Source organism: Ornithodoros turicata, unplaced genomic scaffold (genome assembly GCF_037126465.1).
Source record: "Ornithodoros turicata isolate Travis unplaced genomic scaffold, ASM3712646v1 ctg00000916.1, whole genome shotgun sequence".
Taxonomy (NCBI): domain Eukaryota; kingdom Metazoa; phylum Arthropoda; class Arachnida; order Ixodida; family Argasidae; genus Ornithodoros; species Ornithodoros turicata.
The window spans coordinates 80,663-152,170 of NW_026999418.1; the positions used below are offsets into that span (position 1 = coordinate 80,663).

The 71,508-nt window shown below is 44.6% G+C and overlaps 4 protein-coding genes and 2 long non-coding RNA genes across 7 annotated transcripts; 2 read left to right on the plus strand and 4 right to left on the minus strand.

Annotated features, from left to right (window-relative positions):
- Positions 1-1,506: 1,506 nt before the first annotated feature.
- LOC135375703 (uncharacterized) lies at positions 1,507-22,264 on the minus strand. The gene is made up of 3 exons (XR_010417345.1): positions 22,254-22,264; positions 21,752-21,900; positions 1,507-1,833 (listed from the first exon to the last, which is right to left on the minus strand). It is a non-coding gene; the product is annotated as an uncharacterized LOC135375703 (long non-coding RNA).
- Positions 22,265-24,168: 1,904 nt separating this feature from the next.
- On the minus strand, positions 24,169-25,209 carry LOC135375689 (uncharacterized). The gene is made up of 2 exons (XR_010417339.1): positions 24,690-25,209; positions 24,169-24,347 (listed from the first exon to the last, which is right to left on the minus strand). It is a non-coding gene; the product is annotated as an uncharacterized LOC135375689 (long non-coding RNA).
- Positions 25,210-38,622: 13,413 nt separating this feature from the next.
- On the plus strand, positions 38,623-42,356 carry LOC135375702 (uncharacterized). Its single transcript, XM_064608358.1, has one exon. The coding sequence runs from the start codon at positions 38,702-38,704 to the stop codon at positions 40,217-40,219; it is 1,518 nt and encodes a 505-aa protein (XP_064464428.1). The 5' UTR covers positions 38,623-38,701; the 3' UTR covers positions 40,220-42,356.
- Positions 42,357-59,113: 16,757 nt separating this feature from the next.
- Positions 59,114-61,168, minus strand: LOC135375701 (uncharacterized). 2 transcript variants are annotated; one of them, XR_010417344.1, is made up of 5 exons: positions 61,042-61,168; positions 60,367-60,533; positions 60,127-60,273; positions 59,880-60,065; positions 59,114-59,810 (listed from the first exon to the last, which is right to left on the minus strand). XR_010417344.1 is itself a non-coding variant. In XM_064608356.1 (4 exons), exons 2-4 carry the CDS (start codon positions 60,149-60,151, stop codon positions 59,671-59,673), a joined length of 351 nt encoding a protein of 116 aa, XP_064464426.1. In that variant the 5' UTR covers positions 60,152-60,273; positions 60,367-60,741; the 3' UTR covers positions 59,114-59,670. The 2 variants fall into 2 exon arrangements, 1 of the variants encoding a protein (XP_064464426.1); XM_064608356.1 differs by lacking the exon at positions 61,042-61,168 and having other exon boundaries at positions 60,367-60,741.
- Positions 61,169-63,833: 2,665 nt separating this feature from the next.
- Positions 63,834-65,228, plus strand: LOC135375693 (uncharacterized). The gene is made up of 7 exons (XM_064608347.1): positions 63,834-63,846; positions 64,048-64,210; positions 64,296-64,373; positions 64,450-64,503; positions 64,650-64,694; positions 65,075-65,101; positions 65,189-65,228. Exons 1-7 carry the CDS (start codon positions 63,834-63,836, stop codon positions 65,226-65,228), a joined length of 420 nt encoding a protein of 139 aa, XP_064464417.1.
- A 1,595-nt stretch (positions 65,229-66,823) lies between these two features.
- Positions 66,824-67,767, minus strand: LOC135375694 (putative nuclease HARBI1). Its single transcript, XM_064608348.1, has 3 exons — positions 67,558-67,767; positions 66,923-67,098; positions 66,824-66,854 (listed from the first exon to the last, which is right to left on the minus strand). Exons 1-3 carry the CDS (start codon positions 67,765-67,767, stop codon positions 66,824-66,826), a joined length of 417 nt encoding a protein of 138 aa, XP_064464418.1.
- Between the last annotated feature and the right edge of the window lie 3,741 nt (positions 67,768-71,508).

The window sequence follows — 71,508 nt, forward strand, 5'->3', positions numbered from 1 at the left end:
GTATTTTTACTTGTTATCGTCCTTTTTGCAATTTGTACCGCTTTGGAATACCTTTCCATTCTTTGCAAGCACACACGTTCCCTTGTGCAGTTATCGATGCTACCACCGACCGTTAAGAGGTTCGTATTACGCGCCTCATATTCACCTACGCTGAGACGTCGGAGTGTACACTTTTTTTTCACCCTGTCTCCCTTGCTCTTTGTGTATTAAAGCTTCATTGCTAGCTCGTGAGGCTATCTGTTCATCTCGTCCTGTGTTCGTCCTGTGTTTTCCCCTCAAACTCAAGGCAATGTTAATTTCAGTAGCTTTCTCTTTCGAAAGGTGCGTGAGATCATAAAAGCAGGTAACAACTGCATCATTAACCCCTGTATTTCCCCAAAAAATATCAGTATTCGTGTGTCGACCACTTAATGATTGTGTGTGCAAAAGATGGTCGTGTAAACAGGAAGTCCAACACGAGATGGAATAAAGGGGGAGAAGATATGGGTCTTATGTATATAATGCTTCATTTCGCAAAATAAAAGTTTTTTTTTTTTGCAAGTTGTTTTGTTTTGGTTGTTGTTTTGGTTAGTTGTTGGTTTGTTGTTGCCAGTGCGGTGACCTCATTTTTATGTTCCCTTCCCGTTTTTTCCTGCACTGAGGGGTTTATTGTTTTTAACTATGAAACAGTGATTACCTTCACAGAGCATATTCACATATGGAGTTTACCGGTAGCTGAAGATCACTGATTATATATTTCTTAACACAATTTGTTTCCCTTGCTTTCACATCAGTCGACGCATGCATGCAATTAATATATCCGTGCAGGAATAAAATGCGATTTCAGGGTTTGTTCTACGCATTGCTGATATCTGCAAAATTCATATTCACCGGCCCATATGCTTGTTGTTTTTTTTTTCACACAAACACTTCATGCTTGATATAAGTGAAATGTGGAACACAATCGTTGCGTACACAGAATGTGTGCACATGTAGTGCTATTACTTTGCTGGGCGTAATTGAACCAGTGTGCTGTGAGAGTTCGTCACTGCTGTACCTTAGAAATGAGCGGCTTGATCGAGTAATCATGATAGAGGAAAGAGGAAGCATCAAGTCATTGATATGCAGCATTTTGGTAGATATCTTCTGTTTTTCCTTTCTTTTCTGCTATGCCTTCCCCTCTGGTCCATGGGAGGCTTTACATCAAGGTTATGCCATCGAGATGTGCTCCAGATTTCGTGACTTTTTGGATGTCTGCATTTATTAGTTATGTTGTACCCTTAGCAGTATTGTAATGCGGCGAGTTTAACGTTCCATCGTCATTTCTGGCAAATTTTGGCTCAACATCTAGTTCCAGATGTGTATAGATGGATGTAGGTATGTAGCACGCCAAAACTCGCAACGAGGAAACCGAAACTGTCATTCAAGTTTCTGCGTGCGTTACAATGCGAACGCTGGGGTGTCTGCCAGCAATCGCTAGGAATGTCATGGACAACAAAGTCTAGCCATTACAATTTTTTACCCGTTTACTTCATCATCTTTCAATAGATTCGTTTGTTTAAGCAAATATGATAAAAATACAACAGTATAGCGTCTTGTGCCGCCGTAACGGGCGAGCTTCGGGTTTCCGGGTCCGGCAACTGAGTTCCACAAGATGGCAGCCTCCGCTGTTTGACGCTGAACGGCACCTTGACCCACCTGGCCTCTCCCGAACATGATCCCGCCCGAGTGCGAAGTTGGAACATCAGTTCAGCAAGTTACAGTTCGCCCTGCCTTGTGTGTGCCTTTTGTCCGTGTCTGTGGCTCTGGCGCTGTCAACTTGTCAAGTTGGAACGCCTGTGCTGTTGATTTGGCCTTCGAGAGAGGAAAATTGATGGGATCACTCTGGTTTACACTTCGCAAAATAAACTTCGAGAATAAACTCCTCAAAATAAAAAAAAAATAAAAAATCCACGGTGTAAAGATATAAGCCGTAAAAATCAACTTTTGCGATACAAACGCTTCAGATTCAAACTTTCAAAATAAATCGTCTCTGATTGGTCGACAGGCACGACAGCCTCAGAGCAGCGAAGGCTTTTGGCTCCCGAGTCTCAAAATAGTTCCCCGCAGGGTGAGGGAGGCTCTTTGCGATGGGCTGGGAACGAGAGTACCGAGTCTGGACGAATCGTTTACTGTGTAACGGAAGAAGATGAGGACTGGCCGAGAAGCACGGCTCGTGTGTTTTGTTCTTCGTCTCGCGAACCTGAGCTCAGGCTGGTCGTTTAACTGTGAATTAAAGGGTTTTTCTACTTGTTACAATTTGGTGGCAGCGGTGGGATTAGATGTCTACGCCGGCCGCCCACAGCGTCTCCCTTGCTCCCGGGATCGTCCTTCCAGCACCGTATGATGGTACCAGCGATTTCACGGACTGGGTTAGGCAATTCGACACATGCGCCACAGCAAATGGTTGGACTGACGCCAAACGTACAGCGTATCTACCAACTTGTCTTCGTAGCAGGGCGTTCCGTGCCTTCACTCATCTCCCGACAGACGACGCACGGGACTACACTGACCTGAAGACTTTACTCGCTGCCAAATGCACGTCACCGGCTACTCGGGATTTGGCATCATTTACCTTCCGTAACAGAACATATCTTCCTGGTGAGCCTTACGATGTGTACGCCTATGATCTCTTGGATCTCCTCGCTAAAGCATATCCTGATGTGCCTAAGGAAGCTGGCGACGCGATGACACGGGACCAGTTTGTCATCGGACTCCCGTCCCCACTACGAGAAAAAGTACTCCTGTCGAAGCCTCAGACGCTTGAAGATGCTCTGGCGCTCGCTGTTTGAGTTTCTTCCCTCTGCACCGCCTCAACCGCTGCGGTATCAATCACAGAGCCGCCACGCAGCACGCTGGCGTCACGCCCTACAACCACGCTTGACGAACGTGTAGATGACATAGCCAATCAGCTGGATGCACTGGCCAAAAAGGTCGACGACCTCCTCTCGAGGTGCTTCAACTGTGGATCGCCGGGCCCCAACGCGGCGGGGAAACTAGAGCGTGTTATCCGCACCGGCCCTCGGATAACACCGCACGAAGATACAACACGGGCCACCGCCTTTTCGCCTTCAACACCATCGCTGTGCCCGCAGCAGCATGAACATGCCCTTCCTGTTCTGCAAGCCCTCGTCCAACGCACGCCGGTAACGATGCTTGTTGCCACTGGCTCTGCCTTCACTATTCTGGGCCACTCTTGGTGGGCCACTCTCCCTGCAGGTCGACGCCCGGCCTTGTCGTCCGGTGCCCCTCATGTGCGCGCCCTTAACGGCGCTGCCCTCGACGTACGCGGTGCGTGCACAGTAGAGATCACTGTGGCCGGCATCTCAGCAGAACATTCGGCGCTCGTCGTGGCTGGCATCGCTCACGATTGTATCCTCGGCATTGACTTCTTGACCCTACACCGATTTCGCTTGGATTTTAATAAATGTACATTGGAAACGTGTTCTGGCCCGTGCAAACCTCCATCAGATATTAGCTGGGATCAACTTTCTGTTGCCTTGGCTGCGACGGTCACTGTACCTCCACGCACAGAGATGTTCCTCACAGCCCATGTACGCTCTCCCAGCGAGATATTCTCTCATCGCAATCATGCTCAAGCACTCTTTGAGCCGCGATCGGACCTCTTCCAAAGCAAGGGTGTTATTGCTGCCACTGCAGTCGTCAACTGCACCGCACCAATCCCAGTCTGCGTAGCCAACGTGTCTGATCAACCGAAGACACTCTACAAGGGCATGACCCTTGGGCATCTAGACATTCCTTCTCACGTCGCTGCAAATTCTCATGTATTTGCGGGTGCCGAAAGTACCCCTGTTGTGTATGCAGCGGCTCACCACATCTCACAGCCTCGCGACCTTGCAGTCTCGCAGCCTCGTAAACCGTGGAACCGTACCCGTCTAGCCGCGCTCGTCAAGACCACGACCACGGTGTATGACACCCTCGGCTCACCCCTACTCGCCCTTTTGTACAGCTTCGAGGACGTCATTTCCCAAGGGGACTCTGACATCGGACGGACCACTCTCGTCACCCACCAGATAGAAACCGGCACCACACCGCCCATAAAACAGACTCCTCGTCGCGCACCCCCACACTGTCGGCAACTCGTCGAGCAGAAAGTAAACGAGATGCTCGACATCGGCGTTATTCGACCCTCCAGTAGCCCTTGGGCAGCACCTATTGTACTGGTCCAAAGAAAGACGGCACCCAAAGATTTTGCGTCGACTGCAGACGTCTCAACGCGGTGACCTGCAAGGACGCATTTCCTCTGCCACGCATAGACGATACGCTCGAGCTCCTCTCCGGTGCAACGCATTTCAGCACAATGGACCTTGCGTCAGGCTACTGGCAAGTGGAAATGGACCCCGCATCGAGAGACCGTACCGCGTTCACTACACATTACGGCCTGTACGAATTCAACGTCCTTCCGTTTGGACTCTGCAACGCTCCAGCCACCTTTCAAAGACTCATGCAACACGTTCTTGTTGACCTACCATTCTGTATCTGCTACCTTGACGACATCATCATATTTAGCACATCAGAATCCGAGCACCTACAACACTTACGGGCCGTTCTCCTGCGCCTCTGTGAGGCCAACTTGAAGCTTAAGCTTTCGAAGTGTCGGTTCTTTTGCGACCAGGTGTTGTACCTCGGGTGTAGCGGACGACGACAACGACGACAACGATGGCCACGCGCGTGGAGCACCGGCTTCAGTTCCACCGGCGCGGCCATGGAGACAGGCCACCGTCATCGCCTCTCCGTGGCATACCATCATCGCCGGTCGGGGCTCATGTAGAGGAAGACCACCGTCCTCTACATTTGGTGACCCGGACAAAGAACATCACGTCCGGAGCAATTCGGCCCTTCACCATCCCAAATTTCTGACCACGCCATCGAGCAGCACTACCTCCGGCACACACGGCCTCCTTCACTCCTACCGCACTCTTCGCTCTCTCTCACCTACGCTTCTCTCTTCGCTCAAGTCTTCTCACGCTTCTCACTGCCGGCCGCGACACTCGAGCCTTGCGCTCACCTGCCGGTTGCGGCAGTCGCGGCAGCCGACGCCTCGGCACACTTAAGCCCGGCTCGGCACCTCACTCACTCCACCTGGGACTATCGAGCCTCGGCTCCCGTGCCGGTCGCGGCACCCCAGGACCACGACACCGAGCGCCTCACCCTCTCTGCGACGGATCGCTGTTCCCGTCCACACCTACGGTGGTCTTCCTCTACATCGGGCACCAGGTATCCCGCCACGGAGTATCCGCTGACCCCTCCAAGATAGAAAATATCATGACATGGCCTACCCCTCAGAGCACCGCGGACGTCCGCTCCTTTTTAGGCTTGGCATCTTATTACCGCAAGTTCGTCCTAGCCTTTGCTGCTATAAGCGCCCCACTCAACAAACTGCTCATGAAGGGAACCGCTTTCAATTGGAACGAACTTTGCGACACCGCCTTCAGTGAGCTCAAACGTCGCCTGGCGTCTCCTCCTGTACTGGCATATCCTGATTTCTCCCTACCTTTCATCCTCGACACCGACGCCAGTGACGCCGGTATTTGCGCAGTACTTTCTCAAGTCCAGGATGGTAACGAGAGAGTTATCTCATACGGCAGTCGGACACTTACGAAGCCTGAACGTAAATACATCGTGACTCGAAAGGAAATGCTCGCTCTCGTCTACTTCACGAAGTACTTCCGCCACTATCCTCTCGGGCGCGTGTTTGTTTGTCGCACTGACCACAGCGCACTACAATGGCTTCAGAGCTTCAAGGAACCAGAGGGTCAGCTTGCCCGGTGGATCGAAATACTGGCGGAGTTCGATTTTAATGTGGTCCACCGGCCGGGTCAGCAGCATAGCAACGCGGACGCCCAAGAGTCAAGACACCCAACACCGCATATTTGCAACGCGCCACCCCCCACACCAACGGTAAACCACACAATTTTGGGGCACGAATTCTCACACCAGCAGCTCTGTACAGAGCAGCGCAACGATCGGGTGCTCGCAGAGGTCATCCGCGCATGCTCTCAGCAACTTCCTACGACCTCCGTACGTGACGTACAGGCGCGCTGTCTTCTTCGACACAGGAAGAACCTCCTACTGAAGGACGGCTGCCTCACTTGGCACCCACCTGGAGCTCGAGCGCCCAACCCAGTCCTGCCTACTGCGATGCTCCCTCAAGCCTTATACGCGGCTCACGATGGCCCAGACGGCGGCCATATTGGCGTCAAAAAGACGTTGGAGAAAGTACGTCAGAGGTGGTTCTGGATCGGAATGAAAGCCTGCTCCGGTTCCTGTCACCCGTGTAGCCGGTCGAATGATGCTGGGTTCATCATACGGGTCCTCGAACGTCGGGGACCTGGTACTGCTTCATTCGCCAGCAGTGAAACATGGTGCGTGCCGCAAATTTCACCTGCCGTGGCAGGGACCGTACAAAATCATCGAGAAGCTACCAAACGCAATATTCCGTATTCAGGACGAGCAAAACAAGCGCAAGCGAACCGTGGTTCACCACAACCGCTTAAAACCTTTACACCTCGGTCCCAGATGGCCAGAAAGTAGTGTCGAGCGCGAGCGTCGGCATAATGATCACGGTGTACCCTCTTCATGCTCAGGACCCGAGGACCCGTATGAACCGAGCATCATTCGACCGGCTACACGGGTGACAGGAACCGGCGCAGCCGCCGACCAAAGCGAAACCTCGTCCTCGGACATAAGCTTACAAGCTGACGAACCAAGCTACGTCATTCCTTCGTCGGAAGACGAGACGGAAGACACTGACAAGGACAGGAACGTACGAGCTGACGATCCAGAACACCCCCAAGATGATACCGGACACACTACACCCTCATCAGGAGACGCTGATGACACGGCTCCAACGACGTCCCAAGAGGATGCAGATTATACAGACGATGGTAAAAGATCAGACACTACGACCACCAGCTATCATACGCCTCCGCCACCACCTTCCCCGGATGTGCCTCGACGCTACAACCTCCGGCCACGGTCATCGTTACGCAAACCGCCGTGGCTATAGTCTTCGAGGAAGCTTCTTCAAGGGGGGATGGTGCAACGGAAGAAGATGAGGACTGGCCGAGAAGCACGGCTCGTGTGTTTTGTTCTTCGTCTCGCGAACCTGAGCTCAGGCTGGTCGTTTAACTGTGAATTAAAGGGTTTTTCTACTTGTTACAACTGTATTTTTCGCCGGCTATCAGGATTCTGTTGATACTGCTGTTAATGCTTTGGTCTGCTGCTCGCCTGTCAAATTTGAGTACGTCGAACTCTGAATTCGTGTCGTAAGTCACCAAATGAGTTCCCGGTGTTGGTTCCAGCTATGGTGGACACCTGCTGTATTATGAACATTGTTGCGAACATCGCCATTCTCCTGCAGGGCTGCGTTGGTTGTGAAATCCGATAGAGTTGAAAAGTGACGATCGACGAAAAAGCCCGATACCGTGTGGATGTGTTGTGTTTGTCCGTCTGTGTTCGTTTGTGTGTGTTCCAGCCTCGGAACCGTAGAATCGTGAAATCTGAACCTGCCTGTGTACTTTCCTGCCTGCGGTTTTCCTCGTGAGCCTACGTTCTGATAAGTGCAGTGAACAGGTGGTGGACAGACTCTCGAAATGCATTTCTGCAAATAAGCTGCATATGAATGTGAAGAAACTGTTTGTTTGTTTGCAAGTAAAAACTATTTTCTCTCGGATGAATAACTTGAGTAAGCAGAGGGGCCTTAATTTTTTGTAAGCAGCATACGGTAATCTCAAAGTATAACGAAATAAGAATTAGAAAGAGAATTAAGAATAATAATAATATAATAATATTATACAAACAAATATAAATACAAATATAATAATAATAAAAACAAAATATTAAAAAATACAAATATAATAATAAGAATTAAGAATAAGAAAGAAAATCTAATTTCAGGAACATCCACATTGATTCGCGCACCTTCCTAGACAACGATTTGCTATGCAAATGCTGCAAGAGATGTATCTAGACATAATACTTCAAGCACTTTGTTTTCGCTGGTCTTTGAATACCCTGGAACCTAAGAATGCCATTTTCAAGGTCTTAAAAACCATGAAATTTTCTCTCAGAAATTTTCGCATCTTTTTTATTCGCGTGGAAATACAGTGCAAATTGCAAAGTGCAAAGAAATGAATGACACCCTCTGTTGTATTTGTTTGCCTTCCTTTCGCTCCTATGATCTTCACATTCAGAAATCCTGAAGTACGTTTATTAACAGGTCACTCTTTATGCTGAGCACCCACGCCAAGAAGAGGTCTAAAATTTACGGTACCAGCTACTTCATTGTATGCAATGGTACCCTTGCACCTGTTTTTACAGCCTATAAATATTGTGCTGAAATATGAAATCGCTATAAAACTTGCATCCTGCGCGCCATTACATTTAATGTGCTACTTGCAGTTTTGCAGCGTTGTTTCTCCCTCACGTTCAAGTGAAAAGGCAAAAAGAACGCTCTGAGACTTACTCTCACACAACCATTATTTCGGGGCCATGTCCTCACACTAAATGGTCACGAGCATACTTTTGAAAACTATAGTGGCACATAGGGAAACCGACGTTGCATTTGCACCGACCTTCTATTTTCAATAATTAAACGAGAGCTAATTAGTACATCCACTTCGGATGTAGAACATGTTGTCATCCCTTATAACTGCAAAAATATGATTTCTTCAAATGATTCCTTCTTCTTTTTGCTTCCTAGATGACCTCAACTGACGAACAGCTGCAGCACACTATGGTGACATTTTTTTTTAAGAAAAATAAACCTGTTGATTTTCAATATGTTATAGGAGAGGACTGGTTATACAAATTGTGATAACAAATCAACCTTAGCTTCGTCACCTGAAGCTCTATCACACAAATAAGGGATGATTTCTTTTAGACGACCTATATGTGAATATGCTATTCATATATATTCGTATATAGTAATTTTTTGCAAGTGCTTGATATTCTCAAACGCTTGGTTAAACAATGAATATAGATCAGCTTGATATTTTTATGTGAAGCTAATCCCCATGCAGAAGTTTACAAGCATAAATAATCTGGGGCTCCTTCAAAATGCTAATTTGCCAGAAATTTGTCGTAAAACTTGACCCAAAATGTGCTTCGTTCTTGAGTTCTCACCACGTCAGCAGATTTATTCTCCTTCTACATGCCCTTTGGGATGGCAGACCCGTGCTTCCCCTCTAACACCAGGCAAGGAAAACGCACAAATGATGTATATGTAGATGTCAGAAGGAAGCTCGTAAGGGACAACTTCATATTTTGGCACAGCTTAATGCGCCCCCATTGTTCAAGAAACCAAAATGATGATTTACATTCTATATATGCATCATCTAAACAATGCACACAATTTTTTTCAGTGATATTTGAGAGAGTCAAGCTACATCTCTGGCTGGTTTTGGCTGGAATAGCCCAGATTGACGGTTACACAAACAGATGTATGTCAACATTAAAAAGATGAAGGAAAAAATGTATTTTAAAATGCCTCACTATGTCTCACTCAATTTACTACTTTTCGTAGCTTACGCCTTGAGAGGTGTTCTTTATCCTCAAATGGCTTTATTGCCAAAATCCACGAGAATGACCGTCATCACATTAACAAGTTTCAACTGTATACCAAGTAATAACAAACATGTGCTTACTTTTTCTGCAATCAAGATGTGAATTACATCGTTGAGTTGCAGGCTTCAGTGAAAAATTACTGCTTGTGATGTCACTGCTGAGCAGGTCGGCGAATTCATTCATGATGGCCTTCACCGACTTCATTCACCATCACCTCATAGAGAATGATGTGATGTTGAATGAAGGGCATGATGTGATGTGAAGTTGAAATTGAAGTTGAATGAACGGCATGATGTGAAGTGAAGTTGAAGTTGAAGTTGAATGAAGGGCTATGATGTGATGTGAAGTTGATGTTGAAGTTGAATGAAGGGCTATGATGAGGATTTGAAGTTGAAGTCCGCGTGATGGGTTTTGAAGTTGAAGTCTGTGTGATGGGATTTGAAGTTGTCCGCGTGAAGGGTTTTGAAGTTGAAGTCAGTGTGGTGGGATTTGAAGTTGAAATCCGCGTGATGGGTTTTGAAGTTGAAGTCAGTGTGGTGGGATTTGAAGTTGAAGTCAGCGTGATTGGTTTTGAAGTTGAAGTCTGTGTGATGGGATTTGAAGTTGAAGTCCGCGTGATGAGTTTTGAAGTTGAAGTCAGTGTGGTGGGATTTGAAGTTGAAGTTCGCGTGATGGGTCTTGAAGTTGAAGTCTGTGTGATGGGATTTGAAGTTGTCCGCGTGATGGGTTTTGAAGTTGAAGTCAGTGTGGTGGGATTTGAAGTTGAAGTCCGCGTGATGGGTTTGGAAGTTGAAGTCAGTGTGGTGGGATTTGAAGTTGAAGTCAGCGTGATTGGTTTTGATGTTGAAGTCTGTGTGATGGGATTTGAAGTTGAAGTCAGCGTGATTGGTTTTGATGTTGAAGTCAGCGTGTGTGGGTTTGGAAGTCGAAGTCCGTGTGTTGCGTTTTGAAGTCAGCGCGATGGGCGGGGGGGAATATGTTTATTATATTTAATATTTATTTTAATATATATATATATATATATATATTTAATATTATTTAATATATGTTTATTATATATAAAGCGGGATGGGTTTTGAAGCTGAAGTCTGCGCGATGGATTTTGAAGATGACGGATAGGTTTTGAAGTCCTCATAATGGGCTTTGATGCCGACAATGTTTAGTCGATGTATGACGTTCACTTATCGTGACTGTTACTTGTGCGAACGCGTGCGGAGTGAATGGCAAATGTGTATTGGAGTGCACCGAGCGAACATAAACGCTTCGCGTTTGGTGTCTGGTGTGGGCGTATGGGCCTGACACTGCTGATGCCTGGCGGACTTCCTCCCCCCCCCCCTTGTTGTGTATCGGCGGTCGCAGGGAGGGAAAGTGTTTGGAACGCGTTACTTTCTGGCGTAGTGGGGCGCGGAGGGCAATGTCATGTAGTGGGAGGTAACTGTATGTTGCGGATGTGAGCGGTAGATTAGATCGAGGTGCGATTTGGCGTTCTGCGGTCGCGCGGTCTGCACGTTGCGGTTGTTCAGTTTGACTCATTTACTCGCCTACAGCTATAATGTGAGTACATATGTATATTGGATGGGTTTGGATTTGAGCCTCCGCCTTCGGTCGCGTACGCGCGTTTTACTAGACGACAGTAGATTGCTGTCGTGCTGACGAAGTGTGCTTTATTAGGCATATTTTGTGCCTTCTTAGATTGCTTATTTTTCCTTTGTGTGATTGGGATCCAAATAGGACAAGATCAGGCTGGCATTGTTTTTGTGGACGTCTTTTATTTTAAAAGTAATACACAGAGGTCACTATAGGTCTCTTATTTATCTTAGGTGCATAGGTCATGTTTTGGGGAATTATGTGTTCGGCATGCATGTAGCATCCATCGGACACAAGTGTTCCATCAGAGCACGCAGCTGCTATTTCTTAGATATTCATCGCCAATAAAGTACATTTCAGCAGAGGCGGGGAAGTTAATTACCACCCAAAAGTTGCTAGTTACGAGTTACGTCATTAAGCTAAATATTTAATGAAGTTACAACCTTCAAGTTATCAAAATGAAATTAAGTGAGAAATGAAAGTTCTTGCTACCAAAATTGCTTGCTGCTGCAATTAAGTTGGGAGCGGAGTTCCGAATATACCTTGTCAATTGGGCACAAAGTGAGAATTGGAATTCCAAGATCTGCGAGTTCCCATTTTCCGCGCACATTTCATAGAACCTTGCCAGTGGCCTTATCACCTTCCTCGTAAAAAAATACACTCCACGCACTCCAAACGAACGCTCTGCTGCGACCTAACTCAACTCAGGAGCACGTCGGAATTGCGTTTGCGTACATCCAGTACATCGCGCTGCAACAAGGCGGAGCAGACAGGCTGCTGGCGCCGCGCACGTTCAAGAGGCGGGGTCACTGTCGTCGGATTTTTCAGCAGCAAAATAAAAACAAAGGAGCCCGCGTTGTGCGTTCTGCCTGCTTGGACGTGAAGCGAAATAGAAATTTCTAGCTTTTCTCATGATACTTTTGCGAAGTTACCTCAAAAAGTGACTAACACTACAGTCAGTGACTGTTACTAACACTACAGTCAGTGATTATGATGAGACGTTGTTTCAAACATCAAATAAAAACAAGTAAGAGTGGGAACTGTTGTAAACTGTGTCGACACGTCTTTATTTAGAGATTGTGAGAGAGGAAAAGAAACTGTTTCACGGACTGTAAGTTGGTGGTCTTCCGGGCTCCTTGCAGTCCCCATTTCAATTTGCGCCTCACATTCTGTATGTATTACATGTGTCCAAACGCCTCGGTCGTTGAGAATTCACTTAGTGTTCGTCCGTATATACCCTCCTCGGAGGAAAAAGAATACAATGGGTTACACTTTTCCGAGGAGAGATTCTCAGTTTTTGGTGTCAGTGATTTATCGAGACCATGATACATCCCTGTGACACCCCCCACCCCAAAGAAAAACGTTTGGCGACACCCCCTGCAAAAGGGGGCTTGCCGTTTCAGCTCTAATGACATGTCGGTAATTATACGTGTAAAGCTGTTATCAAGTAGCGGTAATAATGACCACGCCCCCTGCTTGGGATTCCGGATGAACCACTGCAGTGGTGTATTGCATGAAAGAATTAGAGTAAAAACATATGTCCAGCGAAGGGGATTACAGGTCGCTGAATTCGTTCATGACGGCTATTTCCGGTGTCAGTAAGCATCATGTCACAAGAACTCATGTAATACTGAGTGGCTGGCCACGATGTATTCCGATGCCGAAGCTAATACCCTCGCGTCACGAGTGAAAAATGGCACGGCGGAAAAGCCAGACGTATGAAGCCACATGTACCGGCAGACACGGCGATCGTACGAAGTCATATGAACGTTCAGTGTGCCGGCAGGCAAGGACATCGTACGAAGCCACATGAACCTGCAATATGCTATGCGCTCACTTAGCTGTCAACAACGGGCGCAACATTGTGCAACAACCCTACCGCGTAAGCAACATACCTCCCGCCGCCTTTCACATGCGACAGCGGAGGTCAAACGTTGCATCCCTCCCTTTCCTCCTTTCTTGGTGCACTTTGCTTCCAAGCCCAACCCAGAGCAAGGCGACCGCACCCTCCAAACAGCATACCCCTCCTCCGCTTACGCTTTCGCCGCCACTACCAGAAAATCCACGCTAACAGGTGCGAGGAAGACGCCAACGTCGTAATCCTCCAGCAGCGAGCAGCCGGGCACACCAACGTAGGCCTTCGTTGGTATTCAACTTCAAAACCCCTTCAGCGGTCACCCGAAACCACATAAACGCGCAATGTGCTATGCGCTCATTTATCTGTCAACAACGGGCGCAATATTGTGCAACAACCCTACTGAGCAAGCAATACACCTTCCGGAGTTCACGTGCGACAGCGGAGGTCAAACGTGGCATCCCTCCCTTTCCTCCTTCATTGGTAAACCCTGCTTCCAAGTCCAACCGAGTGCAGGCTGACCGCACCCTCCAAGCAGCATACCCCTCCTTCGCTTACGCTTTTGCTGCCACTACCAGGAAACCCACGCAAACACAGGCGAGCAGGATGCTAGCGTCGTAATCCTGCAGCCGGGCAAACCCCACGTAGGCCTTTCTTGGAGTTCAACTTCAAAAACCCCATCACCGACTTCAGCACCCATCATAGGAATTCAACTTCAAAACCCCATCACAAACTTCAACTTCAAAATCCATCACCGACTTCAGAACCCATCATAGGAATTCAGCTTCAAAGCCCCATCACAAACTTCAACTTCAAAATCCATCACCGACTTCAGAACCCACCATAGGAATTCAACTTCAAAACCGCGATGGGACCTGAAGTTGAATTCTGATGATGGGTTCTGAAGTTGAATGATTGGTTATGATGTGATGGATTCTGAAGTTGAAGTTGAATGATGTGATGTGATGTGATGGGTTCTGAAGTTGAAGTTGAATGATGGGTTATGATGTGATGAATTCTGAAGTTGAAGTTGAATGATGGGTTATGAAGTGATGAATTCTGAGGTTGAAGTTGAGTTACGGGCTCGTGATGTGATGGTTTATGACGGTGATGTGATGTGATGGGCTTTGCGGAAAACTGACCATGATGTGATGTTGAATGAATTCTTAGCAAAATGCCGACCTATGCTGCTGAGTGAGTACGGCACTGCTAGTGATGCAACATGTGATGCCAGTGTCTTTCACCCCACCCCATGTTATTTCATGAGCAGTTAGCATCAGAATCAATGAGCTTGCATGATGCACTTATGAAGGGTGATTTCATGTGTGCCGACAAACATACTGCAGTGCTAATTTAAAATGTAGTTCGTGGCTGTGGAGCACACTCATATTCAGTATGTATTGTGAACTAGAGGAGCATTTTCTGCCATAAACATTAGATGAGTGATTTGACTGATGAGTGATTTGAGTGATTTTGATTTGACAATCTGCATTTTTATTACTGAGAGGCTCTCTTCGTAGCAAGAGGGAACGTTGAAGAAGTAACCATGCGAAGAAACAATACAATATGTCACATGTAACAATATATAGTATGCCTCAGTGTTTCCCAAACCATGTGTCAGGACCCCCATTGAGGCCGCGACAGCCCAAGCGGGGCCCAAGAGAAAGCAAATGAAGTGAGCGCAATATGCCACAAAACCAAGGAAATTATCTCGCTACAACTGCATTATATTGAAGTTGTTTTACAAAAATGCAAGTTCAGTTCAGCGCACATTCAGTCGGGAAACACGCTAACTCGCAGCAATGCTTTCAATCAAGTGTGTCGCAGTATTCCTCACTGTATCATGACGAGACCCTGGACCTACATCAGACGTTACTTGCGCGCACTAGTATAACATTCATATTACTGTATATGCATCAGGGCAGAGTTCGAGCTTCCTAAACAAGAGCGCGCACACACACATGCACAAACGGTGATCTCAGTTGTCTCGCGACGTAAACTCCCATGCACAGACGGAGAAAGACACCGGCTGTCACACACACAGCCATCACGAAAGCTATGTCCATCTTCGTTGATGCACCCACGAATTCACAGGAAGACTGCTGAACCTCTCCCACTCGTATTAAGTACCTGCACCTTGAACTGCAAACAGTTTGGTGCACACTCCACAAAACGAGAACAGCTGATTGCTGACTTCATGGGCGCGGCCATGCGAGCCGAGGAGGACAGTTCAACGTTCAACAGAGGGACAATTTTAGCTGAGTTCGAAGATGGCGCTAGTCGTCGGTGCAACAATTTCCAGAGTGAACCAACCTCGATGAGCTCAGATTGCTCAACACTTTTTCATTCTTTTTCTTTTTACTATTATTTATTATTATTTTTGTTTCATTTCCAATTCTAATTCCAACTCCAGTCACCGTGAAAACTCGAGGAGAGGTGGACTGTTCCCCCTGCCCCCACATTCCGAAGCCCCTAATTATACCGAGACTAAACAGGAGCAGCTTTCCAAGCTAGGGCTCCGGAACGAACCGACAACAGTAAAAAAACGATAAAGAAAAAAAGAAAGAAAAGAGGGGAAGGAAGCAGCAAAAAAAGGTATATTCGCTGGAACCGCAACGGGACGAAAACCATTGCAAACACGTTTTTCTTGTGCCGCCCATCGGCATTTAGCAGCCATTCTGAACCCTGATGTGTAGTACAGACCCAAATAATGACAAATGAGCAAGCAAGCATCCTCCCTGCTCACGTTTTGGTGTTTTACGTCGTTTGAAGTGCAAATTATTGCGCACACCACTAGCGCCACCTTCGCGTTCACCTAAAATTGCTCCTGTGTTGAACTGTCCTTCTCGGCTCGCATGGCCGCGCCCATGACATCAGCAATCAGCTGTTCTTGTTTTCTGGAGTGTACACCAAACTGTTTACAGTTCAAGGTACAGCTACTTGAGTGAGAAATGAGTAATGAGAGTGGGAAAGCCTCGGCGGTCTGCCTGTGGATTCGTGGGTGCATCAACGAAGATGGGCATAGCTTTCGGGAAGACTGTGTGTGCGACAGCAGATATCTTTCCTCGTCTGTGCATGTGTGCGTGCCCTGACACATATACAATAATATAAATGTTATACTACTGTGCGCATGTGACGTATGCTGTAGGTTCGGGGGTCTCGTCATGATACAGTGAGAAATAATGCGACGGACCTGACGGAAAGCACGTTAGCTCGGTTCCCGAGTGTTTGTGCGCTGAACTGAACTTCAATTTTTGTAAAACAACTTCAATATATTGCAGTTGTAGCGAGATAGTTTCCTTGGTTTTGTCGCATATTGCGTTCACTTCATCTGCTTTCTCTTTTCGCCATGTGGTGTAACCCCCGCTTTGACTATTGCGGCTTCCCTAAAGTTTATGTGTCAGTTTTGGAAACACTGAGGTATACTAATATTGTTACATGTGACACATTGTAGTGTACTGCAGCCAGATTCACTGTTTGACTGATAATTTGCACGGTTACTTCTTTAATATTATTTGAATAACTTTTATCTGATGCTGTGCCATTAAATAGGATAGGAATCCATTATGGTTTAGAATTATTTTTCCTTTGCGATGTTCCCACACTACTCTTGGTGACAAGTTCTCCCTCATTAAATTCCTTTTGAGTTGTATTTCACACTGCTTACAGCATAATGTGAGAATGAGAAAATGTATGCTTCGCATGTTCTCAGCATCCTCTACAGCAACTGCTCCTGGGCTTAAAATCCAGAAACTACACACGGAAAAAAAAATACAAATGTGGAACAGACGACACAGAAAAACGGACACGCCAAAATGATTGGGACTGTGTTATGCTGTAATTTTTTTTTGTGTGTGTGTCTCTCTGGTTCTGCATTTTTGTGAACGTGTGCCATGTTGCCGGCACCCTTGCCCTCTTGTCAAAAAAACAGCCTCATACATAAAAATGCAGGTTGTGAGAGGCACATAAACACTGCTTACATTACTAACCTGTCTCTCACAAGACATGGGAAAGGATTGCCAAATTAAAATTCAATAATACAAAAATGATTCTGAAATACATAATTCCAATAGAAGGGAGAGTAAACATTGGAATAACAGGTAAATGTAAAGCACTGACGTGTTGGCATTCTTCTGATGTGTATTATATACTGCTCTATTTAACCCATGACATATATGTTGTCAAACATTAACTTCTTGAATTCAACATCAAGGTGCTATACCTATTCCATCTAAGCGACTCGTCTTTACACGGACACGTGGCACACCATTTTGGCACAAAGATTCGATATCTCTGCTTGTTGGATATATCAAGCAAATACTGTGTCAAAATTGTGTTACCTTTATGATATGCTGCATCTGCTGAGATATGTTACGGGAGAGAAAGACCCCTGGAGCGATTAAGGGAAGTGCATACGAGTACGTATGCTTTGCAAACAAGTTGTTCCAAAGTATAATTATGTTCGTGTTGAATTGGCAAGGCATTACTCATCTCATAACAAGGTGATGAAACAAACTAGTGAGAAATGCAAAGCCGCAAGCACTGTTGCGTGGCCATGTTCACAATGGGCAATGACGCGGTTCACTTTCCGTACCGCGGACCGGCTATGCTGAATGAGTCGTTTGCAGTGTTTATGATTGATGTAGGCCATGCCAACTACAGATCAACTTTGTAGAGTGTGCAATGATGTCTTCTGTGAACGAGACAAACCTCAATATATTCCCTCGTAATTTTGGTCCTACTATTAATTGCGTTGAGGGTTTGAGGGTGCACCTCTCTTCCGATCTTTAGTGGAAATCACATATTAGTTACGTGTCTTCTAAGGCTCTTAAAAATGTCTTCTTGAAGTGCACACGAAAACTACCTTTCGCAGACACTACGCCGCTGGCATACAAAACCCTTGTACAAAGTGCCTTGGAAACGGTTTGGAAATGGTTCAGTTGAAGGCTGTTAGGTTTATCACTAGGCGGAGGCACTTTAAGCTGAGGATCAGCTTAGAGGATCCATACTTTGTCCTCCCAGGATCCTATTCACTAGGCTGTGCGCATCATCTGAATATTGTGTCCTCTGTTCAGGTATCAACGTTTTTAAGTACAGCTTTTTGCCTTCTACAATTGGCAAACAGAATGCTATTGGTGGTGGAATCACGGAAGATACCTTGAACAAATCTTTGCAGACTGCTCGCTCCTGCCATAGCCATAATAATGGCTGCAGTATGTATAAATAAGTTTGTAAAAGGCTAAACAAACAGGCAACACATACTGTCATATTGTGGTTTGAGTATGGTGAATGGGCATGAAATGCAGAAGTAGCACAGGAAACACAGAGAGGCTTCAGAAAATGGACAGAACTGCACAGAAGTATGTGGACTTTATATCCTGCTGCACCAATAGATCTCTTCCGGTTTGTAAACAAATGACATCATACTGTTCCACAGCGCCACCAATTTGGTACAGTTGAGCTACGCTCAAAGCTGGGGGGGGGGGGGGGACAAGTTCGCGCCAGAAAGGCACAGTCTTGAGGGGATTACGGTGGTCTCTGAAAGGGCACATGACGTCCGGTCCTTTTCTTTGAACAGGAGGCAGCGAACAAGTGCCCATTCGTGGAACCCAGCCCTCCCCTTCCGATTTGTTTCGGTTTCAGCCTGTCTACCAACGCCATGATGACATTTATATTCTGTTGAGTTTCTTACGTGCTGTCCAGGACATGTATGTACGTAGGTATAAATAGTTATGCCAATAAATTTTTTATTATTAACCTTTTTTGTAGTTTGAATCCCTTGAAAAACCATTGCGCAGCACCAGAACACAGAGGCTACATTATGACCCAGTTTCACCAACCTTTTCAGCATCTGAACTAAGATGAACGGTCATTAAACTAAACTCTGATTCACTAAAGGAGTTATTATTACTGAAACATTCACCACATCACCGATGAAAAAAAGAAGTGTGTGTTAAATTCAAGAATTGCCAACCCTTGATCTTGGTTCAGTTAACCAGAGTTGGTGAAACCGGGCCTACGAAAGTCACCGAAACATTCATCACATCACCAACCAAAGTCTGTAAAAAGAATTGTGTGCTAGCATGAAGTTTCGGCAATTGTGAGTAGCATTTTAACTGCTGCCTATGTAGCTGCAGCATAATTACAACTAATTCAGAAAAAGTAGTACAACATTTGAAGGTATTCTACTCTATCTTCCTCTGCATGGTACTAAAAACTGTGATCATTCCAAGTGCTCATCCTCTTGGCCCAGATTCTGTAGCAGATTTATCAGCCATTTGTGTTCCAATTTGTGGTACTGTGGCAAACTAGCCACTCCATCCACATACCAGCATTCCTAGGTTACACAGAACATGTAGTTATAAGAGTGGTCTAAACCACCTCCCAGAAGTTGCAGATGCTGTTCAGTAACGTTATAACAAATGGAGTTAATCGTTCCGACATCAACTTTATTTTGAGATGAATGGGGAGTTTCATTGACAGGGGCGATACTCTACCCCATAGCTGCTGTTGGTGTGAGGAAGGAAATAATGTCCCATGGAGTTCAAAATTTTCACAAGAGCTTTGAGGGCAGGCACTCGTGGGCTCGATTTAGGCATAGGCCAACCAATTTTATGGAGAGGGGCAGGAGTCCAGATTATTAAAGGGACTGTCGCATCCGGAACCATGGTTACGAATCCAATACCAATGTGTTCGGTACACTACCACGAGCAATTTGCCAAATTGTCTCCTTCGAAAACCGCGCGGCTGATAAGAAATCCAATTTAAAAGATCCGGTTTCGTTTTCATCCTCGAAAGCGCCAGCGCCAACAACATCGCGTGACGACGCGGTGAAGGACGCTGTCGTCTGCCGCCAAGTCTGGGGCTGCTTTGTTTTTTTTTTTTTTTCCTGCACGTCGCCCGTATTCACATGTGACACTTTCTAGTGACGCGGATACTCTTTGTGAATCGGGAGAATCTCTACGCTTGCATCATTCGCGTGAGATGTCGTTTGGAAACCGACGCAGCGTTCCTGACTCCAGGAAAACTTCCTTCGAAAACCTGGATGTTTGGTTTCGCACGCCTAGGGTACAGCTACAGCCAGACCCCAGACGAAGCGAAAGTTGGAAGCAGCTACATCACTAGCGGGTATCCAGATGAAGCAAGGAGTGTTCATGCTGTCCGTGTATGCTCCTCGCATTTCACCAATAATGTGTACCTGGATGAGAACATCATGCAAGTGCAACTTGGATTGACACAAAAAAGGAAAGAGCTGAAACTTGACGCCGTTCCGACAGTGTTCCACGAACAAAGGGAGCCAGCAACTTCGACAGTAAGTCACAATGTCTATGTAGTTTCCCAATCGGATCTGTCACTCTTGCGCGTGAGTAACTTAGCAGCAAAAGACGAAATCGGTACAACATAACGTATCCCCTAACCTATGATTAATAATTAGATAAATAAAATACAATAAACAAGTAAAAAAAACATGATGTCATTGATGTGAACGTGATTGGCTTTTCTCAAAACGACGATAAAACCGGAGACACGGAACAAAAAAGACGACACGACACGTTCTCAGAGAGCTACTGAGCTACTGAGAACGTGTCGTGTCGTCTTTTTTGTTGTCCGACAACGAGAAAAGCCAATGGTAGAAGTGCAAGGGTGCAGGCGGGCTGGTACATTGTAAAACGACGATAAAACCGAAGACACGGAACAAAAATGACGACACGACACGTTCTCAGAGAGCTACTGAGCTACTGAGAACGTGTCGTGTCGTCTTTTTTGTTCCGTGTCTCCGGTTTTATCGTCGTTTTACAATGTACCAGCTCGCCTGCACCCTTGCACTTCTACCATTGGCTTTTCTCGTTGTCGGACGCGTTATCATGAAACTTTCCCTGTTACTGAACCTGTGATTTTGGTCTCCTTTTGTGGAAGGTGGCAGACATGATTGGTTTTCATGTGTATTACAGCTGCAGGCAGTTCGACAGGGTCAAGCGCAAGTGGTAGGTATATTACTTAAATAATGTGTTCACAATTTTTGGACACAGAACAATTCGCAAACTATGAACCCCGATCACTAAAAGAAGCAACTGACGCTGTTTGTGTGCTGGTGTTAGAAACAGGCACTATATACAAGCAGTACCTCTGTCCGTAACATAAGCGCCATAAACCACTTCACAGTTTCCTTTTATCTCGCTGTTTGTGAACTGTTTGTGTGCTGTAGGGCGGCGGTTTTTGCGGTTGTCGTAGCCAACTTGAGGTGCACTTTTGACGTTCTGTGTTATAGAAGGACCAGGTGCTGCTGATCCAAGTCCCATCCATCCATGAAACGGCATCAAACAATGTACGTGTGTGCACGACAATTTTGCTGAGAGACCTGTTTTTACACTAAGGCCTTTACTACGCCTCTGACAAATTAGGATCTTCCAGAACAGTGCTTTCTTCATCCATGTTCAAGAAGTAAAGAGAATGACTTCATGGCTTCTACTGACACCTCACAGCTACATGCCAAGACAAAATAACTTGAAAGAAGGAAACGAAAAACAAAGAAGAAAAAAAAGGTCTTTTTCAGGTCCACCCAAATGTTTGTGCAGAGGCTGACAAAAGCAACTTTATTGTGAGATGATGAATGATGCTGATGCAGCGTTGAGGTTAAGCCCTTGTTTCCTTTTTTGCAAAGCTATACATTACTGCTGGTTAAATGTAAAATGATGCACCTACCTCCAGACATTAAAGGGGCTACCAGAGATGTAGTGCCAATTCAACAGAAAAGCTGCATGTTCTACGAGCCACTGTCACATAAGCATTGGCCAAATTTGCTGTCCTGTGAGCTTTGATAGGATATGCCGTAGATAGTAAGAGGCCTCTTACTGTAAAAGGGAGGTGCATTATTCGAGTAGTGGGGTCTGAGGCATGATGGTCATTTCAGGATGTACTAACCCTTCCAAAATTTTACACTTGGTTGTGCCCAGAGATCGATCCAGATCCCCCACAACACCCTGAGTTTTTCTCCTGTGTACCACTGTTATAATGTAACCGCAGCCTCAATTTTTTTTGCAACACCCCCCTAAGCTTGAGGTTCTCGGAGAACTACTGATGGTGCGTTTGGAAAAGGTATGAAGGTGGAACTCGTCTACCCCATGTTAATTACCCGAAGTTCATGAAACCCTCCAGAAATGTAAGGAACACAATTATAGATTTTCATTGCAATTGAAGTACTTACGAAGCTGTTTTTTTTTTGTGAGTCCCCGCTTCAGATCCCGAGGTACATTGCCAGTGTGGTGCACGCTGATAACTGTCTGTGCATAGCAAATAATAAATATCTGTGCATGAAGAGTTGGATGTGGACTTGTGCAATGGCTCTTGAATGGTCAACACTCAGTCAGCACAAATATTTATTCACATTTGCGTAACTTATTGCCAGTCATTATAATAATTATTATAATACATAGACAAGAGGTAATGCTCTGCCAAGGATCTCTGAAGTTACAGTCTTGAAAGCTGTTTTCAAAACAGTGGTGCTAAAAAAATTGGATCAATGACAGGTGTCAAAATTTGTTTTGCTGTATCAAGGCAGAACAATCTTCCGTGGGAATGACAAATTGTGGACATTCTCAGATAGATGTATCACTTACTATGATAACGAGGTGTAACTGTACCATTAGTGAGTTATGAAACATTACCTGAAATTATTTGACGTGTTATATCCCTCACATGCTATGCCAACGATAAGAAGCATTACACTACCATTAAAAGTATAACTGTCACTTATGGCCAAGTAGTTTATTGCTCCTGCATATTTCTTTGCACTTCTCGGGATTACTGTGGTAACACAGATTCTGTTTCTCACTTCTCAACTGGAAACTACACAAGTCTGTTATGGTGTAGGTGTGAACAGGAAATGAGGCACACTAAAGGTGATAGCCCTGATAGGACCGGGATGGAAAAACGTTGGCGAATCATGCGGACGACACACCCAGGTATCTGTCGTCTGTTTCTCGGTCCAAGGAATCTCCAAACTCAGCTTGTAAACACACAATAAGCAGTGAACCTGACGTAGCTGTAAAAAGAAAGTACACTTTCCTAAACACGTAGCACAGTTAATTTCCTGACAATCATTCTAATTCTAACCAGGCCCTTGAGTTGCACAGTTGGTTAGAGCCTTCGAAACTTTCATGGGGCATTCGTCGCGTGTGCAAACAACGACGACAACTACGAAAATAAGGATGGCTCAACGTGCCTATCTATCGTGGGCACAGTAGGCGAAGACTGTGATCGTGCTGCAATACTGCGGTGGATACACCACCAGAAGTTCCGGCCGAAGACAGAGAGCTGGGAACAAAGTGTGATGCGTGCTTACACTGTACTTCGCCGTCATTGCACAACTCTGCCACTTCACCAGCACTGCAGCATATAGCTACTCATCAGGTTCCTGGGGAGCACAGACGCCGCACAAACACTTTGATTGTTTCCTGCGTCGTAGTGAATCTCACGGGATCAAGTATTGAGCACTCTGATCATGAACGTACCTAAAGCAGTGGTCCTGAGGCTCGTTCTGTTGCGTTAACGCAGCTGCGGCACGTACATCACCAGCGACTTGCAGAGGAAGCGGATCCGTCGAATATGGGCCGTCATCAAACATGTATATTCGTCACGAGAGCTATTACTAAAGGCATTTGAACAGCACAATTCGCCACTTCCGCGTTCCGAGTCTGCCATCTCCGTATGTGCCTTCGCCTTCGTCTCCCTGACCTTGCTCATGCAAGCACAGGAGGGCCACTTCGAGAGTTTCGCGGCCGCGCCAAGTATGTCGCAACGGTAGTATTGATTGGGGCGCCATCATCCGCCGGAAGCTGCCGTTTACGCAATGGTCCAGGGAAAATGGCGGGCGCCCAAACCACGTGATCTCGAGGAGCCACTCACAGCGTCCCCGAGCTGCTGCGCGGGAAAAAAGCTGGGGCCCATTGCGCATGCGCAGACCGACCTCCTTTCCCAACCTCCTTCCCCTTCTCTCCTCGAGTTTTTTGTCTCTCCTCTCGTCCCCCCTACCCCCCAGACTCGTCCGTTTGTGTTCGGCGCTTGTTGTCTTGCTGTAGAGCAACGATCATGCTGTCCCGAAGCAGACAATCAAAAAGCAATGGTGTATGACAAATCAACTTTATTTGTCCTCGGGAACTGCCTCGAAAAAGCTACAGTACATATCTTTTTACGTCTTGTAACAGGCTTCACTGGAGCTTTAGGTACTTCGACATCCAAGGGCCGTTCAAAAGCCAATGCTGAGCTATGTGCGTCGTTATTGCCGATGGTTGCGGGAGAACTAAAACAAAACAAAAAATATATTGATGATCAGTAACTCTGCACGAAAATCACTGCTATGATAGGCAATCTATCTTGATTTCGTATTTGAACACCAAGGCATTTGTCACGAATGTTTGTAGATCACAGTGAATGAACGGCTGAGACGCGCATGAGGGGCAACTAGCATAACCACACATATTTTGATTAACGGCATATCAGAAACGTACACGTTACGGCAATGCACTGCACAATGAAACGCCGCTAACGTACCGAGTGACTCGTAAATGCTGTACGTAATACACTTAACGTGATAAACCTGCATTACTTCCTTCAGTCACAAAAAAGTAATAACTTGTCTTACCGTTCACCTGCAGTACGTCGGAAAGAGTGCAGACTTCCTCTCTGACGATTTCTGCGTCCTTTGGAGGTGCAGGCGAATTCCATGTCATGTTCGTCTTCCCGCTGTTGTGATGATGGGGTGGATGTGCCATTCCGTTCTCACATTAGCAGTTCGCCACAATCTAAATCTAAAGCATTCAAAGCCCTCAAACTACCCCGTAGCGTCTGCGTGCACAACGGTTGCAGTCCAAGAGAACACGCATGGCCGGACAGACGCGATGTCTCCTCTGTCGTTCTTCTTTCTCCTCCATTCGACTGCTTCCGTTGAGCGGTTCGCGCGTTCGGATGCTCGCTCCTCACTCAAATGACTCTCGCCCAATCAGCGCGAAGGAAACTGACGCCAGTTTTTTAGACCAATGAGCATCCAAATATTTATACATATAATGCGCAGCCAATGAGAGGTCTTCCGAGCTGGCACGCCGGTGGCGACAATATTTTCGAGGCGGTGCGTTTCGCTTTAGAGCCGGCGGCTGGCGCCATCACTTCGCAAGACTTCTTCATCACGAAAACAAAACACGACTTAATAGCAGTGATGGCCAGTAGTTAACTACATGTAGTTAAACTACTAGTTAAACTATCTGATTGTAGTTAAAAAGTAGTTATCAACTACTTGCAGAAATGTAGTGGCAACTACTAGTTAAACTACTATTTTAAGTAGTTAACTACAGAAGTTAGGTTACTGAAGGCGCCAACTACTTCCAATTTTGCCGCAAGCTTTAGGACACGATTGTGCTTCCGAATTTTGCCTTGAGCTACTTGTTTATGAGAACGGGGGTGCAGAGCAATTGTGTCGTGCATGTGTACTAAACCTTCACTTTTAATTAGAGGTGTGCGAATATTGAAATTTTCGAAAACGAATCGAATATCGAATATCACACATAGGATAACGGCTTCTAAGAGTTAATTAAGTTAATTAAGCCCCGAAAACAAGCATCGTCACAGTTGTGTTCTGCTGATCCTTAGAAAAATGTCCCAAGTGCTAATGAGGAATATGTATTAATGTTTTTGCTTAGCATAGGGCATACATGCTTATACGCACATGTACAGTAAGATTATTTTTACAATGAAACAGTGTGCTGTTCTCATGAGGCAAGCTGAAAACCGCAAGAAAAAACTTTCATTTCAAAAATCTTTCATGAACAGTGAACACCTGTGTTGGCATTGTAAACTGCTGGTGAAACAGACAGAATGTAAGTGAAGAGCAATGACATGTTCAGAGTGTGGGATGATTTAGTGATGAGCACCTCAGAAGGAAAATGATGGTGGCAAGTGACATCACGCGTGAGACCATCGTTACTTACGGTAATGCATAGTTTGGAACGGCCTCATGCATTATAGCGCAGTAAAACTGCGATCCTCGACGATGTTGTATGGCTGTATCACGCGTGATTGTTTCCGCGACGTTCGTATTCAGCGCTTCTTTCATTTCACGGCGGAACTCTGCGCGCGGGCTTCAAACTTCGTCGCGCCGACGGCGACGCGCGTGAGTCGCGAGCAAAATCGCTCCGTGAAGGTCCGGCTTAAGGCTATATATGCGTTTTGCTATCATCTGTAACAACAGCTAGCGCAGTTTCAACTGACTGCAGCGTTACTGTCGCCCTAGTTGGCGCTTTCATACGGTCGCAGAGCGCCGGAGTTGGAGAAACTATGTCGAAATATCAACACGTCCCACTCCTCGATTATCGCCGTCATCGCACGCGACCATGATTCTATCATATATCGCTGACAACCACAAAACGAAACCGAAAAAGACGCATTCGAAACGCAGGTTTTGGCTGTGCATGCAATTGGACGCTGAACAGCGGTGTTCGGCTCAACGTCAACAAAATTTCGATATTTAACCGTAATTTCACCGAACTGTAGGCCTCATACGAATGTTCAGCGTTCGCTAGCAATCCACTAAAGCCGCGACAGTGCTGACGATGTATGAAACGTACCGCGGTCTCGGGTTTCGCTTGGGCGGACTCTAAAATGGCGACTGCACACAACTCCGTACTAGTTTCGGTTTCGGTTACCGAACGTATAGCGACGCATTCGCAAACGAGCATACCTGGGAAGCTCCGCGCGTCGCTTTGCAGCTGTTCTACTATTCATGTTCGTCGCCACAACGTACAAATTCCAGTGCGCAGCCCGAAACAGCTTCCGAATAAGTTGCTGTGATATGCGAAAAAAAAAATCGAATACATATTCGAACTTTTACGAATACACGAAAACTTCGAATATCAAATTTTCGAATACGAATATGAACCGAATATCGCAAATATCCGAAATTTCGAATATTTGCATACCTCTACATTTAATGCTTGTCTAGTGAAGCCTCATATGCTGTGAAATAATTCTGCAACTTAGTTTATCGCGTAGGCATAGAAAGAATCCCGCCGCAAGCTTTGTATTTGACGATCGTAGCAATGGCCTGAGCCAAAGTTTATTATTGCTTGTGGTTGATATTTAGGTGTCCAAGAACACTACAAGGGATTGGTGTTGGTGGACAACCTTAAGTAGTTATAGATGTAGTCAAACTACATTGCAGTAGTTAAAAAAGTAGTTTTAACTACTCCCCTGAAAAGTAGTTGAACTACTAGTTAAACTACTCAATCACAAAGTAGTTAGTAGTTATAGTTAAACTACTGTAGAAGTAGTTAGTGGCCATCACTGCTTAATAGGTGTACTTCTTCTACAACAACTTAACAACGTGCGAGCCTACGTTTCTTTGAGTAAACTCGTTCTCTTCGATTTAGAATGTGTGTGTCACGTGGTCACATTCCTTCAACCGCCAGCAAGCAATCCGAAACTTTGGGCGCGAGCTTTGAACGTTGACCGTTGGAGTGACAGCAGTGGAAGGCGGAAGCTGGTACTGGTACGTTAGTGTGCGCTTTGTATCAACCTGTGTCTTTCAAAGTAAGCAATCGTAGAAATATGAGTTATGATGAATGTGCCTGGGTGGGTGCGTGAACTGTTATGCGATTTTGTATTGCACAGATGTGATAGCCACCAGTTCCGGATATACGCCAAGCAAAATCGCACTGGAAAGAATAAGAATACTCGTATCTCTGCGAAGGTAGTTAGTACGTGCGGAAACCGGAATTGCAGGATTCACGTTTGATCGATTATTTTCAGGTCCTTCGAGGTGCAGAGCATCGAAACTGCTTTCCCGGAAGCGTTGTGTACGTACGGAAATTCATATTGACATGCCAAAGAACCTTGCAAATATATAAACACCGCCTGAAAGCCAAGCTTCATGATACTGGAAAGCAAGTCACGAAGCATGCCACCTCCAGAAGAGACTTGCTGATCTGTGATGTGTTTGTCAACTATGTAATTATACTTTTTTTGCAACGCCTATGCAGCGATTTCGAGAAAAGTAGTGACGTCATATTTGCATATCTATGAATAAGCTTGATGAATACAGTGTTTCCGTTGCAATATCTGTGTTTGTCACTTTCTGACGTCCGTCTCGTAAACCAGTAGAATAATTAATGAAAGGCACAGAACTGGAGCACCGGAGAGCCCGCACAGCGCTCCGCCATGTTGGATAAGCATGAAAAACAGCGTCCTCAGACGAATGCGGTACCCGCCGCCTTATCCAAACTCATAGCGAATGCGCATGCGCAGAATTGGTCTTGCAACCACTGGGGTCGTATTTGGCGCTGCTGCTGCCCGAAAAACGTCCCCATTGCGATCAATGGGAGTGCCCCATCCCTGATGCAAGCTGCAAGCTGCGGGGACTCCTCTGGCTCGCCGCGTTCTTATTGGTCAGATTCCTTGTGACGTTGCTAAAGATTCTCAGCAGGGAGTTCCGCTTGACGGCCGCATCCGTCGTCTGCTGTAGCGCCGCTTACACACGAATTATGCAAAAAGTATTCCGTCGATCGGGATGGGACTTTCGGAGTATTGGTCAGTGAAGGACGGGGGATCTCATTTCACTGTGGTTTCGGAATCGATCTGTGGTCGATGCGACTGTCCCTTTAAGGGATCCGAAAATGGCAGCTTGGAAAGCTTGATAGTGTGGAAGTGACGAAGAATATGCTCTGGGTCTTCTACAGCACAGCAGTGACAGCATCTGAGCCAGTAAACTTGCCTCAGGTGGTGATGCCACTGAGCTGTAAATCCCCCATTGAGTCACAGTGCATCATCTTGGCGAGAAGTGTTTTGTGGCATCCAGAAATCAAGCTCTGGGTCAAAATTTCTCAGTATAGAAGGGAAGAAAATGTCAGTTGTCCACTGACATGAAGACAATTTGTACAATCCATTGATCCGTTGGTCAACGAGATCTGCTTTCTACAAGACCAGTAACAGTCCTTTGCTACCTTTCACTGTGGTCTAATTAAACACCTCCCATGACGGTGTTCCCGGCACAGTTTTACCTTGCTGAACGACTTTTTGCGACTCTTATCAAACATAACATTAGCGGTTCTTCGTAGGCTGAGGCCGAGGAAAGCAAGAGACGTTTACATGATGTTTACGTGATTACCGTCGTGACAGATGGTTGACACAGCAGTTTTGCGGTACATTTTATATGTTGCTCATCCTGGACATTTTTCACTACTCGAGTTCCTGTCCAAAACAGCTACGACTGCATGAATGTCACTTAACCCATGAATTCCTTCATGAGTTGCACGCGTGTTAGCACACCAAGTCGTTACACGTCTGAAAAATACCTGACGAAATCGACAGAAGAAACATATGCTTTATTAGAGCTTGCAATGATTACCCTTTTTATGCAGCACATCCGCAACACCATACGAACCATACAGCTCCGTCGCTACTCCATTTTCTGAGATAGCCTCGTTCCCAATGGTAGGCGAGCCGCTGAAGCGTTGTTTTCCTAGTATTCATACGCGTAGTTATTTACGCCTATAACTTAATTAAATTAATAAATAATTGAGAGATACATGCTGAATACGACACAGAATTGCATAAAGACTCGTTATTCTGGAGTGTGACCCTCTTAAACACGGATTTTCTCACGTGGAACCATGCTTAACACTGGACTGCATAGACCCAATGTGATGTACTTTGACAGCGTGGATTTCAAAGGGATGGAGTTTGAAGAGTGGGTTTCTTAGCGTGGATTACAAAAGTTTTATTATTAAGAGTGGGTAACAGGGTACACCCAAATTGATTGCAGTGCGCATGCGCCAGCATTGATGTCACGTGTCGTTCTTTGCTGCCACCACCTTGCCGGCAGCTCGCTTCGCGTGCCCATTGCTCGAGGATGCGGTGATGAAGCAAATTTGTCGAATATTCCGTTCAAGTTCACTAGACGCCCGTCAATGTTTCATGTCCGTCGATGAGGGAATGTTTCACGCCTGCGAGTTGCATGGTCGGTTGAAAAGATGAGGGCGTCTGCACAAAACTGTTTCGTGGGCCGCTTTGTTACTACTGATATGCATCAAGCGCAAGTCCACTTTTTCTAAGCTGTACTCTCTCGGCCCAGGCAACATCAGCACCAGATAAATGTACACAACTTCAGAATGAATTAAATGGTCTCTGACCAGAACCTGGTAAATAGCTTTGCTTGTATCGATAACGAACCTACATGGTGCCTCCAAGTTACACTTGAAACGTTTCATCTCTGCAGAGCCGCCAACTACTCTAAACGAGGAGCCGAAAAGCGGTTTCGCTTTCAACCCTCAACTCGTCCGATCTGTGTAAAAGTCTAGATATTATGTATTGGGTTTCCTTAGTGTATGACGTGAAACGCCCGCGACGTTTATTGGGGGAAAGTCTACACCGGAAGTTCGGGTGGTTTCCCCAACTTCCGTATTAGTAGTATACATTGGGTAATATTAAACGGTAGGAACAACTTATTTATTTACACATGGTAAACAAGACTTTCGTGCACGAGACTGCACTTCTTCAGGTTACAAAAATGTAAACATGGTACAGGCACATATACAGGGTGTCCCAGAAAACGTGTCATTGAATTATATTAAAAAACTACACCACCTAGAGTCATGCGGTCAATGGCATTTGTTCTTACTGGGTTTTTGCCACCTCCTCGTGTGAATGTCGTGTAACGTAAATTTAATTATGTAAATTTTTGCGAGCTTAAGTCGGAAATTTGCCTAGTAAAGGTCACTTCTTTACCCCACCAATGTGAACAGCGTGTCTAATTTAGTCAAATTAATGATAATTGACAGGGATATTCAGAAGCTATACCATCGAAAAAAATAGCCCAACATCATGCGGGTGTTGTTTCCAATGCAGCCCCCAATAGACGGATTATCTCCGATGAATAGAAGGATTAGCCATTGTGTAGGGTACACCACTAGAGGGCGCTACGAGCGACGCCTCACCACTAGGGGCCGCTGCTGTCGCATTCCGCGGATGACGTCATTGCTCCTTCGGGGAGCATGGTGAGAGATAGCGGGAGGCATTGGATGGCGATGCGAAATAGAGCGCCCCCTTGTGCAAGGCTGTGGTGGCGCTGCGGGCGACATGACAGACGCTCTCGGTGGCGGCTCTCCACGGCGGTGTCATGGTCTCGTGACCGCGATACGCGGCGTCGGCGGCAAAAGGGTTTTGGGTCCAGCGTTGTGTACGAGTCTTTGAGCGAGTTTATATTAATCTCACTCCGTTTATTGTTCAACTGATGGTTGTTGTTTGAGAGCTCAATTGCTATGCTGTGAGATTGGGGTGTACGGCACGCATACGGCATACGACAATATAAATAAATAAATATAAACAAAAGGACGTGCACGATAAATTACGCCACATTATTATGGCTTCCCGTGTTGCTACACTTTGCATTATAAAGGCGCTTTCGCTAACCAGTCCGTTCACAAACAGCCGTGTGCATCCCTTGGTGTATTTATTAGACTTGGATACTTTCCTTTTAATTGCCTAATAACGCTTTTGTGACTCGAGCGCGTATATTAGAAGGCTCCAGACTCGCGCAATATTATTTTGGTGATGGCGCATATGTTCAGACAAGAGCGGAGGAAAGTTGTTCCCCCCCATTTGCTTTATGTATTTATTCACCTCAGTATGTCATTCTCACATACTAGTTTAAATTTAATTAGCGATTAGTAATACTGCAGTATATGCAATTTAGCACACTACAGTGCTGTAAGATATATTGTACAAGCGCCTTGGCTGCAGAATCACTGGGTGGATATCTGTAAAATTTTAGTGCCTTCTTTTCTGTGGTGGTCACTGTCACTAATAGGGATTCAGTTAAGTGTTGTGGCAATTCCAATGTAAACAGTCATCTGCTATATTGGAAAGTGAGTGATTATGGTCAAACAAGTCAATTAACATGATACCTTCTACAATACCATCTGTGATTCCTAAATGTCAGTATACAACAAGTCAGTATATGACAAGGTATGAAGAAATGTTAACGTAGTGCATGCTATTCAAAGCAAGTTCTTCCACACACACCCCCCCCCCCCCATCTACAAACACCCAGAAAACAAAAACAAAAAAACTGGTCTTGGGTTTGCCTCTGGAAACATAATTTAACTACACAAATGCAGATATGTGCAGCCAAACACATTTGCCATAAGGAAAGCGTGAAGATTATTGCAGTTGCAACGGTCATGTCAGTAGGTCATGTACATCTTGGTATTTTCGAAATTTCCCAAACATTTCCATGTCTTTTATATTCAACATGCTGGACATCTAGTGTGCAACACCTGATATCGAATCAAAATCTGAGCCAGTATTGGGTCATGAACACACCGGTGTAACATGAGCAACAAAAAGGCAGACCACATGTCAACAAGTTGCAAACCGTTGTTTCATCTTGCACATTTGTCATGCTCATCTAGGTATTTTTGAAATTTCTCAAACATTTCCATATCTTTTATATTCAACGTGCTGGACATCTAGTGTGCAACACCTGATATCGAATCAAAATCTGAGCCAGTATTGGGTCATGAACACACCGGTGTAACATGAGCAACAAAAAGGCAGACCACATGTCAACAAGTTGCAAACCGTTGTTTCATCTTGCACATTTGTCATGCTCATCTAGGTATTTTTGAAATTTCTCAAACATTTCCATATCTTTTATATTCAACGTGCTGGACATCTAGTGTGCAACACCTGATATCGAATCAAAATCTGAGCCAGTATGGGGTCATGAACACACCGGTGTATCCTGAGCAACAATAAGGTAGACGGCATGTCAACAAGTTGCAAACCGCTGTTCCATGTTGCACATTTGTCATGCTCATCTAGGTATTTTTAAAATTTCTCAAACATTTCCGTATCTTTTATACCTAGATGAGCATGACAAATGTGCAACATGGAACAGCGGTTTGCAACTTGTTGACATGCCGTCTACCTTATTGTTGCTCAGGATACACCGGTGTGTTCATGACCCCATACTGGCTCAGATTTTGATTCGATATCAGGTGTTGCACACTAGATGTCCAGCACGTTGAATATAAAAGATATGGAAATGTTTGAGAAATTTCAAAAATACCTAGATGAGCATGACAAATGTGCAAGATGAAACAACGGTTTGCAACTTGTTGACATGTGGTCTGCCTTTTTGTTGCTCATGTTACACCGGTGTGTTCATGACCCAATAGAGAATACTGGCTCAGATTTTGATTCGATATCAGGTGTTGCACACTAGATGTCCAGCATGTTGAATATAAAAGACATGGAAATGTTTGGGAAATTTCGAAAATACCAAGATGTACATGACCTACTGACATGACCGTTGCAACTGCAATAATCTTCACGCTTTCCTTATGGCAAATGTGTTTGGCTGCACATATCTGCATTTGTGTAGTTAAATTATGTTTCCAGAGGCAAACCCAAGACCAGTTTTTTTGTTTTTGTTTTCTGGGTGTTTGTAGATGGGGGGGGGGTGTGGAAGAACTTGCTTTGAATAGCATGCACTACGTTAACATTTCTTCATACCTTGTCATATACTGACTTGTTGTATACTGACATTTAGGAATCACAGATGGTATTGTAGAAGGTATCATGTTAATTGACTTGTTTGACCATAATCACTCACTTTCCAATATAGCAGATGACTGTTTACATTGGAATTGCCACAACACTTAACTGAATCCCTATTAGTGACAGTGACCACCACAGAAAAGAAGGCACTAAAATTTTACAGATATCCACCCAGTGATTCTGCAGCCAAGGCGCTTGTACAATATATCTTACAGCACTGTAGTGTGCTAAATTGCATATACTGCAGTATTACTAATCGCTAATTAAATTTAAACTAGTATGTGAGAATGACATACTGAGGTGAATAAATACATAAAGCAAATGGGGGGGAACAACTTTCCTCCGCTCTTGTCTGAACATATGCGCCATCACCAAAATAATATTGCGCGAGTCTGGAGCCTTCTAATATACGCGCTCGAGTCACAAAAGCGTTATTAGGCAATTAAAAGGAAAGTATCCAAGTCTAATAAATACACCAAGGGATGCACACGGCTGTTTGTGAACGGACTGGTTAGCGAAAGCGCCTTTATAATGCAAAGTGTAGCAACACGGGAAGCCATAATAATGTGGCGTAATTTATCGTGCACGTCCTTTTGTTTATATTTATTTATTTATATTGTCGTATGCCGTATGCGTGCCGTACACCCCAATCTCACAGCATAGCAATTGAGCTCTCAAACAACAACCATCAGTTGAACAATAAACGGAGTGAGATTAATATAAACTCGCTCAAAGACTCGTACACAACGCTGGACCCAAAACCCTTTTGCCGCCGACGCCGCGTATCGCGGTCACGAGACCATGACACCGCCGTGGAGAGCCGCCACCGAGAGCGTCTGTCATGTCGCCCGCAGCGCCACCACAGCCTTGCACAAGGGGGCGCTCTATTTCGCATCGCCATCCAATGCCTCCCGCTATCTCTCACCATGCTCCCCGAAGGAGCAATGACGTCATCCGCGGAATGCGACAGCAGCGGCCCCTAGTGGTGAGGCGTCGATCGTAGCGCCCTCTAGTGGTGTACCCTACACAATGGCTAATCCTTCTATTCATCGGAGATAATCCGACTATTGGGGGCTGCATTGGAAACAACACCCCATCATGCTCTACGGAGGTCGCACAGAATAGCGCACGATGAATTGTTCAGCGCAATCTTTGTCAGTCCGACGAAAGGAGGTTGGAAACCCAGCCCTCCCCGACATCGCAGAAAGAGATAAAACAGGCACGGCTTATCACGTCCGACTTTCGCTGGGATAATGCTTTCCCTCTCCCAATTTTAGGAACTGTTACTTTTTCTACTATCACTCTGTGGGCTGGCTTCGGAACTTCCTTTCGTCGCACTGCAAGCGATTGCGCTCAAAAAGTCATCGCGCGCTATGGTCCGGTGCTCCGAAAAGCATGATATTCGGCTATTTTTTCCGATGGGATAGCTCCTGAGTATCACTGTGAATTATCATGAATTTGAGTGAATTCGGCACGCTCTTCATATTGGTGGGGTAGAAAAGTGACCTTTACTTTGCAAATTTCCGAGTTCAGTTCGCAAATATTTACATAATTAAATTTGGAGTACATGACATTCACATTAGGAGGTGGCAAAAACCTAATAAGAACAAATGCTGTTGAGCGCATGATTCTAGGTGGCGTAGTTTTTTTATTATAATTCAATGACACGTTTTCTGGGACACCCTGTATACAGTTGAAGGGGGAGTTCTGGCATGAGAGGGTAACAGGTTGATGGAAAGGATGCACACAACAGATAAAAATCAAAGTATAAGTGTAAGTATCAAAGTATAAGTGTATAAGCCCTTGGGCTCGCGTTATGTTTCGCTTCTGATACCCCTGCTTTAGTATTTAGGTTCTGATTTTTATCTGTTGTGTGCATCCAATCCATCAACCTGTTACCCTCTCATGCCAGAACTCCCCCTTCAACTGTATACATGTGCCTGTACCATGTTTACATTTTTGTAACCTGAAGACGTGCAGTCTCGTGCACGAAAGTCTTGTTTACCATGTGTAAATAAATAAGCTGTTCCTACCGTTTAATATCACTCTTTGATTTACTCACCACCGGCAACTTGACATCGCCTATTTTTTCTGCCTTCGTATCTTCTAGTATACATTGGGTGAGATTCACACACATTGCCACCAGGCTAGCGACACCGTCGCGTCTGGGCCGACTTCACTCGCGTATTTTATCCCGCGCCCAGCGGGCGGCGCGAGGGTGGAGAGTTGTCCTTGCGCTTACCGGTGGGCGGCGCGTGGCGGGAGGGCTGCGTGCGCGCTTACCCTCTCACATTTTCAAGCCAGGGCCGACTTCTTTCGCCATTTTTGCATCTGTGCCGACTTCAATACTTGCCAATACAACAGGTGTGCACTAGGCGGTTTGCATGCAAGCATAGACATGGAAAGGACATCCAAAAGTACAAGTGAAAATATATTTATTAAAGTCAATAGTGTAGGCAAGTATGTAGTGACCCTATGTGAAGGTGAAAAACCCGGCCACAAAACCTGAAGCAGAAGAAACACAGTACGATACATGTAACAAAGGTTATACTTATTACAGGTATGATGCAATAGTATTGAAGGGGTACCACACATCATGCACAATATTTTTTATTAATCGTAATTACATAAGTTCTCAATTAATCAGAACTAAAATGGGTAGCACATTTAATCAAATAAGATATTTTTAATCAATACGATTACAATCAAAATTACAAGTTTTATTATAAAAAGTCTAACATTATTATACGTGAGCACCATAGTGAACTTTTAATTACGAAGTTCTCATAGGATGTACATAACTTCAAGCACAATAGTTAAGCTGAATATTCCGATATGGCACAAATTTAATTAGTTAGATTCTGATGAAGTGATCGGTGGTCGGCACATTGGCGGAGGCATGTGCGTTCGTTTACCGTCGCGCATTTTTCAACCGGGGTCGACTTCTCTAGCGATTTTTTTTTCAGCGCGCGGTGGGTGGCGCGCCGGTGAGGGGCTGTCCGGGTGCTTACCAGCGGGCCGAAGAGTTGAGCGTGCCCTTATCGTGCATTTTTCACCCTGGGCCGACTTCTTTGGCAATTTTTCAGCCTGGGCCGACTTCGTTCGCATTTTTTTTTCAGGTGGCGCGTGGGCACTTTACACGCATGTGGGGACATGCGCACTGACAACACCTGGGCCGACTTTGTTCACGTTCTTCACCCTGGGCCGACTTCAGTCGTATTTTTTCCCGCTACAACAGCTGCGGGGTGGGTGGTTTACATGCAAGTATAGACATGCACAGCCGGGTGGTTGTTTGAAATGACGAGAGGCCGGGAGGTTTGACTTTTTTTGTAACGTCAGACCGGTGACACGTATTACGTGAGCTCCTGACGCCATCCGCTCAAACGTTTCCTGCCTGTGTACTGCTGATCAGGCCCAAGAAGGCAGGAACAGCTGTCCAGTACTGGCATGGCGAGGAGATAAAAATGCGTAGTACGTCGTACCTAGTAAACGATGACGCGTCCTCTTGGTGTTTTCTCTCACTGTTGTTTCAGATACCTGTTGCTTTGTTTGTTACGTTGCTGCCTTCATCATCATCTGAAGCAGTGAGAATATAGTGAGTCTTCCTTGTTTCGCTGCTTGATATAATTTGAAGGCGAATGACAGCTTACACGCCTCTTTCCGTGTCACCTTTTAGCTATAACCTTCGAAATATAACCTTCGGGAACTCTACTTTGTAATAGGGTGCGGTGAACCCTACATGCGCTTTCTATTTGTGACAAAAAATTACAGGACGGTTACCGCTCGTGTAACGCGAAGTTCAGCGTCAGCTGTGGGTGTGGTGAAGTCAGGCCGGATGAAAGTGAAAAAGAACACGTTGACTCTGCATGTTTCCCTCGCTACAGACAAACATCGTTGATCACACATTTTCCACGACGCGCTTTCCATCTTTTATGCTTTTGACATTGTTACTGAAACACTTCGTCTGAGTGGTATACAACGCGGAAAACAATTGAATAGTAGGTTGCATATTCGTTATTTATGGTCTGGCGACTGATCTACCCACGAAAGAGAGCTTCTTCGTCCGTCTTCGTTCTGGGTCAAAATCGCGAGTCAAAAACCGCGATAAACAAAAATCGCGGCAGGCAACATCAGCAACAAACAAATATCACGACGCGAAAGACCGCGAGTAGGAGAAAACAGCAACAGGCAAAAAACGCGACAGCTACAAACCGCGACTGCAGCCAATATACACGTATGTGCTATGCTAGTCACCGTATAAAGTGATTGTATATGCATATTGCCGTTTTTTACCCGATCCCTTATGTCTTTCTCTCTCTTCCTTCCTTTTCTGTTTGAAGTTTTCCCTCTGGAATACCGGCACAGGACCCTATATTCCCCTACAGGCGTTCTGGAAACGTACGCGTTTGGACGATCTAAGCGTTAACCGTCCCTCTATTTTTTGTGTTCTTGAGTATTTCATTATTATTATTATTACTGTTAATTGCTAGAGTGATTTACAAAGCGATTATCTTAATGTGATCAACAGTTCCTTTCCGCTGCTGCACTGGTATGTGGGAGATGAACCTCGTCAAGTGGCATCCATGCTTACTTATATTTCACGCCTTTGTGAATAAAGTGTTCCACAGTGTACCCCTGAACTTTCCGAGGGGGTAGCCCAAGAATGCTATCACATTTTAAAAAAATGGCAAATAGGCACAAATAGACTTTCGTGTAAATCTACTCCATTTACCTGCTTTTCATGGGAAATGCGTTTTCCTCTGGAGACACATCAACAAATACAAAATTACATCTACAACGACTACTGTTACAGGCTATCACGCCGAGACATAGAAAGGACACCCAACCCGGCCAACCGACCAGACAGCGACGTTATCTAAGAGGGACTCTATGCTATTGATCTCTGGACTTCAAGCTTTGCGTCAGATACGTAGTGCTTAAGGATGCATTGCTACGAAGTGTTTGCAGTCATCTCCATTGAAACGTGCACACGGCGACAGCGTGACGAGTTATCAGAGCTGGACAGAGAGATAGGAGTGACTCTATCCAATGGCAACGGTACCTGCTGGGTCAGTCTTTGTTAACGACTATCTCAGTGAAGGAGTAGAAGCGCCAGACGTGTATCGGCTCAAGTGTCAGAAGATGCCGTCCAAAAAATACATCATTGGAGTGTGCGAAACGCTGGATTGGCGACCCGTGCAATTTGTAGACCTGCCTCCGACTCAGTCTTGCAGTTTATGCAACGTTGTTCCGCGTAAGACGTATGTTCTACGATGTTCCCACGCATTATGCGAAATCTGCTACGATGGTCTACTCAAGAGTGGTCGAAGTTGTCCTCTGGACAACGAATGCTTCGACGAAAGTTGTGTACAAATGTTAAAGGTTGACAGACGTTACGTTGAAACGCAGATAATATTGTGCATGAATTCCAAGGATGGGTGTGGTTTCGTTGGAACGGTAGAAGAAATGAAGCATCATTTCCTGAAAGAGTGCAATTTCCAAGCTGTCACGTGCAAGCTTTGCAATGCCAAGGTGCTTCGTCGGCAGATTGTCAACCATTACACGCAACGCTGCCAACGCAGGAAGTATTTGCCTGGTGAGGATTATTTCCATGGTGATCTTGTCGAGTTCCAGAAGGAGACGTTGGCCTCAGTAAGAAAAAACGGAGAGAAGATGACTTTAATGGAACAGCAGCTGAAGAGAATTCTCGAGAAACAGGAACACTTAGACACTACACTGAGCCACGTTGGAAGGGAGTTCCATGAGCAAGTGCGACAGCAATCGAGAATCTCCGACGAGGCTGTGAACAGGACACTGGAAACGTCGTTGGGAGATGTGAACACGAACTTGTCGAAAGTTCTCGAGAAACAAGATTGTGCAGCTGCTGAGCTGAGCAATGTCGCCAAACAGTTTCATTACCACAACGAGGAACAGGCAAACGTTTACAGTGAGGTTACGAAGACAGGCATTGTACTAGAAAGACTGGTGCAAGATACTCACAAGAACTTTTCTGCAGTCACTGAAAAGGTTATCAACTTGTCCTCGGATATTGGAAGGACGAAGGAATGCGTAGAGTCGAATTCAAGTGATGTGTCTCGATGTCTTCAGTGCGTTAGAGATAGCATAGCCGATGTGTCCTGTATGTTGGCACGGCTAGACGACGGTCACGAAAACCTGGAGAACATAAAACGAGACCTACATGTGTTACTGCAGCATTCAGAGGAGGCGATGAAGTTTATCAACATGGATACGGAAGCGAAGGAAATGAAACCAATGGCGAGGGTAGTTCTCGACATCAACCAGAAAATGAAATCTATGGAAGAAGCTACGAGTAGTCTACATCTTGTCTGGTTGTCTGAGTCTAACGAAGTTTCCCGTCAGATACAAGGATTTTCAGAGTTTCGAAAGGAAGGAGAAGGAGAGATGGCCGAATGTCGTTCTGATGGTTTCGTTTTCTGTGGATACTCTGTGACGTTACAAGTAGACATCAAGAAACGAGATGGCGTCCTTTACCTCGGTTTGTATTTGATCATTTGTCAGAGCTGGAGGGATTCTCTTTTGAAGTAGCCATTCTCCATTCCTTACACCCTTATATTGGATCATCCAACGGACAAGATGAAGAATATTGAATACTCTGTAAAAGACTTTAGTGCTCCCCACAAGCTTGAGCGTAATAGTTTCTTCAGGCCGACTACATCTTTTAACGTTGGATTTGGTACACGTAAACTTTGCAAAGTGAAAGACATGGAAGGTGGCGGATTCATAATTGATGATTCATTCTGCGTTGGTGTCAAAGTTTGTCAAACACCGTAACCGCTGGTACACTTCCGGCATGGGGAACACACGAATAAACAAGGAAGAGAGCACGCTCCAATCAATCTCTCCTTTTCTTCTTCTTCTTTTTTTGCTGCCAACGTCAACATCACAGTAAGCTCCTGTGACGTCAGCGTATCCAACTTCATCAAACATTTATTTATTTATTTATTTATTTATTTACTCCTCAAGGCCCGAAGGCATTACAGAGGGGAGTGGGTTATTACACACAAACACAATATACAAAGATAATAAATACAGGTCAGAATAAGCACAACAGTACAGAAAATACAAAAGCAATTAGATGAATAACACTAAAATAAGTCACATAATTCACAATGAACAACATAAATAACAAAAAGTAACATTGCTATGCAGTACACCATAAATATCACAATCAATTAGAACACTCTAGTAAAGTAATTAGTGCAGCATTGAACTTTGAATGGTCATATATGTGAGTGATGTTACCTGGAAGGCGGTTCCACTCTTCCGATGTGCGGGGAATGAAAGAATGAGAACAGGCAGATGGGTATGGCAGGGAGCAATGCCAACTTTGTGTTGATGATCTAAGCGAGATGAAACATAGGAAGGAGGCGGTAACAACTGAGCGCGTAGCGCAGGAATCTGATGGTAAACTTTGTGAAATAATGATAGACGAGCAAGTTTACGCCGAGAGGCTAGTGAGGGAAGTGATAATGACTCTTTCATAATGGTGACACTAGCAGCACGGCAATAGTTGTGTGTAATGAAACGTGCGGCATTATTTTGTATGAGCTCGATTGAAATGATCAAAGAATTAGAAGAGGGGTCCCATATGGACGCAGCGTATTCTAGTTTAGGCCGGACTAGTGTTTTATAAAGTAACAGTTTTAGTGAACGAGGAGCTGCGGAAAAATTCCGCCGTAAGTAGCCTAAAGTACGGTTAGCGTTGTTAATAACGGAATTAATATGGAGCGACCAGGTAAGAGAGGAAGTAATGTGGACACCGAGGTACTTATATGACGAAACATGATCAAGGGCGGTGTTGTACAAGTAATAAGATGGAACAGGGGTATGTGAACGAGATACGCGCAGCAACTTGCATTTGTTAACATTTAAATCCATCTTCCACGTGTTACACCAATCCATAATTTTTGTTAGATTGCGCTGTAGCATGTTAACGTCATTGTCGCATATTACTTCCCGAAAAATGACACAATCGTCGGCGAACAGATGAATATCACAAGAGACATGGGTAGTCAGATCGTTAATGTATATTAAGAAGAGGAGGGGCCCTAGGACGGAACCCTGGGGAACGCCAGAGTGAACTGCAGAAAGAGGAGAGCCATGATTGTTAGCATAAACGAACTGCGAACGGTTAGAAAGAAAATGTTCCAGCCATGTTAAAAGATTCGGGTCAATATTTAGTTTGCTCAATTTAAGCAGCAGAAATTTGTGGCACACCTTCTCGAACGCTTTGGACATATCTAGAAAAATACAATCAGCACAGGAGCGACGGTCTAATATGAGGTGTAATTTGTGAGTAAATGAAAGAAGCTGCGTTTCGTAGGAGAGGGTCTTGCGGAAGCCATGCTGTGCAAATGAAAAGAAGGAGTTATTTTCGAGGAAGGATGCTAAATGAGAACATAGCACATGTTCTAATATTTTGCAGGGAATGCTGGTGAGAGATATGGGGCGATAGTTATATGGTGAAGCTCTACAACCAGACTTATGAAGTGGAACCACCTTCCCCACCTTCCAGTCGTTAGGCAAAGTACCAGTGTGAAGTGATTGTTCGAAAAGTTTTGTGAAAATAACAGCGTAATACTGCGCAGTGCTCTTTAAAAACTTGCTGTTAATAAGGTCAACACCATAGCTCGAGGATGTCTTTAAAGATTCAATTATTTTAGTTATGCCTACTGTGTCAATTATTATTATTTGGGAGTCCGGGTCGTTACTTTGGACCACGGTAATTCATAATGTGAGTTTACCACGCTCTAACTGCGTGCTATATGATAAATTTTGCCAATTTGGAATAGCCCTTCCTCCACCATCTTTTTTTTTTTTTTTGCGGTCCCTGTTCCACCGCAAAATGGGCCCCTTGTGAGAATACAATAGCAGAGTGAAAAAAAACAAAGTGATAACATTCTTTTGAGAACTGGCCAGGGGAATCAGACGTCTCTCATCACAGAAGTGAGACCGAAATTATCTAGAATCGGTGAATTAGGCGCTTTCGGCACACAGGTGAAGGGCGCGGTAAAACGGTACTTATATTAGACGCAGTGAGTGCAAACACGTGTACCATACCTGTGAAAATAGCTTCGGCCATTCTGTCAACTAGACAATGGCTGGTCTTTCACAATGTGATTGATTGAACCCGCGTTGGTATATGACCACGACCATTCCCGGAATGGCGGGACGCCGCCTGTTAAAGTTGGCTTGGCCTGCGTAATCAGTGCCCTCCATTGAAGCGATGCATTCCACCGGGTTTTGTTAGAATGTCTATAGACCCTGATCTTTAGAAAGAGATGTCCATACATAGGCGTTGCTATGAGAGGTCCCTCGATTGTGTAGAGGTGGAGTGGAAGCGCAAGAGCGCCATAGTTTTGTTCCTGGTGGACTCATTATTTTCGCCGTGTTGGCTTCATGGCAGAAACCACTGCTGTGCTTTCATTTTCCTTGCAAATTACCGAAACAACGGGTTCTCCATAAAATGCCCATGTCAGACATGAAAGGTGAAGTTGTCGTTTAGGGTTTGCAACTTTGTGCGCTACTGTGGTGTGCTCTAGTTTTGTTCCCACTACAAAAGAAGCGGTGACGAGCTCAGTGTGGCGTGCAAACCGTTTGTATCTTCATTCCTCAAGATCATTGCAACGGTCGTTGTTGGCTCAATGGTGTATATGCCGGTCCTAGTTTTAAAGTACGCTAGTTCGATCGGCAAACTATTACGTTTTTTTTCTCTTCTCTCTCTCTGTTTCTTAAGGCTTCGGTTCCACTCTTCCCTTGCATGTCGTAGTTCTATATTTGGTTTGCGGGGGTCCCACCGCCTCGTGACTCGACATGGAAGGCCCTCGAGCCGGTTCTACTAAGCGTTCTTCTACTAATCTCTTATCTCTTTTGTGAAGGTCGCTCGCAGCAAAAGAGGACTTACTCTCGAATCTCGTTTTCGTGACATCCACGCTTCCTGGATATTCGAATAGGTGAAACACTGAGGCTTTGCAAACTGGAATTGTTAGCACTGTCCCTGTTCAGATGTCACGAGATCTAGATTAGCGAACTCGGCAACGGTGTCGTTATTTATGTTATTTGTACAGTTTCAAAGGGGAGAGCAGCATGCAAGTGCATTACACGGGGTCGAAATCAAGGGGTGGCATACCTGGTGACCTACGTGAAAATGTTCGAAATCGTGCAAGAGAAGGTACACTCATAGACACGCGGACACTACACTTACTCCACTTGGCTTAAAAACACAGTTTTTGAATTCTTCCGTCCTTTCTGTTCCTCGTGTAGCCCAGAAAAATAAATCATGACAAATGCGTGCGCGTCGTTATTAGCACAATAAACATTCATATTGCCGAAACCCCTGGAATATGCATGTAACTATACAGCAAAACACGTAGACTGATGCAATGATGTTTGAACTTGTAATGTTGACTTGCAACGTTGCACTGTTGAACTTGCAATGAACTTGCAACTTTGTTTGCCTCATGCATTGTTGATGTTAGAAATAAAATTATATATATATAAGGGCTACTCAAATAAGCTTCTCACCGTACACCCCTGCTGAAGCAAACATGATACGCACGAAACAAAGAAAAAATATTCCGTATGCATATTCGCAAATACGGTGACAATTTTCGATTGTACTAAGCATGTACAACAGTACTTCAGTTTGTATACAGACGCGAATTGAAACGAGCTTCAAATAAGAAAATTCCGCGTCAGATGCACTTAGACTTTGCAAGTCGAACCATTCATTCATTTCGAATAACGGGGCTTTTTTTTTTGGGGGGGGGGGGAGCAGTTGTCTGGGATCCGCTCTGATGGGTCTAAATCTCTCCTTAGTGGATCAAGACGAACCTGTAGTCAGCCCATTTTGTGTCTTTCATGCTGCATGCCGCTGTGTGCTACTCGCGCGCTCAATGCATGCTTTATCATGCTCTTCGTTGCGACGTTCATTGGCGTTTCCAGCAGAAACATCGTCATGAAGTATGCTACCGTGTTGCCGGTCACCATCGAACCCCAGTGCGGCTCTGTATATGCATCGATGGCTAGAACACATTTGCTTAGACAAATTAAATTACAATTTCTAAACATTACAGAACAGAGGAAATAGAGCTAGCACTCAGTAATTACGTAAAAAATACGAAGTTGCATCGGGCCTTCCTGACTAAGTGCAGCATGTATTTTTTTTTTTTTTTGCAAACAAATAATATTGAACCTTCATAAAACTCAAACTTCTACGCCTTTGTATTAGCGTGACACGGCTTTGCAGTCGTATTAGACACGGCTTGTATTACACACGGATTGTATTAGACACGGCTTTGCAGTCGTATGTATATTCCATCGAAGCTTCGAACCATCTGTACATCTGGGACCTGACAAGTAAGGTAAATGATAGAATAGCCAATCTTCAAGTAATAAAAAGAAAGGGCGCTGTGTACTCCCGTGGTGGTGGTGCTGTTGAAAGGGATCTCCGTTGTCTGCCTCGCGTTGGTGGGCAACGTCACGATTCATGGTAATAAAGAAAACCCAGGGGAAACCCCAGACAACACAACCATCAGGGTAATGTCTGGATCACGGGCCGCGCACGCAGTCGAATGACATGTCATATGTCACATGCCATCTGCTCGAAACAACCTCTAAATATATTCGAGACAAGGAACGTATCTTGGTGTTCAAAATACTTGTACGTAGAAAAGGCGCACATCGAGGTGATTTTATCCCTTCCAAGCTCACGTGTCCCCTCATTGGTTCTATATTTTTCTCTTTCAATCCGATTAATTAATCAAACGATTAATTAATAAAAATAATTTCGTAAATTCCACCTAACGTTGACTGCCTGAATAATGTTACGTCTCAGTACACTGTAAAAAATAGTCGTGAAAAATACCGGCATATCGCCGCGAAAATAACGGGCGCGAACCCGCTGTTTCAAATCACACGAGTTTCCTGTTATTTCACGGGGGAGGATGAGTCTGGGCATGCGCACTGGATCTGCATGGCCTCCTCAGCAACCGGCACTCGTGTGAGGAACGCAAGTGTTCCCCGACTGTGCAAACCGTCAAAGTCAAAGCTGTGCCTGCACTTGTGGGCTTTCGCAAGAAGATTTTGAAGGTACGTCAACTCTTATTATGCCCTTTATGCTGTTAGCTTTTTAGAATAAAGGGAAACATGCGCCGCGCCGTTGTGTGTTACAAAATACGTAGTGCATGGCGCCTTCTTTAACGGAACGCTGTCGCCTTGGGTGTACCCTGTTACCCACTCTTAATAATAAAACTTTTGAAATCCACGCTAAGAAATCCACCCTTCAAATTCCAATCCTTTCAAATTCAAGCTGTCAAAATAAATCACAATGGATCTATGCAGTCTAGTGTTAAGCATGGTTTTACGTGAGAAAACCAGTGTTGAAGAAGGTCACACTCCAGAATAACGAGTCTTTATGCAATTCTGTGTCGTATTCAGCATGTATCTCTCAATTATTCATTAATTTAATTAAGTTAGAGGCGTAAATAACTACGCGTATGAATACTAGGAAAACAACGCTTCAGCGGTTGTGCCGTTCGGCTACCATTGGGGACGAGGCTATTTGAGAAAATGGAGTAACAACGGAGCCGTATGGTGTTGCGGGATGTGCTGCATAACAAGGATAATCACTGCAAGCTCTAATAAAGCATATGTTTCTTCTGCCGATTTCGTCAGGTATTTTTCAGACGTGTAACGACTTGGTGTGCTAACACGCGCGTGCAACTCATGAAAGCATTCATGGGTGAAGTGACATTGATGCAGTCGTAGCTGTTTTGGACAGGAAATCTGGTAGCGGAAAATGTCCACGATGGGCAACATATAAAACGTACCGCAAAACTGCTGTGTCGACCATTTGTCACGACGGTAATCACGTAAACATCATGGAAACGTCTCTTGCTTTCCTCGGCCTCAGCCTACGAAGAACCGCTAACGTTATGTTTGATAAGAGCCGCGAAAAGTGGTTCACCAAGGTAAAACTGTGCCGGGAACACCGTCACATGAGGGATGTGTTTAATTAAATCACAGTGAAAGATAGCAAATGACTGTTACTGGTCATGTAGAAAGCAGATCTCGTTCACCAACACATCAATGGATTGTATAGATAGTCTTCCTGTCAATGGACAACTGACATTTTCCTCCCGTCTATACTGAGCAATGTTGACCCAGACCTAGGTTTCTGGATGCCACAAAACACTTCTCGCCAATGTGGTGCACTGTAACTCAAGGACTGTGACTCAATGGGGCATTTACAGCTCAGTGTCATTACCACATGAGGCAAGTTGACTCTCTCAGATGCTGTCACTGCATGCCGTAGAAGACCCAGAGTATATTCTTTGTCATTGCCCACACTACCTACCTACTTTCCAAACTGCCATTTTCAGATCTCAATAATCTGAACTCCTGCCCCCCTCTCTAAAATTGCTTGGCCTATGGCTAAATCGAGCCCATGAATGCCTGCTCTCGAAGCTCTTTCGGCAATTTTGGACTCCATGGGACATTATTTCCTTCCTCACACGACAAGCAGCTATGGGGTAGAGTATCGCCCCAGGCAATGAAACTACCTGTCCATCTCAAAATAAAGTTGATGAACAGTATCTGCAACTTCTGCGAGGTGGTTTGAACCACTCTTATAACTACATGTTATATAAACAAAACACAGAAACCGACACTGAAGTTTTTTGTTTAAGTTTAATTTGTACAAGCTTTCGCATGGAGGTCCACACTTCCTCAGATAGGACCTGAGGAAGCGTGGACCTCCACGCGAAAGCTTGTACAAATTAAACTTAAACAAAAATCTTCAGTGTCGGTTTCTGTATTTTGTTTATGTGATCTACAGGACTTCACTCCCCTCTTTGTATATCAACCATATGTTATTTATGTAACCTAGGAATGCTGGTATGTGGGTGGAGTGGCTAGTTTGCCGCAGTACCACAAATAGGAACACAAATGGCTGATAAATCTGCTACAGAATCTGGGCCAAGACGATGAGCACTTGGTATCATCACAGTTTTCAGTACCATGCAGAGGAAGATAGAGTAGATACCCTCAAATTTTGTACTACTTTTTCTGAATTACTTGTAATTATGCTGCAGCTACATAGGCAGCAGTTAAAATGCTACTCCCAATTGCCAAAACTTCATGCTAGCACTCAATTCTTTTTACAAACTTTGGTTTGTGATGTGACAAATGTTTCGGTGACTTCCATAGGCCCGGTTTCACCAACCTGAACCAATATCAAGGGTTGCCAATTCTCGAACTTAACAGACGCTTCTTTTTTTCCATCGGTGATGTGGTGGATATTTCAGTAATAATAACTCCTTTAGTGAAGCAGATAGTTTAATGACCGTTCATCTTAGTTCAGATGCTGAAAACGTTGGTGAAACTGGGTCATTATGTAGCCATTGTGTTATGGTGCTGTGCAATGGTTTTTCGAGGGATTCAAACTACAAAAAAGGTTAATAATAAAAAAATTTGTCATAGCTACCTATATACATGTCCTGGACAGCACGTAAGAAGCTCAACAGAATATAAATGTCATCATGACATTGGTAGACAGACTGATACCGAAACAAATCGAAAGGGGAGGGCTGGGTTCCATGAATGGGCACTTGTTCACTGCCTCCTCTTGAAAGAAAAGTAGGACTGAAAGTCGCGTGCTGTGTCAGAGACCACCGTAACCCCTCAAGACCTCTTTTCGAGGTCTTGAGGTCTTTCGAGGTCTCTCGAGACTCCTTTTAGACGCGAACTCGTCCCCCCTAGCTTTGAGCGTAGCTCAACTGTACCAAATTGTTGGCTCTGTTGAACAGTATGATGTCATTTGTTTTTATGATGAACGGTATGATGTCATTTGTACCGTTTCCAAGGCACTTTGTACAAGGGTTTTGTATGCCAGCAGTGTACTGTCTGCGAAAGGTAGTTTTCGTGTCCACTTCAAGAAGACAACTTTTTTAAGAGGCTTAGAGGATGCGAACTACTGTGTGATTTCCACTAAATATCAGAAAAGAAGTGCACACCTAAATACCTGAAACCCTCAACTCAATTAATTGTAGGATCAACATGGCTGGTTGGTTTTGAGCCTTCGTGGTTGTGTCTGTTTACGTGTCCTGCCCATCGCTCAGGCTTGCCTATCATGGAATTTATCCACCAGCTAGCCTGCATTTACGCCATTCTGTCTAGGATCAACATTACATGGGAATATATTGAGGTTTGTCTCGTTCACAAAAGATATCATGGCACAATCTGCAAATCATCGGTAGTTGCCATGGCCTACATCAATCATAAACACTGCAAACCACTCATTGAGCATAGTCAGTCCGCAGTACGCAAAGTGAAAAGCATCATTGCCCATTGTGAACATGGCCATGCAACAGTGCTTGCGGCTTTGCATTTCTCACTAGTTTCTTTCATCACTTTGTTATGAGATGACTAATGCTTTGCCAATTCAACACGAACATACTTTGTAACAACTACTTGGAACTTTGGAACAACTTTGCAAAGCATATGTGCTCGTATGTACTTCCTTTAATCGCTTCAGGAGTATTTTTCCCGTAACATATCCAGCAGATGCAGCATGTCATGTAGGAATCACACACGTAATATGAAAAACGGTTAGGAGCAACTAAGATTTATTTGAACAAGAACTTTCGTGCAAGAGACTGCACTTCTTCAGGTTACACAACTAAAAGCGACACAAGTATATATAACTTAAGAGAAACAGATACAATAAAACAGGTTTCCAAAACCAAGTAAACAGAAAAGCAAGCAGACAGTAATACAATGCATCACGTGAGCAACTGTCACATAAGAATCAGGTAAGAGAAAGTGTACGGGTAAATGAGACATTCGGAGAATTGGGGTTCAAAAGTTTGGTGGTGAAAAAACGGGGGCACTGGTGGATGTCTAGCCACGTACGTGGAGAACACAGCTTTTGTTGAACTGCGTGGGAAGGTCCGAGTGACCTTATGGGCTGAAGGGAAAATGGAGCTAAGAATGCTAAGAACAGAAGGTGAATGAAGTAGCTTAGCTGGATGATGGGTTGAACAACTGCAGAGGACCGCCATAACGGTCCCGGAAAAAACGGTCCCGGAAGAAACGGTCCCGAAAAAAGGGTCCCACTGGCAAAAGGCGGAAAAAAAGGTCCGCAGGCATGGAATGGTTTTGCCATCGCTTGTGCACAAAAGCACATCTTTGGTGTGACAGATGATGCTCCTCAGACAGAGATAGTTATTATGTTTTGTGAATACGGTGTTTTATTTGCTCTTTTTTTTTCTTGTTTTGAATTGCCTAGTTGTAGGACCTGACTACCCCGCTTGACTAAAATTCCTACCCCAAAGTCGGCAATAACTCGATCGGTAGCTGGCTTCGGGTAGTAGCTTCGGTTGGCGCTTACACTTGACGTCATTCTCTTTTCCGGCTTTGTCCGGAGTTCTTAGACCTAGCTCAGTGAACTTTTTGTCTGTGTAACCTACTCTAGCCTAAGCATGGTACTGGTGAAAAGCTTTCTGTCCTTCGGTTAGCGCTTACACTTGACGTCATTCTCTTTTCCGGCTTTGGCCGGAGTTCTTTTTGTCTGTGTAATCTACTCTATCCTAGGCGTGGTCAGGAGGAGGCCTCGAATAAAAGTATGCGGGTTATACCAGTGGGGTGGGGGGTATATGTTTACTGAAAAAAAAAAAAACTAATAATGATAACTACAAGGAAAGGTCAGCCAGGTGCGAAGCCGGTTTGCTACTCCTTAAACACAGAAAAGAACACGGGAGTGACAATAAAAAACTTGTTTCAGCACTAGTTTATATCACTCAGAGAAAAATCTATACCTTTAGAGGTATAGATTGCCTGCTCAATAACTTAGCCCTTCTTAGGTATTATGTTATACCTCGGTTACAGGTATAAAAAAATAGTCCTCAACAAAGGGCTATATGCCATACCTTTAGGGGTATAGCTCTATACCCCTGTGAAGGTCTGCACGAGTACCATCATGGTGTTACATCACACCTATAGGCATAAGTATTTTTAGTGAAAGGAACTAGAAAAATCACCTTTGGAGGGAAGAAAAGTTTTTGACATACACGCACACACGTACTACGAACACACGCAAACGCATATGGTTGTGAAGTAGGACGAAAACCTCGTGCAGATTACTCCGCATCTAAAAAAAACAATGTGGAGTTTAAATCTAAAGAAAATGTTCAAGGAGCAAGATCGCTCCGCGCAGTCATCAAGTGTGTATCACGATGTATCGCGAGACATTTACAGAGGAACATATACTGATATACTCGTGGCGACTTGACAAACTGGAGAGCATCTTTCGTCTGGTACGCAATCCGAAGGGTGAGGACATCTAGATTCAACATTCCAGCAATGAAGATTTTATGCAGCCATAAACTAACCATGTGGATTTAGATAGTACTGTACTGATGTGTGTGTTTCTTAGTTAAATATCCGTTTAACTTAGCTGATACCGTCTAAAGAAAAAATAATGATGATGTGATAGAGCACGTTGCGGAAGTAAAGGTATAAAAAACCATAAAGGTATAAAGAAACAGAAGGTATAAGCAGCCTCATCGTATCCGTGAAAGGCATAGCCTGTGGTGATCTATTGCTGGTATACTGGATATGACCTCATCGTGATGAGGTATAAATATGGTACGTTAGCCCTCTTTCATACCCTTGAGATGGGTTGAAGGTATAAATAGGAAAGTTGTACCTCTTCTATACCCTCCAAAGGTATATATCTGAAGCAGAAGGTATAAAAGAGGTATAAGAGCACATTATTATACCTTATTAATACCTTTTTTTCTAACAGTGATAGACTGTTCATGCACGGTATGCACGAATGTACTAAGAGTATTCAGAAGAATGTGCGAATTTTTAGTCCGTCCAACTCCAATGTGCGGGAGAAAGAAAATAACGGCTGGGTCGGGTACCATTTTTTCCTGTCTTTGTATTGTTGTATTTGTGCACTAATGTCATCTGTCCCGCACCGATCGAGTTACTGCCAACTTTGGGGTAGCAATTTTAATCAAGCGGGGTAGTCATGTGCTACTACTACGCAATTCACTACGCAATTTATAATTTGTAGTGTATTGAATGTCTAAATAAAGCACTTATCTATCTAAAAATTCAAAGCAAAAAAAGAAAGAGGAAAATAAAACACCGTGTTCACAAACTATAATACATATATCACTGTCACACCAAAGATGTGTGTTTAAGCGATGGCAAAGCTATATCGCCTGCCTGCGGGACCATTTTTTCCGCCTTGTGCCAGCGGGACCCTTCTTTCCGGGACCCTTTTTTCCGGGACCATTTTTTCCGGATCCCGCAATAGACAGGTGTGTATCCATGTCATGCCCGGGAAGATTAAAATGTATAGCAACGGGAGTGGGGCGGTTATTGACAATGTCGGATTTATGACCGTAAAGCCTCTGACGCATGGTATTGGAGGTTTCACCAATGTACTGAACATTGCATTTCATACATGTTATAATAATAATAATAATAATGTTTTATTGGTGCCCAAGAACGGTCGTGACGACCCTAATGTTGGCGCACACAAATGCAATACAATGCACTACAAATAGACACAATATACATACAAATGCAGTAATACAATATGCACTAACAACAAGACACGATCTACGCGGTCACACACAAAAAAAAACAAAAACAAAAGAGACTGTACATGAAGAAAAGAAGAAAAAAATACATGACTTGAATTGAAAACGAGAAAAGAGCGCACGCACATTGTAATGTGAGAATCGTATGCAATCGCACTGCAACAAAAGGCGAATTATCTAAAAAAAGTAAAAGAAAAGAAATCTTCGAAAAATGAGAAGAGATATGACACCTAAATGATGTACATGATGCTGAAAAAAATATCAAGAGTTGAAGGGAGCGTGTTAAACAAGATTTGGCATCGTGTAAGGGCGTCATTGGGACAGCAGTGGTTGACATAGAACGTTGGGGGGTTCCGCAGTGTAGCACGCGGGAGGCAAACATTTAGGCGGCATAACAGAAAAGGGGAATCAAATATTGAGTGCACGCATTTATAAAGAAACATCATGTCATGAATGTGGCGGCGGTTAACAAGAGGAAGCAAGTGCAGGTAATTTGAAAGCTGGTCATAGTCATACGATAAAAATGCGGGGACATTCCGCAAGAAACGCGAATGAATAATATTGTTGCGGAGCCGAAGACGATGACGACTGTGCAAACGGGCACGTGACCCGAGACAGGCAACCTGTGGGCACGGGACTACGAACAGTGGAGCTGTGGAACTAGGGCTGCAAGGACTATACTGTACTCGGACCTATTGTAACCTGTAACATTTGGTGTCAGAAGTGGATCGCCCCGGACGTCTGAGTCGGTACAATATGAAGTGCCCTCTTTTGCACAGCTTCAATACGTTTGATATGGGTGGCACATAAAGCATTCCATACTACTGACGCATATTTAAGTCGGGAAAGGACGCAAGCTTTGTAGAGAGTAAGAAATACTGTGTGAGAGGAAAACATTTTACAGCTGTAAGTGAGCAAACCAAGCATACGCAGAGCAGCAGAACGAATTGCTCTCACATGCTCATGAAATTGAAGCTTCGCATCAAAGACAACACCGAGAGAGATCACCAATGGTGTCTACTCGGGCTATTTCGCCATCAGAAAAGTACTGAAATCGGGTTACTTGAGACTTGCGCGTGAATGAGATAACTTTAGTTTTTGACGTGTTGATTTTGAGGAAATTAGACGTACACCAAGAAATAACACTGTAAACACCCTCCTGAAGCAGTAAGCAATCAGAAGGCGAGGTTATGCTTTTCAGCAGACATTTCGTGAGCGCGTCTGTGGAAATCGTCGGTATTGGAACATATGCGCTTGAGTAGTGTGAATTGCTCAAAAGGAATATTTCTTTTCTGGACAATGGGGTGATAACTATTAAAATGATCCACATGTGCCCCCGTTTTTTCACCACCAAATCTTTTGAACCCCAATTCTCCGAATGTCTCATTTACCCGTACACTTTCTCTCTCTCTCACACTTTCTCTTTCCTGATTCTTATGTGACGGTTGCTCACGTGATGCATTGTATTACTGTCTGGTTGTTTTTCTGTTTACTTGGTTCTGGAAACCTGTTTTATTTTGTTATATTTATGTTTTATTTTTATTTTTTAATTTTTGTTTTATTTTGTTATTATTTTTGTTTTATCTGTTCTCTTGGGTTATATATACTTGTGTCCCATTTAGTTGTGTAACCTGAAGAAGTGCAGTCTCTTGCAAGGAAGTTCTTGTTCAAATAAATCTTAGTTGCTCCTAACCGTTTTCCATGTTACGTGTGTGATTCCCTGTTAGCGGGCTCCTTGACAGTGTTTCTGTTTTTGTATTTTTGTTTCCCTTTCCGACGTTGTCTAATCATATGTTGTCTTTGTGGGTTCCCTTATCGCCACCACCACTACTTACCCCAAGAACACGTTAACATCCCTCACTCATCCTGAGGATGTCACTGTGGAACAGAAATGACATCCTGGGAATATCCCCAAAGGATCCTCAATTTGTTGGAAAAGTGTTAGAATGAGACTCCAGAGATGATCCTAGGGACAACATCTGGGGACAAAAATGGGATACTCGCAGGAGCACTATAGGATAGTGTTCTTCTTCATGTAGCTAGAGTGAATCTTCTTTCATTTCTCTCATTTAGAAGGCAGCAGACGTTTACAGTAAAAACGACCTCTCTTCTTTCAGTATTTAAAACCTCGGCCACCAGGTTGTCATTTTCAGTTTCTTCCCTTCGATTGTTTTCGATGACGATGAATGGGTGCCGCGGTATAAAAAGCAAAAATATAGAAGGTCCTGTGCCACTACGTCTAAGGCAGTCCACTTCGAAAGAAATATGCGGCAGTGGAATTTCCTTTCGCGGATAAAACATATACTATTCACTATTCACATTCATATACTATATACTATTCACATATACTATTCACTCCGGCCGTAGAAGCCCGTACGGACCCTTTCTTCCCTCCGGGCTGCTGACCCACAATTCGCTTGAACCTTTAAACACGTCACACCTAACCCTTTAAATACCATGCCAATGATGAGGACGGTGCCCAGAAGAAGAACAGTCTCTTCGAAATATCGGCGGCTTCTGTCCTGAGGCAACTCCCTTCCTACATCTGTACCGGTTAGCTGGATTTCTACCCATCTACAGATACTATATATTGCTTGTCTTGCGAACTCCCGCATGTGCGAGAGTCCTCCTAGCATCTCAGTCAAAACGAAGGGTGAGGTTTAATTAAATTTCATGTATAAGCAACACTGCAGTGACGAATTCCTTGGAGTATTAGGTTACAACCAGGGTAACATCCGTGTTTCCTAGTTAGTTAATTTCAAACATCCATCCAAAGTCAAGCACGCGCTGTAATATGACATCACTTTTCTGTATCTTCCACGGAAATGCTCCGTGTAGCATCCTGTCAAGGACCTTGCTCGGATGTTAATGGCAACAAGATCACAATGAAAGACCTAGCAAGCTATACTTTATCGCACATTAAACCCAGTGCATGGAGTATTCATTGATATCATTCAATTTGTATTTGTACCCCTGTATTTTTGTATTTTCTCTTTGTAGTATTTTTCGTACTTTATACATGATCACTGCTGGTACAGTTGAATTTGGTTACGACAAACAAACCGGAAGACTAATTAATGGATGGAGGCATTGCAATGCACAACGTAGTATTAAACTAATTTACTTCTCCTATATATGTCCTCCGGCTGACGGCCGCAGGACGTGCGCAAATGACTATCACTGGAAGATCGGATGATGACACTCTCTGGATCTCGTCCGGACGTCCCATCACGGACGAGGACGCGATGACACTTTGAGGACGTCCTGAGGATCGCGAGTGTTCTAGGGGTTCGTGTTCCCTCCGCTCTATTCACGGGTGGAGTTTCCTTTCTTTTTCTTTGTTTTTGAAATGAGCAAAAACCCAAAAACCTGCCTTATTTCTTTTTTCTTTTTTCATTCCACGCCGAATTCCCTGAGCCACACGAAAAACATGTGTCTTTGCTAGTCTTGCTGTCATGCTGTCTTCACCGCATGGCACGTCCTGCGCCAACCCTTACGACGAATGATAGGATTATCGCCTCTGATACGAGGAGAGAGGGAGGCGTATGTCTGTTTGTGTCAATTATAATACATAAAAATGACACAGAAAGGCGTACGCCTGCCTCTGTCTTCGAATCAGGGGGCTTAATCGTTTCACGCGTTCAACTTAAAGGCACGAGACAGCTGAACGAGTCGTTCAGGCAAATGAAACGAGCAACTTTATCGAGGCGTTGCTGTGGTCACAATAGGTGCATTCTTTTCGCTTGCACCTCCTGCACCAGATCTGAACTGGGTTATTCGCGTGCTGCAAAAGTACTGATAAAATCCCTTTCAGCTGGAAAGTGCAGCTCCCGAAAACCCGTCTCAAGGTACATATAAATGGTAGCGAAGCTTGCATTGGCCACCACGTCTTCAAGGGCGGCCATGATAAAGACCGTCAGCGCCATCCATCCGTTGCGGGGCACACTACAAATTTCGTCATAATGACGTCACATGGACGTCACGTGGTACGTCACCGTTACGTATAGCACGGGGCGTGCCAGGCGCTCGCGCTGCGCGTTCCTTCCACCGCGATGCCGAGCCGCAGAATGTCACAATCGCTGTTGATAGCAAATCCAAGAGCAAAAGCTCATGAACAATTTGTGAACAGAGATGAATTAACACTAGCGACATGCGTGCAACAAAGGACACAGGAGACCAGGTGGGGGCTTGCTTTCTTTTATCACAGGTAAATTCGCCATGGCATTGTAAACAGTATAAATACAGTATAAACAGTATTATGTAGTCCGTCCAACTCCAGTATAAACACCCACGACAGAATAATGTGCAATAACCAGTATGACAGCCTATGTAGTGAATAAGCACAAAAATATAATGTACAAATTCCAGCAAACATAGATAGGGCCCAGGACTATTGCTGTCCCCATGCACATCTGGAGCTTTCCACATATCTCTCGTAACAAGAAGGCGGAAGTGAACATATTTGCACTTTTGGGTCACATTATATGATACTTGCATGCTGTGTGGTGCTATGTCTCCCAACAGTTTTTTGGCATTCGTAATGAATGCTATGGAGGAATTAGAAGGCACAAGTCCATTAGCTCAGTTTAGAAGTCTGTGATACTTTATCTTGCAAAACAGCCACAATAATATCAGCTTCCAGCAATGACAACCTTGTTCAGAGCATACACACTGTTCATGACTACTACTTTGATTACAACAGCATTTTTGTATTAAAGGCATGTCAAAGCATTGACAATGTTTTCTGCTTCTGCTATTTTGTGCACATTTTGCCACGTGGTGTAGGTTTTCAAGCTGCACAAAGTGCTTAGCCCTGCACATAACTCCACGTACATACTGGCAGTTGTGCACACAACTATTGAACTCAGCACAGGATCCAAATTACGTACTAGGGGTCTATGTAGACAGGTATACACTAAATGCATATCAAAGAGAGGGCAAACTGCTGATGATCCAAAATAGAAAATCCATGCTAGGAATCTATATACAAGGGGAAGCAAACAACAACTATATTATGGGATGATGGCTGGGGCTTCCACAGGGATACACCTAATACGTATCAAAGAATAGCAAACTGCTGAAGATTCAAAATAGAAAATGTATGCTAGGTATCTATGAACACAGGTGTACATACACTAAACATATAAATAGGCACACACTACTGAACTCTGCATGGCTGTCAAAATACAAACAACACAGTAAGGAACTATGTGTAAAAGTGCACTATGACAATCGTACGCTACACAGGAATGAAAGAATCACAAGAGATCATGTGCAATCTAGGTTACAAGTGAAAGCACTGGATAGACAACAGAACCATGCATTTGCTTTTGCATGGAAAGAAAATAACTTCTGGTTACATCAAAACAACGTGCACAGATTATGAACTTAGTCTCACTGCCTGCTGCAGTGCCTTTTGACGTAACGTACTATTTCGTACTTCCTCATTCCTATGTCGTGCAAACCAGAACAGTCGCACCCTGAGAAAAAAGTGAAATAAATCATCATACACTGATGAAGAACATAAACTCAATGTCTTTGGCACAAGTGTGTCCAACACTTCACACAGCTTGGACCTGACCCCTTGGGAGGTGAAGAATGTCTTGACATTTGCTTTGAAGGCCTCCTCACACGCAGCCACAAACGTCGCAAAGGCAGGAATAGGAACTGACAGCTTTCCAAAGTCAGTATTGTCCACATTCTTTACACTCAAATAAAGTAATAGCTGGGTACTGTCCTGAAATGTGACATTGTCTTCCAGCAGTTTGCATTTCTGCTCAGAGGGGCAAGTGTGAGCAGCGAGAAATTTTGCACCAAGCCACCCTGCAAAAAATGTTGCGCTGTTGGACCCTAGCGGTGATGGCGACTCACTGGGTGCCACGATGACATCGTCAGTAATGTGCGTGGCAGCAGAACATCCAAGTCTGCTCATGTAGTTAGGACCAATAGGTATTGTCGCCAGGAGGGAGTCCACGTCTTCAGCACAGTTTGAGCCCTGCGTAGTCTTAAAAAGTTGTCCGAGTAGCAGATGCCTTACTGCTGCCTGGAACTGAATGCAGCTGGAGTCAGGGTTGCTTCCACACTTTGTCCTAATTATGCAGAAGGTGTTTTCGAGTGCATCCTGGTTCAGCCTTCGAGTGAGGAGGTACTGTATGCCAGAGTTTCGCAGGTCTTCGCTGAGCTGAAGCACGGAAGTCATGGTCAAGCAGAAGCCACGGATACACGGGGGTGGTCTCTTGCATCCAAGAACTGTAATCTTCTCAAACTCGGACAGGCACTCCAGCAAGAAGTCCTTGTGAGCAGACCCCTGTTGTATTGCCGAAGAATATTTTGTCTTGCCATGCAGGTGGCTACTATTAAGAGTGTCGAAGAGACGGTCGACGCGCTCAACAAATCTGGCTGTGTGGATGGCATCAGGTGGTAGCTGGTGGAAAGTGGATAAGGTGAACATTGAGGCTGCAACATGGTTGCTGAAGATATGTGCAGCCAGTTTGACTTTCATTTTTGAGCTGAACGTTAAATTGAAGTGCCCATCAGTTAGCCGTGGCATGGACCGTATTTCAAGCTGTTTGTCAATGGCAAAAGCATCCCGGATATGCTGCGCCCTTATGATGTGGTTGCCAACCTGGAAGTCATACTTTAACAGCATGTTGCGAAGGCATTTCAGCAGGTGGGGTGGATCAAATATGAAGAACAGCTTCTCATCACCAATAGTGAGATACGGCTTCGCAGTTGTAACCAGCTTCCCCAATAGAGAGATATTCTGGCTTCCTTGGTCACATGTCACAACTTTTGGCTTCAGTCCTGCACTCAGGAGGCGGTGGTAGCATTCAAGCAGTTTCTCTTCCAAGTCTGAAGCAGATGCTGCTCTGTGAGTGAAGAAGTAGCCTAAGACCTGCTTCCATGGGGTACAAATGCCTCTAGCCATGAAGAGAAGTGCTTTGTTTGCCAACTCGGAGTGAGCATAGTTGCCACAGCTCGGAAATCCTTCAAAACAGTCTTCTGTTGCATTGTAGTGGAGTTCCCTCTCGATGTGCATCTCGTCGAAGATTATCACACAGAGCTTGTCCATTTCAGAGAAGTTTGTTACCTTTCGCTTCACAACATCAAAGACTTCATCTGAAAATCCAGGTCGTAGTGGGATACGTTTCATCCACAGCTGTAGTGACCTCACTGACGGCAAGTGGAACAGCTTTCGGCAGTACCTGTAACCACGGGGGCTGTGAAAGTACAAGTTCAGTTCGAATGTCTTGTTTGGTGGTGACCAACGGCGCCCAAATTTGCACACACCTCCCATCTTTATCTGTGCCTCAATGAAGTCTGCGACAGTTCCAGAGACGTGACACCTCACATGCTCCATCAGGTCACGGGCTTGTTGCGGGCTTGCAACTGGTGCACTTTCTTGCGGAGGTTATCCAGCTTGCCTTTTGTTGGCTGTGCTGGAGCTGCCAGACTACTGGACGATGGGCAATCTTTGGGGGGATGCCAGCCACTTCCACCTGCAAATGGTGATCAAAAAGCATTCACAAGTCTGCGGACTTCATGGCGGTAGAGTATTCGTCACATACCTCCTAAGTGCTGAGGTGACGAGACTGCACGCAGTACACCAGACGACGTTCCTGGCAGAGGAGTGACAACTGCAGCTAGTGGGGAGACAACAGTGCTCTGTGTTGACAAGGCTGGTGCGTGTTGTGCGTAGCTATGGTCCTGATGAGACAGATCACGCTGTTGCTGACTTTCTTCAGTGCCACACTCTGATGAAGCAGATGATGTCGTACAGTTAGCCAACCCAACAACAACGTTACTCAAGTATACCTTCAGCATGGCAAGGATGACTCATCTGGTGAAGGTGTATTGCTCATGTACTGTCGTCATCGCAGGCTACCACAGCTTGCACACGTTCCTCCGTTGAAGGCCCACTGCTTTCAAGTCTGCTCTGATTGGCGTAGGCACTACTTCCTCCTGTAAACCAAAAGTAGCACTCGCAATAATTGCCTCTAGAGTTACAACATTTTCATGTGATAACTTGAGCATACCGACTTGTATTATACTTACCAACGCCATGCAGTGTGCGCTTCAATGTAGGAACTGCATCCCACCGAAGCCTTCCTGTGCGCAAATAAGCAACTGGTGCGAAGCGCTCGGAGCACAGGACCTTAGAGCGAATGGAAATTAGACTCGTATCCGCCTCCAGGTTGCAAAACTCCAGCCACGCCTTGTACCTGCGAAGCAGTTTTATTGTTGAAGAATTATGCAAAGCTGTGCCACGAAAACATGCACTAGCTACAGCAGCCTGACCCTGTATGCCCTACATTCAGAGCTAAAAAAAAGAAAAAAAATCAGCAAGCAAAGCAAGCCATCAACATGCTGGCATTGGGTACATGTAAGCACATGCAGCACAGCCCTTCGTGTCCCGTACATGCAAACCGTTGCAAAACTCCTCGTTGAAAGCAGCCCAGCAGCCACATGCTTAAATATTTACATGTTTACCACCTCACTGTGGAAGGATGACCTATCGAGGGAGTGTCCATACAGTCTGAAAGCTGGAAAACAGGTGATACCATTGAAACGCTATTAATCTTATGTAACTTGCACTATGTTCACTTCACCGCTCTCAATAAAACTCGGGGGGAGAGGTACGCATTGTACTTCAGCAAACACTGCACGTCCTCAACCAAGTGACTCAGCTCCGTTCTCGGCCGTAGGCACTTATAATATATAGGAACTCACCTCAAGGGGTCCCGAGGAAAACGGTGGAAACTTATACCGCCCATAGTGTCATCGGCGTCACAGTTTCCTTTCTCCTTCAGGAGGCACCGCTTATGTACGCGCCTCGACGTGGTGCGTCTCCCGGTAGAGCCTGCAGGAACAGGTTTACCGGCGTTCTGTTTTGTTTTACCATTGTTCGTGTGTGCCTACCTTACCTTAGTTCTCCGAGAAGTGTCCCCTGTTTGACGTTGTGGTTTGAAATTGAAAAGACGACAATGAAGAAGAAAACGGCTATCAGCAGTCGCAAAGTGCGCAGTCAACGTACGGCAAACTCGTAGCTAACACACTGAGGGGGAGGAGGAGGAGTGTGGTTGGGAGGAACCGAGAGGTCTGCCTGCCTATTAGGCGGCATGTTTCTCGGGAAGGGAAGGTTGGTGGAGAGGAGGAGAGGAAAGGGTGAAGTGGAAGACCGAGCGGAATCCGCTCGGGGGGAGGATAGCTGCGTCCATGGGCCGACTTCAGGGGAAGTGTGCCGGCATACGCCTATTACACATCACACAGGAAAAACCCCAGACGGCACAGCCGGCCCGCGGATTCGCACCGCGGACCTCCCAGTCTCCAAGCGCACGCGTTACCGCTGCGCCACCGGAGCTGGTAACACACTGATCTCTATGTATAAAGGCTGGATCGCGCATGGGAGAGGGGCTCGTGGGGGAGAGGCGTGCATTCTGGCCGCCATGTTGGGAGGCCCTAAAACGCAGTGTGCGCCCATAGAACACAATGGGAGGCAACGGAGATTGTGAGTATTTATTGCGCTGCAGGCGTTGATCGTTGTTTGTCATCACACAATTTTGTAAGGTGCCAGTATACTGATGTATCCTAACAGTGTTTCACAGGTGTCCTGTCGTTCTATTCTTAATTACGTTATGTTTTGCATTCCGAAACTAGACCGTCACGGCAGTGCAGCGCTGGGGATTGTACTACAGTAAGTTTCCCAGCCAATATTTCAATAAGAAACGATGTGAGGTTAACAACAACCATGTATGTAATATCCCGTGCTGCGTTCTGGACAAAAATTGTTCCATAAAGAACGGTCCGGGATGATATATACTCGCATGGCAGAAAGAGATCGTACTGTAGAATCACAGCCGTTGTCTTAGTCGGGTATGGGTTTAGTATGATTTATATCAAGCATCGCCGCAGAAACAGTCTTTTAGTAAACGACAGCGGTGCTTTGCCTCGCAAATATGGACACACCGAAGCAGCCCTAAATACTTCACGCAATTAGATCACGCTCGTTAGGACAATCAAGTAGTGATGTAAGCTTAATCAATTAAGTTACTTAGAAAGTGGTAACACCTCCTTGAGACACAGGACTTACCTCTTTTTGAAGTACAGCCCTTCTATGTTTGTTTGCTTCTTCCTTTATTTGTTCTGATTATTTGCAGGCAGGGTTGTGCCAAACTGAATGTCCTTCTCCAGCACTCACATGCTTTTGTTGAATACAACTGCAGCGTGAGAAAAGCTGCTTGTGGACGGGGTCCTGGTATCCAGTGCTGACTTTGTCATGCTTGTTATGTCAAGCATGTTCCAAACAATGCAGCTCCACGTATGGTCTTCAAATTGCAACATGACTATTTGGAGATTGAAACAGTTGTGATTTTGTCATTTTGGCCCTCGTGTACCCAGTCTGTGAAACGCAAACAAAAAAGTCTAACACGATATGCTTTTGTAATGAAGATCACTGATGATGAGTAAAGAGAATATACGAGTTCAAGTTTATTCAATATTTTATATCATATTATTCAACATTTTATGTCAAGTTTATACAACATCAAGTTTTATTTCTTGCACTTATGCGTTTCAGGATACAATGAACGTGCAGGGAGGTCGCAAAAGGCTACATTTATTGTTTTGTGACCTTGCTACAATGGCAATATATATATATATATATTTTAGGAATGACAATGGTCAGGTACGCTCTCTAAATTTGTAGCACTCAATTTTAGGTTGGAATGAGCAATGAATAGCAACTTCCCCACTGATATTTTCTCATATATGCTAAATTTTAAATTTAATGTGATCGAATATGTGATAATATAATAATAATATATAAGAATATAATATGTGGTAAATGAATGTGATCAACAGTAGATGTAAACAACATGAGTGGCCAGAGAAGTGCATTCTCAATAAATAATTGTCTTCTTATAGCGTATATGTGCATGCCTATTAACTGAAACAATTATCACAGTTCCCTGACAAGTTTTAATTTCTGAGAGTGTACTGTAGAGGCTGCTTAGATCTACAACAATTAATACAAGGTATTATACACTCTGAATACCTTTAAAAATCCCATGTGACACATATGCTGTTACTTTCTGGAGGTGCTGTGGTAATCAAAGTTTGTGGGCATAAAGGCCAGTTCCCACATACAGCGATTTGCTACACAGCGGTAAAAAACCGCGCTATGCTTTCCTTCTCGCAGTGCTATGAACTGCTACAAAACGGAATCTGCCAAAGTTGAGCCCCGGTCAACTTTTTCAGTGCTATTTTAAGCGCTGTTCGACATTGACCAATCGGGAGCTTCTTTTGGCGATGACGTAGCGGAAGCTGTGTCGTTGTTTTGCTTCCGCATTTCACGGCGCGAAGGCAGCGAAGACGCGGAGACCACGTTGGGACCACGGAGCAAGCAAAAATGTCGAGTAATTTTCCATTTAACCAGTTAATCTGCCACACCGGTTTTTATATGACAAGGCATCTCCAAGCTTCAAAGATACAATAATGAAAGACGGGCGGAGATCGGGCACGAAATGGGAGTAACAGGTGAGTTTTGCCAGAATTGCATGTTCTCGTGTGGACGTTCTTGTGCATGTGTTTGCACATTTCTAATTTATCGTAACAGTAGAAAGTCGTGAGGTGTCTATCACATCAAATGTGTAGGCAACCTGACGCTTCCCGTTCCTGACGTTACGGCTGTTCGGAGTCTGAGTTTCGTTTTGTCTTGTTTTCAATTCTGTTTGCCAGGAGCTGTGGCAGCACAAAAATTTCAGACGATGAAGGCCGCAGCAGAAAAGAAAAAATTTCTGGACTCAAAGAGGAGTGGATGCGGGGCGGCTGAGGTCAGGCACTCGAAATGGGCCTTTTATACGACTCTCGACAGTTTTTTAGGAGATAGAGACAGCAGCTTGTAAGTGTGCTCCACAGTTTGCTTTAAACCGGTGCCTCAGTATATAGGTGGTCGTTATTAAGAATTGATACTTGTTTCCTTGCAGTGCGACGTTGTCTAACATTCCCGCAGCCGACATCTCCAGCCCAATAGAGGAAAACTGCTCTGGCGTTGAGGGGTTGATGTGAGTATGCTTTTTATGCACGGTCATTCGCGGAATAGTTTTATACCAAGAACTTTATATGCATAATTTTATACAGCCAATCTATGGTCCATTCATCATATTTTGAAGGAGGTGATGACACGTCCACAAGGTGACTTTCATGTGCAACATTTTCTACTGTGAAACGAATAATTGAGTAGAAAGAGCCATTGTGGCTCAGAAATAAGGCTCTTAGGTCCCACAACTTTATGTGTGATCTCAGAATTTCTCATGTGACTGCATCTTGATGTTTTTCAGCCATAGCCCATTGACTGTGCCATCAGAAGAGTCAACTTCGACCAGGTAAGCATCAAGTTAGTTTTTCATACACAATAAGACACAGGACACGAATAATTTGTACGTGGTGAAACCTTTGTTCTGGCAAACACTCACTGGACCAGGATTGTTTTCTGTTGAAGGGGGTGTTGGTATACGAGAGGTATGTCAGTACATACTGCATGTAACCTCTATCAGGTCGGGAAAAGCTAGTCATCTAAAATAAGGGATCCATCCATCTGTTAGGTGGGATTTTGTAGTATGAACATTTGTTCGATCTCAGGTCACTCACAACTTAAAGCACTGCATTACTACTATTAAGTATTTGTTTTTCACTGTAAAATGAGTGCTGTAGCTTCCTTGTGATGCAGTTTTGTTGTTGTTCTTATTGTAGTTGCATTTTTCAGAATATTTGAGCAGTCATCACAGCATAGGTAAGTCGGTATAAACTATTACATTTACTCAGCTTGTAGTCTGCACATCACATTCCAGGTTTCAGATCAGGTATTTTTTTGTTGCAGCTCTCATGTGGCCACTCCGACAGCAGCTCCCAAAAAGTAAGTGGAATGCATGCAACAAGTATAGCTGGGCACAACTCAGCATTGTGATAGGCTTGTGTTTTGTTCGTCCTCTGCGTAACTGCCTCATGCAACACAGCATAGATATATAACTATGTAAATAAGTATAGATTGAATATATGCCTTTTTAGCTGATACATATATTTTGAATGAGAAGTGTAAATTCCTGCTGGTGTTGATTTGCAAATGCAGGTCAATGATGTACGACATATATTCCGTAAGTAGACATTCACATATTTGAAGATGTTTGCGAAACGATCGACACTGCTTCAGTTCTTATCATCATCAACATCATATAACTGCCATCCATGGTGTTGTACATTGAATGCTGAGAATCGAAATTCTGCGTTTATTTTTTGGAGGAAGCGCACTGGTGGGGACGACATCATTGACTGCATAAAGGAAAACATGGACTCCCTGAACAAATGGAAAGGAGAACTGAGCAGCAAAGATCACATATTTTATTTTTGTATGATGTTGGCCGAACGCTTACGTGTTCTCTCTCGACCATGTGCTCTCCGGTTCATGACAAAGGTGCAAAACTACCTTCTGGACACCGAAATGGAAGATTGCACAGAAAAGTAAATACATGTACACAAAAGGAAGGACTGTCTACGTTTTCTAGATAATATATGTGTGTCATTCAAAAAACAGGCTGTGCATAAAAATTTATTAATATAAGTGGAGCACAGTGAGTGAGTCTGCCCACATGTGGCTGCATGCTGCACGTGCCGCAGGGTATGACAACAGATAAAGCAAAGCCTATATACAGTTAAATCAGATGTTCAGTGGAAGCCAAAATAAAGTAATGCACGCTAAACAGAAAGACAATATACAAATATATGAAGCAGAAACTTACTAATACTACAAGGTGGCCTGAGACTTTTCCTTCTTTAAATTCAATGGATGCAGGCAGCATGAAACTATATCAGTTTTTCAAAGTATTCACTGTTCACATCTAGACACTGATGCTATCGCTGTGGCAACTCTGATGTCCCTGACTTTCTTTTTTTGCCTATTGCCATCTTTGTTTCTCTCTCTCTCTCTCTTTTTTTTTTTTGTCTCACTCCTCAAGTTCTTTGCTGCAGTGGATTTACTGGCTAGGATTTAGTGGCTAGGAGAAAGCCTTTTGAATGTTCATGTCAGAGGACAGAGAAAAGGGGACATGGTGGCAGTTCCTCCATTCAACCTGACCTATTCACAATCCTCTCCTGCCACGGCACACTTCCATAGGTCACAAAATATTCTGTATATGCCAGTCGCATTTTTACACTTTCCTTACTATGCATGTTTGAACCAAAACGAGTACCCACACAGTTCAGTCCTTGTCCCTCAGCCCTCCATTCTCCGTCTGTGACAGTGTGCATGTCATCCTATCTGTCGATCAGGTGTGGTGGTGCATATGATGCCCTGCTTTGTTCGTCACTCATTAAAAAGTTGTGTAGTGCCACACAAGCTGCAATTACTGTGTTGGTGTTCTGGAGGGATGCTTTAAAAGGCCTTCTCAATACTCTCCACCGGTTTGCAAGAATGCCGAAGGCATTTTCAACAACTCTTCTAGCTCGACTCAACCTGTAGTTAAAGACCTTCTTCGGGTAGTCGAGTCCACCTGCACGTGGATAAGGTCGCAGAAGATATTTCTTTAGGGGGAAGGCCTCATCTCCCACTAAAACATACGGCAAAGGTTGTTTCCCGTGCTTCAGCGGCTCTGGTGGAGGGAGGTTCATCAACTGGTTTTCAAAACGTGTCCCCATCTCACTTCTAGAAAAGGCTCCTCCGTCACTTTCGCTGCCAGGTTTCCCTATGTCCACGCACAGAAAACGATAGTGTGCATCGCATATGGCCATTAGCACCTGCAAGTTCAAAGAAAAGTCTCGTGAAGGCAGGCATCAGAACTTGGAAAAACTAGTAAACCATAGAGTCACCGACGAAATTATAGAACTTCATGCAATAGAACATCATACAACATTCCTGCACCGAGCCTACCGTATAATACTTTCTTGTTCGTGTTACGAGACTAGTAACCTCAGAAAATGTCGCAGCCACACACAAAAAAAAAAAACATGTTCCAAAGCATATTTTACTGTGTTTTGCATGTTTGTTGTACATTTCACAGAAGTTTTGTGCATATTATACCCATATTTGGAAATCCTGAGGCTAGAGAAATCAAAAAGGATGAACACACACAACTATTTGTGTTCCTGGTCGTGGGGTTTTTCGGTATGGATCTGTATCACCAGCTCACTTGTTTCTTAACTATCATTTCCACTGTTTAACAATATCATAGATAGTAGTCAGGATATTCATCTTACAGTGCTGAAGGATCCTTCGTAGTTGTAATGCATAGAGCCACTGTTTGGAGGGCACTCTGTCACAACGTGCTTCCCGTCGATGGCTCCAAGACAGTTCGGGAAGTTCCAGATTACTCCAAAGTCGTGGGCAACTTTCTGCCATTCCTCGGGTGTAGATGGGCACTTGACATAAACTGGTGCAAGATGGTCCCAGAGTGCCGTACAGGTCATTGCAATAACTGCGCTGACTGTGGACCTGCCTACCCTAAATCCGAACGATATGCTTCTTTGACTGTCGCCACTCGCCAAGAATCTGAGTGAACAGAACATATGCACATATTAGACAAAATGTTGGTCTGAGGTGATGTGTAGGCTGTGTGAAGTCGAGTTAAGGTGTACCGTAATGTAAGTGCCAGCCGCGTTTCGGCAGGAATGGCATTTCTCCACCTGGTGTCGTGCAGTGTGATGGAGGGCCTCACAAGCTCCAGCAAACTTTCAAATGCCGACGGTGTCACACGAAGAAAGCTGTAAGCATACAGTGCACGTTTAGTCAGAGCTCATCACCACTCGCTGGGGAGCAGGTAGAAAATACGACAAATCCAACGATAGCAAATGTATTGTTATTCAGGGGAAATAGCTCAAAACTCGTTCGTAACAGTTGCGATATAATGATTGCACCGCGGTGAGCGGGTTAAAGCATCGTATCATGAAGAAGCAATACGTACTCTCGAAAATACTGTGTGTCTCTGTCACGCAGTCTTGGGATCAGGGCGGCGCCGAAGCCTTCCTCATCTCGAAAGCGGAAGATTTCACGAACCTAGAAGCGCCTGGGCGCAACACGCCTCTGCCATAGCACAAGTAACAACAAAATATTTATTTGCCAGTGCGTGACGGAAACGGGATCCATGCTGCCTCTCTTCAATCCCCGCGTAAACACTACAGCATGGCCGGAAACTCCGCGATGTCGCGTTTCCGCTCAGCAACGAGACACCGCGTGACCTGGCCCAATGGGCGCTGCAAGTGAGAACACGGCAGCGGAGAGCAGCGCTCCGTTTCAAGCGCTGCATCTAAGCGCTCAGAAGCAAGTCGCTGTATGTGGGAACTGGCCATTACGCAGGTTCTGCACCCATTTCTTGAGTATGTCGAGGCAGCTGTGAAGTAACCTGCATTGATGATGATTATTCCAACTTTTATGGTGCATCGACAACAAAGGAAATAATATAAATCAGAACATTGGTTTGGGTGCAACCAGTTAAAAATGAATATGTTGTTTAATAAATGCATTGGACAAATGTTAAAACATCAGTTTAAAACATGGTTTACAATCCTTGTATCTTCAAAGAATTAAAAAGATTAAAAACTATTCTAAAAAGAATATGGGGAACTCTTCTAAAAAGAATTATAATCTCTAATTATTATATTGCTGGGTTAAGGAGCCTAAAGTGTTAGGTGTGTTTCTGATGTGAACATGTAAGAAAATATGCAAAACTGAGAGAGGCTAACCACAGTGCGTGCACTGAGGTTGTTCCTTCCTGTAAAGTAGGAACCAGTGGATGAGGAACGTGATACTTACCTGTACACCCAGCCGTATCACACTGCACAGATTATTCACTGGGCAGCCCTCATGACGAAACCTGTATTGAGAGACCACTTTTGCCTTAAAACTTCTACAAATAGCACGACACGCTACAAATTATTACTATCGTAACAAGCTGACGATACAGCTCAGACACAAAGGCGTTATTCAAGTCGCGCCACACCACCGTTACGTAGGATTCTTTGTCACAAATCAAACCAAGGCACAAAACAATACCAATACATGAAAAAATGTGACAATCGTGGTCTTATTATGACGTAATACCGAACTTCTGCGCGAAGGTAATTCAAAGAAATGAATGTGGCACTTGCTTGCGCAGAGAACACCGTGTACCATGCTAGCAATGCATGCAAAAAAGCGCTCGAGTGTTCGCACATATATTGATGACAACACTACCTGTGTAGTGTAACATGTTCTTTCAAGCATATTATGCACTCAAGCTGTATTTGCCGCCAGGTAAAATGCAAGTGCGCTCGATTGAACGTCGGAAGAGCGATCAAGCAACCTGCATCCAGTGCTCGTTTTAGGCAAAAAAACACTTCATAATGGTCAAATAAATGTACAGAATGGACGCCTATTTATTCCTTGATGAAGAGTGACTCACCTGTATAAGTTTAGGCCCTGTAACCTTGCCAGTACGGTTGGTACGACCGTAATTGCAAGAAGTTGCCATGATCGCTGCGGCGGCTGTTGTGGGCACCGTAAGATGGCGGCCGGTTTCTTCACGCTTGCGCTCCCTATCCGCGATCCAGCCTTTTACAATCGAGATCAGTGAGCTAACAACATGCTGAGGGACAGGAACCGGAAGCGTACTCGGCTCTGTCTATAATCTTACGTATTACTGGCAGACCGGGCGAATTGCTATATTAAAAATATGCATATTGGATTAATACACACATTATTCGCGCCTCCGATCAAATTATTTTTGTTTACGTTCGTAGTTTGCCCCTCAACAACCACGCTCGCATGTGTATCATGAAGGGCGCAGGGTTGCTAACACAGATTTGGTATTTTTTCTTGCCTTCGCTACCATTTATGTGTACCTTGCCCGTCTTGCGTAGAGTCCAAGGTAGTGCAGTCCAGTGCAAGTGAAAAGAATGCGCTTAATCTGTGTCCCTCGTGAAGCTTCTTCTTTGTGGTTATTGTACACGTTTCGAGCGCTCACGTGCTGTGATGTCACCGCCCTGAGCGAAGAGCAGGTGGTGGTGGTGGTGGTGATAGGGCTTGCCGTTGTCGGCCTCACGTATGTGGGCAACGTCACGACTCAGAGCGAAGAGCAGGCTTGTAGCGAGGCTGCATTTTCTCCGACCAATGAGACTGTTTCATTTGTTCCGATAGCTCGCATTCCTGTGCTCTCATTACTTTCCGTTCCAATGCCATAGTTCCAATATTCTTTCCAATGCTCGTTCATCGTCTCTTACGTTTTCATTCCGTTTCAATACATGGCTCGCTAGTCGTGTGAAAATAATGAACAAACAAGTATATCACTGTAAGAATAATCGTCGAGCAATACACAAAAAAATATAAATCATACTCCTGCCCTGACGATGGTGTCGGGTGAGAATGGTCCTAAGCATGACACGAGAAGTAGGGTGAGCTGAGTTCACATGGGAGTCCGAGGCTAGAAAGGGCCTAAACATGGTCAGGTGGGAAAGGGAAGACGTAGTGGTATCAAAAGAAGAAAGAGAAGGAGGCTGCCCTTTCTCCTCAAAGTATACACTTATTTCACTACCTATATGTAAATTTTGCCTTCAAGCATGGGAGTACAACATATCATACGTGACAATGGTTGCGCAGAGCGTCTTATGCGGTAAAGTTCGGTATTTTCAGTGCAGTGGGTCCATTTCCGTGTCCAGTCTGTATGGAAACTTATCACTTTTTTATATTAGACATTCAATCACCCATTCATTCATGAATCACCGAAAACGTTTTACTCGATAATCTATTGATTTTACTACTTGTGGTATCGCACACATCTTCCTTTGCAAATGTAAAGGGTCCTTGTTTCGGACGAGCGCATTTATTTCTTGGAGACGTCACTATCGGGGCGGGGCATGCAAGTAACGCCCACTTTTCGACAGTCCCGTTTCGCCTAATGAGATTGGGCAGCAGTCCCATTTCGCCTAATGCCAGTCATCCCTCCCGCCACTTTATTCCGATAATCCGGATTAGGCAAAATGGGAATAGGCGAAATGGGATGTAACCGTCCACTGAGGTAAGGACAACTCTATTTTAAGATTATGAATGCGTAAGGAGTTTGGCATTCCCCGCTATGTGTTCGCTTATCAACAGTTGTTTGCAAAGTTTCAGCAAAAATACGAACGACAAAACAAAGACGAAACAAAAACGGAACACCATATGTGATCCGGCAGTGC

Excerpts from the sequence above, each read along its gene's own strand:
- LOC135375693 (XM_064608347.1), top strand. Across the intron at positions 64,695-65,074 it reads GAAGAGTCAACTTCGACCAG|AATATTTGAGCAGTCATCAC; the intron begins GTAAGCATCAAG and ends TGCATTTTTCAG. Across the intron at positions 65,102-65,188 it reads GAGCAGTCATCACAGCATAG|CTCTCATGTGGCCACTCCGA; the intron begins GTAAGTCGGTAT and ends TTTTTGTTGCAG.
- LOC135375701 (XM_064608356.1), bottom strand. The coding sequence starts at position 60,151 with ATGAGTCATCCTTGCCATGCTGAAG. Across the intron at positions 60,066-60,126 it reads TCATCCTTGCCATGCTGAAG|AGTGTGGCACTGAAGAAAGT; the intron begins GTATACTTGAGT and ends CTGCTTCATCAG. Across the intron at positions 59,811-59,879 it reads GTCACCTCAGCACTTAGGAG|GTGGAAGTGGCTGGCATCCC; the intron begins GTATGTGACGAA and ends CACCATTTGCAG.
- LOC135375702 (XM_064608358.1), top strand. The coding sequence starts at position 38,702 with ATGGCAACGGTACCTGCTGGGTCAGTCTTTGTTAACGACTATCTCAGT.
- LOC135375694 (XM_064608348.1), bottom strand. The coding sequence starts at position 67,767 with ATGACCTGTACGGCACTCTGGGACCATCTTGCACCAGTTTATGTCAAG. Across the intron at positions 67,099-67,557 it reads ACGAAGGATCCTTCAGCACT|GTGCTAATGGCCATATGCGA; the intron begins GTAAGATGAATA and ends TTGAACTTGCAG. Across the intron at positions 66,855-66,922 it reads CACGGGAAACAACCTTTGCC|GTGGACTCGACTACCCGAAG; the intron begins GTATGTTTTAGT and ends ATCCACGTGCAG.